This window comes from Spermophilus citellus (genome assembly GCF_964194105.1).
Source record: "Spermophilus citellus genome assembly, chromosome: 13".
In the NCBI taxonomy this organism is placed as follows: Eukaryota; Metazoa; Chordata; class Mammalia; order Rodentia; family Sciuridae; genus Spermophilus; species Spermophilus citellus.
The window spans coordinates 95,849,804-95,910,037 of record NC_138193.1 but is presented as its reverse complement, the minus strand read 5'-3'; the positions used below and the strand labels follow the sequence as shown (position 1 = coordinate 95,910,037).

The window sequence follows — 60,234 nt, the reverse complement described above, 5'->3', positions numbered from 1 at the left end:
GGGGCTAGCCTCAATCATCTCTGAGTCTGAGCTTTCATTTTGGTCCATAAAAGGACAGCCCTTTCCCCAGGTAACACAGCTCAACTGGGGCAGGACTAAGAGGGCCAGGTGTCCAGCTTCCCAGCAGTGCTCTCTCCCAGCAGCCCACAGAGGCTTGCTTTGCTAACAGTTGTCTTTTGTGTTTGATTTGGGCTTGAGATGTTAAACAAACAGTGTCTCTTGACAAACGCAAGCTGGGTGCAATGGGACCGGGTTATGCTCCGTAAAGCCAGGCTAATCCCCAACTTCTCTCCCTGCAGAGATACACTAAGAAACATCTCAATCACATCCAGAGCACCCTAAATCTCACCAAAGTGAAGCCTGAAGCTGGGGCTCCTGGAATCGTGGTCTGTGTTAGTCATTTCCTGTCTTTCTGCTGCAGCTCCTGGGTCCTGCCCCTCCTTTTCTGGCCTGTCCCTTACTGATGCTGCTGGAGAGAACCATGAGCCCCAGGCCCTACCAACCCTCCTATGTCAGCCAAGCTAACAGGAACAGATAAAGGAGAGCTTGCAGAGCCCTTCTCTGCTCTGGCTAATGGATAACGGGTGCAGACAGGAGTAAGGCCTGTCCCTGCCCTGCAGGAGCTTATACCTGGTCTAGACATAGGATGGACCAGAATTTCACATGAGGCTCTGGTCCAGCTCATAACTGATGGAGCTGAAACTTGAATCTAGCCTGTCTAACTCAGGGCCAGCTCCTCTACTCCCTCTCTCACTAGTATTGCCCCAATCTCCAACAAAACTGCCCATAAAGCAGGACTGAGAAGCAATGAATAGAGGGATCTCTGTGCACCCTTCTACCTTCCATTCTTCAGGCCACATTCTCAGCCATTGTAGAATGAGTAGGGCTCTCATTGGTATTCCAGATCATCAGATGAGAAGGGACCTTCTGACATAGTCAACACTTTTCTCTCAGAGTAAAGGAAACTGAGGCACATATGGGCCATATGGCCCTCCCAATGCCTCCAGCAGCACTGGCACTGAACTCCAGGCCTCTGAACTCCCAGTTTAAGACCCTCTCCTTTGTGTGACATGCTTCTTTGGGCTTTGGGACACTGATATCTGCCTGTACCTTCCTTCTCTCTGACAGGGCTTCCTCCAGCTTTAGAAGTGTCTGTCTGTAGTCACAGAAGCAGATTGCTGAGCTTTTCTGCCTGAGACTCAGCCCTCTGCATCCCTCTCCCACTGATGCTGCTGGTTTTGAACCCAGCAGTTCAGGATTCTTCAAACCTTCACTTAAGTACCAAGGAAACATATAGGGCAGCTCTGATGTGCAAAGCACTGTGGGAAGAGTAGCAAGAGAGTAAGTAGGGTCGCTACCTGGAAGAAACACTGAGCCGGTGGAAGAGAACAACTAAAGAGCCAGATAATCTAATCTACTAGGCAGAGGAAAGGCTGAATTGAAGCTTACCCATGAGTCTGTAGAAGAACAAAAGAACTGGTGGTTCTAAGGGGAGGCAACCAGGGAATTCTTCACGGAGAGAATTGCCTCTGAGTTGGGTCTTAAAGCCTGAATAAGAGATTGACAGTCAAATGGGAGAGGCAAGGAGTTACCAGTATTCCAGTTTATGAGAGCCACTTGAGTCACATGAAGCATTAAAGTACTCAGATGTGTTTAGAACCTAACAGAGAAATGGAGTAAAAGATGAAGTTGGAAAGTAATCATGTATAATGTTTAGTGTATAATTAAATACAGCAACTAATGACAAATTCTAGACTATTGATCTTAACTCTGTCAGTCTTCAAAGCAGTGGCTATTCCTCTTCTTGGCCTAATTCTTGAGAGAACTGGGAAAACAGATGTAAGCAACCCAGGAGGGTCCTCAGATGTTCTAAATGAAAGAAAGGTGCACATTTCCTGGTCTAACCACCCCCTAATTTATGGATGTGCAAGCTAAGGCACAGGAAGATAACCAATGAACCCCAAATGCCACAGCAAACAGGAGGCAGAGACAGGCTGACCTTGGGCAAGTATGGGCAGACCCAGGGAGTCCTGCATGGAAGGAAGTAAGATAGGCTGCTATGTTCTGAGCACAAGCCAACCCAAGTCAAGAGAGCATGCAAACGTTCAAGTCCCAGGGGCCACTCAGAAACCTAAACTGTGCCAGGATGGCTCCTCCACTCTGGTTCCCATTCCATAAGAGACAGGATGGTGGAGAAGAGGGAAGGATTGGATCCAGGCCACCCTCCTGGGATGTCTTAAGTGCTCCCCACTAACAGGTCTCCTGGTCCCATCCATAATGGGTGCTGCATGCCAGGGAGCATGAGCCTTGCTTCTGCCTACTCCCTCTCCCTCACTGTGCAACTTTCAGCAACCCCATCCCTGGGTCTCAGTTTCCTCATCTGTAACATGAGAAGGCTAAACTAGATTATTTCTAAAGGTCTTTCTGGTTCCAAAATGCTGTAAGAACGAGCTTTATCATAATTAATAATGAATGCCCTGCCCCCAAACAGCTTTTTCTTTTTTCCAAAGCTCTTTCACTCATATTATCACCTTTCATCTGTACAGCAATCGGGCTTGGCAGCCAGAAACAAGCAAACCCTGGACACACTGCATTCTCATTCTGACAAGCAGGTCGAGCAAGTCCCTTACACAGGAAGATAGACTTTGGGGGGACTGGTCTCTAGAGTGAATATGACCAAAACCCAATATATCATAAGTGCATAGAGCCTACCTTGTACCCAACCCTTGGGAAGCTGGGAAGTTGAGGAGTTGAGTGACCTTTGGTTATTGTCTACATTGCTTTTAGCCTCAGTTTCTCCATCTTTAAAATAGTCATGAGCATAAGTAGACCTGCCTTTCAGGACTAAGTTGGGGACTAGAGATAACAAATATAGCACACCTAGCCAAACACATGGCAGATGCTTGATGAATACTTGTGGCATGAATGGTTGTGGAATGAATGGTTAGTGGCACTTCTGGGTGCCATTGGAGAAGGAATGTGGTAGCTGGCAGTGACAGGCTGGCCCAGGATGTGGCAGATGGTGCCTCGCTTCTGGCTGGTTGCCTTCCGAGCCTGTCCTCAGTAAGGGGCCTTGGGCCTCTTCCATGTCTGTGTGGCCTATGCCAGGGTCCCATGAAGGACTTTTTGACCCTCCTTGGCACTGGGATTTGCATTCCAATCATTCTGCTCACTCAGCCCATCCAGAGCTGTAGGAGCTGAGCAAGGACTGTGGGCTCATCTGCTATGACACCTCACGGAAGAGATAAAGACAGAAGGCTCAGAGAGAAGCAGCGACACCTCGCCTGAGGTCCCCTGCCTGTCTCTCTTCACCACAACAGTCACAGTGTTGACAAATGAAGATACTGAGGTACAGGGAAACTGCTCCAGTCCTTCCAGTCCCGAGCCACCTGATCTGGGCCCAAAATCCCTGTCCTGCTGGGATGCCCCAAGATGGCAGTGAAGCTATCTCTGGCAGCCCAGAGCCCTGCCTGGCACACTGGCGCAGGGCAAAAGCATGGATGACATGACAGCCTGAAAGCTCCTAAGGAGCAGAACTGGGCTGAGCTACTAGCCTGTTTCCTCACCCAGTTCTGGAGGCTGAACAGAGCTGGGAGGGACCCATTTCCGGAGAGCAGCTCTCCCTTGGGTGTGGGCTCATGTGTACCCAGGTCCCTAGTTGGGCCCTGCTTGTTTCTGAGACAGCCTGAGCCCCAAGCAGGGGAGGGAGTGTGGCCTGTGGGAAGGGAAAGCTTAGCTGAGTCCCAGTGCTGTCACCAACACACAGAGTGCCCTGAATTGTACCTTACCCCTCTGTGCCTCAGTTTCCTTGCCCATATAAGGGGCAAGACAGCAAAGCCTAAGGTCCCTTCCAGTGACAACATGCTATGATCTGGGTGGGCAGTGGGGGAGGGGCTCTCCTGTCTTTTCCCCTTCCTTGCTTTGCTGTCTTTCTGTGGCATCTGCTTATCTCTCCAGCTCTCCAGGTATCTCAGTCTCAAGTCTGTGGCTTTGTTTCTATCCTTTGCCCGCGACTTCTTTTTCTGGGTCTGCGTGTCTACCTCTGGTTTTGCCTCCTCGGTCACACACACCCCTTCCCTGCGTCTCCCCCTCTCTCTGTAGTTATCTGTGTTTCCCGGTCTAGTTTTTTCGCTGGCTCTGGGGCCGGCGCGCTCGCTCTCTCCCTCTTCCCCTCTCCCCCCCGCTCGGCTTCTCCCACACTCCCTCCCCGTGTCCTGCCCGGGCTCTCCCCGCGCGCTCCCCCTTCCTCCCCCTCGCCGGCCCCCCTCCCTCGTCGCGGCTCCCCAGTCCTTATTTGGCTGGGCGGGAGGGCTGGCGGGAGGAGGCGGCCGGCGGGCTGGGGGCGGGCGCGGGGGCGGGCGCGGGGCCGGGCGGAGGAGGGCGGTGGGTGGTGCTGAAGGGACAGCTCCGCGGCCGCGGCGGCGGCGGCGGCGGCGGCCGGGGCGGCGCGGAGCGGGAGCCCGGCGCGGAGAGCGGCGAGCGCAGCCATGCCCCAGGCCGCCTCCGGGGCAGCAGCAGCGGCGGCCGGGGCGCGGGCCGGGGGCGCCGGGGGACCGGCGGCGGCCCGGGGGGAACGATGAAGCGGCAGAATGTGCGCACGCTGGCGCTCATCGTGTGCACCTTCACCTACCTGCTGGTGGGCGCCGCGGTCTTCGACGCGCTGGAATCCGAGCCCGAGATGATCGAGCGGGAGCGGCTGGAGCTGCGGCAGCAGGAGCTGCGGGCGCGCTACAACCTCAGCGACGGTGGCTACGAGGAGCTCGAGCGCGTCGTGCTGCGCCTCAAGCCTCACAAGGCCGGCGTGCAGTGGCGCTTCGCCGGCTCCTTCTACTTCGCCATCACCGTCATCACCACCATCGGTAACTACTCTGCGCGCGGCGGGCGGGGACCCGGGGCTGTCGGGAGCCTGCTGCGGCTGGGGGGTTCTGGCGAGAGGGGCTGGGCGCCAAACCGCGCGCTCCCAGCACCCACGTTCAGCCGGGCTGCTCTGTGGGGACCGCACTCGGAGAAGGCGTTGATTTCTGGCTCAGGACCCGAATCTCCGGCCAGGCCAGCCCTAACTTGGCCCCGCCAGGCTACGCGAGGACCCCCGGGGATTTGAAGTGTGTGAGAAGGGCAGGAACGACTGGCAGAGGCTCAGGAGGAGGGGTGTGGCCGGGCTAGGCCCTGGGGCAGGGCGCCCAGTGTGAACAGCCGGAGCGCGCGACTCCTCTGTGTCCCTGCGGATGGGCTTCCACGCCCGAGTGTCTACACCTGCTTGGCTCCAGGGCGGCGTGCAGATGCCGGTAGGCGACACTCCGCGGCACTCGCGACCACTCTGGGTGCCAGGAACATCCTGTAACTGCGGCTGTGAGTGCTGCTTGTTGTGTATGGGTGTGTGTGTGTGTGTGTGTGTGTGTGTGTGTGTGTGTGTCCAACTCCAGGAGTTTGGGCACCACCAACCAGTGCATGTGATTTTCTTAAGGCAGCAGAGCTGGTGCTGGAAGCCAGATCCAGACCTGCCAGCCTTGCTCTCCCCACTGTCCCAGCAAAACAGTTACCTCACAGGAATGGCTCCAGTTCTCTTTACTAAGCCAGTGCCGATCACTGTGTAGGAGGCCACATGCACACCAGATCCTCTGACAGCATAGACACAGATATACGCAGGGCACACACAGGACAAGGTTGCACACACGTGTGTGCACACACAACACACACAGCAAAGCATACAAATGGATGTTCAGGAAAGGAGTCTCCAGCCAGGCCCTTGATGGCGCTACTCAAAGGTCCAGACAGAATTAAACACTTTACCCTTTACTGAGACCCTACAAGTCCATCCCAGCTCCATCACTTACAGGTTGTATGACCTTGGGCAAGTACCTTTCCCTGTTTGGGACTCAGGCTAATGTCCAGATATGGAGAGTCTGGCCAAAATGATCTCAAGGGCTCTTCCCAGCCCTGATGTACTTAGATTCTAAGTTGGAAACCCACCTTCCCCTCAAGCCAATTGGGATGCCTCCAGGAACTGTTTCCTCCATCTTTCTCCAATCTTTTTTCTCTCCATGACCCCCCTCCTTGCCTTGGCTGAGTTCCCAGGGGCTCATCGCCATTTGGCGTGACCTCTGACAAGATGGAAGTGTTTTCCTGGGAGTCAACAGGAGTCAAAGGGGTAAAAGGCAGAACTGGGCACTTTCTATCCACTGCAGGACTCTGTTCCAAGGCTTTCAGCTCTCTGGAGACCAAAGACCTGCCCAAAGAGGAGCAAGAGAAGGACCAGACCAGGTTTGGTCTGCAGTCCGTCCTCTCGCACCCACTGCCACCTGCCAGAATTCCAATAGATGTTCAGCAGTCTGGAGAATCAGACTAACAGCGGACTCAGGTTTTCCCTCTGTCTTCCCCACACTAAGTGCTTGCTTGCTGCCCCACTTTCTTTCTTAGACCATGGTCCCCAGCTCCACAGTGACCTCCCCAATAATTCACCCTTACCTGGACAGGACTGCCAGAAAAAAATCTCCCCAAACACAGCCCCACTGAACCAATTCCCTCCTCAAACTCCCTCATGATTCCCCACTGCCCACAGGATCTAGTTCATTCTCTTTATCCCAATTTTAAGAACCTTTATACCTGGCTCCAACCTCTCTATCTGACTTTATTTCTCATTTCTTACTTACATGATTGCTCTCTGCTACAGCCGGACTATCCCCCTGAGGATGCATTAAGTGTGCGCTTTTCTAGGTCTTCTCTTTATCTTGTCCAAGCTAACCATCCAGGTCCAGCTCAAATCCTACTTGCTCTGCAAAGCCTCCCAGGCATTGCTGTGGATGACCACAGGATTTATTATCAAGACCACCTGAGAGATCAAGTGCAGGCTCATTTGAATGGTTATTCACATTTTAGAAGGTGTGTTTGTCTCTTTAACCACATTATAATTAATCTCCAAGTGAGCAGAGCCTTGTAGGTCCCACCGCTGTACTCCCAGTTCCAGCTCGGTACCCAGCAGCTGTGAGCACTCAGGAAATGTTATTGATGGGTCTAAGGTATGCAGAAAAGAAAGGGCACCGCCCTTCTCCTCCATTCTTGCCATTTTTTCCCAAAGTGCTTGTGGTCCTCACCTAGAGACAGGCTTAAAAGCTGGGGCTAGAAGCAGAGCGCAGTTCCGGCGATTATTTATTTATACAGTGCTGAGCAAGAAGAAAGACAGCATCAGACCATCGTCCCAGTTCTGGGGGTCCCCAGACTGGCACTCCTTGCCCTGCCTAACCATCTCAGGTTTTTTGTCATCTCCCACTGTGACCATGCCACCTAGCAGGAAACTGTCTGCAGGGATTCTGCTCTAAGCAAACCCTACCTGGGTGGGCAGTGATAGGCCTTGTGTTGGATTGCTATTAAAGTGACCCTTACCCAAAACCCAAGAGCAGCAGCCCCTGTACACCTGTTTTGGGAACTCTCATGGGGAGTCCCATAGGAATGGAATAATGACAGAAACTACCATTAATCTGGTATCTTAGTGATCACAGTGTTTTCATCTCGTGATTGGTTCTCAGCCTTCACCACTTGGTGAAGTTGCCAGGGCAGATACTGTTATCTCCCTTGTACAGATGAAGCTGGGGGGAGGTCAGGTCAGAGAAGAGGACCCCCTGGAGCCACCCAGCTGGTGAGCAGCAGAGTCAGAGCCGGAAGCTGGGTCTTCTGACTCCAGCCTGGTGCTTTTTCCCTGCTGGCCTCTTGGCTGCTTCCTTTGCCTCCATATGCTGTGAAGCCCAGACTCAGCTGGGCCTGGCAGAGCCACAGTGTGCTGGGTGATGCCAGCTTGCAGGGTGCTCATAGGCATCCCTGATTGGTTGAAGGTCAGCCTGGCCGGACTTAGTCATTCACCTGGTTAGTCACAGTCTCCACTGGCTTCGAGGGTTCCTCCCGCTCCCTCATCCCTGGCCTCCCAGCCAGGAAACCCTTCCTTTGTTGTTCTCCAAGTTCACCAAACACAAATGGAAACTCTTTCCTTGGGAAACCTTACCCTCCCTAGCTGTTGAGTCATCAAACTCCTCCAGTGCCCCAGCTTGGTCTATTCATAGCCAGGGGCTGTCAGAGCAGGAAGGGGTCTGGGGATCAGCTGGTACCACCCCCTCTTCTTACAGATAGGAATCAGAGGGGTGAAAAGAGACACAGAGTAGTGGGGGGGGGGGCGAGGGCAAAATCTGACTCTCAGACCCCTGCCCCTTCCACTTTTTCAGGATGCTTCTTTATCTGTTTCATTGCTTATTTACTTATTTTTTGAGTACTAGGCATGGAACCCAGGGCTTCACGTATGCTAGATTAAGCCCTCCACCACTGAGCTCCAGCCCCAGCCCTGTTATTTTATTAACAGCAACAGCACAACAATAATAATGGCAGCCTCCATTTATTATTGACTCTTTGGCAGGCTCTTCCGGACACTTAATTTGTATCCATTCATTTAATTCTCACCAACCTTCCAAGATGGGCATTATTACCCCCAGTTTTCAGCTGAGGAACCACGGGCTCTGCATAGAAATGAGTTTCCCACAGCCTCCAGGCTGGAAATGAGGCACCTGCCCAGACTCAATGGGCCTCTCTGACTCTCATGCCCTGGATTTTTCACCAGTTCTTGTTCCACCTCAAGAATCCAGCCAGACCCTTGTGTCTCCAGGCGCTGAGGAGCCAAAGCTGGACCGTTCCCTGGTAAAGCACCCGGAAGGAGGGAGCCTCTTGCTCTAGCATCATACAGCCAGTCTGCTGCTCCCCTGCAGCCTGGCCCCTGACCAAACCAGACCATGTGCCAGAGCTGTGCCCAGCACCAGGCCCTCCCTGAGTCTTCCACAGACTCACAGGTGCCTGTTCTCCCACTGCAAGACTGGGAATCCTTGGGGCTCTAAGGCAACAAGAGACCAGGTGATCCATCACTGGTTGGAGCTGGACAGGAGCTCTGTCCTGCCCCTCCCTCAGCTTCCAGCCTGTCCCCAGGTGAGCACAGACTTAAAGCTTGCCACAGGTCCAGGGCATCCTGCGTCTGAGAGTTCAAACAAGTGAATCATCAGGGAATGTGAATTTTTTACACCTTTCAAAAGGAGGAAAGTCCAGAAGTGACCTTCCATTCTCCAAATCCTAGAACCCTTTAATAAAAGAGAGAGATATTAGCCATCATCCAAATACTCAGCATAGTCACCAGCAAATGAAGGCACAGTCCTGGTTAGAATGCAGGCCTTTGGGTGCCCAGAGTGGAACTCTCAGTACCACGACTCCCCTGATACCCTCATCTCTCTCAGCACCGAGGCCTCAGCCCCCACTATTCAGAGTCCTCTCTGGACCCTCCAGGGGACAGAGGGGCAACCCAGCTGGCGTAGCCTCAGTACCCACTCAGCACTTCCATCCTCCATGCCTGAGGGCCAGCCACTCTGCTTTACCCCACACGCCTTTCTGCAGGGTGGTGTAGGAACGTGAGCACGAACCTGGAAGCCAGTGTCCCTGGTGTCCTCTCAACCTACTCCTCACCCCCACCCTGCCTTGGACAAGTTATTTAGTTTCTTGGAGTTTGTTTCGTCAGTGATAAAATAGAAATAACAACATCTGCCTCCCCGGATTAAATGGCACCATGCAAAGAAAGTATCTGGTACATAATGGGCACTTAATAAATGGTATCTGCATTTATTATTATATTAATATTATTGTTCATGCTTTATTACTTCCCCTTGGAGGGAACTGCTCTATCTCCTCAGGGTCACCATGGCGGAAGCTACCTCTGCTCCTTTCTAAGAGGTAGGGACACTGGAGTTGAGGACCAGGAAGCTGCCACATCTCTTTCCCTTATACTCCCAATCCCACTCCCCCACCCTAAGTTCCCCAGTTCCTCTCCCATGCCTGATGTCCAGGCTCAGGGGCAGCTCCTCCCACTCCCAGCAAGTAGACCCTGAAGAAAACTAGTTAGGGAGAGAGAGATTCCTTGGAGTAAGAGAACCTACACTGGATTGGAGCAAGGAGGCAAAAGTTCTAATCCCACATAGCTCAGTTGCTGTCCTCTCTAACCCTCAGTTTCCTTATCTACAAAGTGGGTGTATTTGGCCTTCTGGCCCTGCCATGCCTCCTGCCTGCGTGTCCAGTCCTCACACATCATGGTGGAAGCCCGGAGGCATGCAGATAGTGGGGATAAGAATAGAACAAAAATAGAAGACACACGCCTGTCCACAGTGGGGACAGGACAAACACAATAAGTATTTTCAAAGAAAACATAAACAAGCACAGATGAATGTAGTGCAAATCACCACTATAAACAGCTTTCAGCTGGCAGCACAAACGGTGAATCTCTGAGTTGATTTTGTAATTTAAAAAAATGTAAAAATGATTTCCCTGTCGTCAGCCAGCAGCAAGGGAAAAAAACAAGCTCTAACGGAGCCCCTTGTCCGTATAGGCAAACTTCAGCAGAGACCTGGGCCGGCCATGCTCACCTACCCTCCATCCCCACCTTGGCCACAGGGAACTGACATGTGCCTGCAACAGGCCAGGTGCTGCCTAGAGCTCCTCATCACCAGTGTTCCCACCCTGCCCTGCTCAGGGAAGTTTGGAAATTTGCCCAGAACCCTGCAGATATCAAATGAGAGCACAGGGAAGTGGGCTCCGTCCTGGAGGGAGCAACTTTTCACGGAGTTATTCCCCCCCCCCCACTCTCCAGGAAGCCTCTGTGATTCCTTCTACATGGATGTAGCCAGCGATGAAGGATGGGAACCAGGGTTTAGCAGAGGCACTTGCACTATTCATAGAGCATTTAGCCCAAAGACACAGCAGAATTTTAGCTTCAGAACTCTCAGTGTAGACCAGCCTGGAAAAGGGGCGTACTGAGGGCCACACTTACAATTATCATCAGAGCCAGGCTTGGAGTCTGTTCCCTGACCCTTCCAATAGCCTCTAGTCCTCAGAGAGCCACATGACAAATGCCTGTCTGGCAGTGCAAAGAGCAGTCCAGTGCCAGCTGCTGCCTCCCGGTCTGTGCACCCTCCTGTGTTGTCCAGAAACTGCCCAGACCCAGGGCTCCCAGAGGGCTCCCAGAGACCTGCCCCTTGCCTGGAGTCACCCAGCCCCTGGCTAAGGCAGTAGGTCACAGCTTCACTTGCTCATTGACTAGAGCTGCCTCAGCAGCTGCCTACAACAAAAGAGGTGTCCTGGCCCACGGGCCTCTCTGTGTCTGGGATCCCTGCCCAGCTGGGGCACACCTCCCATCTCGCCCTTCGTAAAGGCTGGTCCCTCCTTTACCATCCTTATTTCCCCATCCTGCATCATCCAGTGACCCAGCAAAACCTTCTTAATGAGGGAGTTCATGGTTGCCACAAATGGGAGACAGGAACCTAGCCTTGGTGCTAGACGCTGGGTTCTTTCTGTCCCGCTAAGTGGCCTTAGACAAACTCCACCCTGTGCCCCTGTGATCACAGGAGGAGCAGACACCTCCCTGGTGAGCCTCAGGCCTCAGTCTTCTCTTCCATATGGAGTTAGGGCTTAGCAAGTGGAATTCCCTAAGTTAATGCATCTCAAAGGGTCATCCAGAGAGAGTGACTTGTTTAAATGCAAATTTTTAATCCATAGATCTGGGACCAGGCAAGAGATTCTGCATGTCTACCAAGTTCTCAAGCACCATTGATGCTATAGATCCAAAGCACGCTTTGTGTGTGTGTGTGGGGGGGGGGGTGCTTAAAACATAGTTTTATTAATTAATTGTAATTGATGCAAATATTCCAAAAACATAAACAGCCATGTATTATCATCCTACATTTCAAGCTTTTTGATACCACACATTTATCAAATCATAAAGCAATAGAGTCAGAATTCCAGAGTCTTGTCACAGCAGGAAGCAGATCCCCTCCCCTCCAAATGGCACCTTGAAGTGGGAAAGCAGCACAAGATGGAACATGTCCCATTCATGGTGGCTATAAGCAAAAATAAAATGGACCCAAAGAGAAGGGTCAGCTCCAGGGGCAGGAATTTTAAAAATGGGGCAGCTGGCCAGGTCTCTGTCCCCCTGTCCCCTAGCTCAATGCAGATATTTACTGACATTTTTAAAAAGAAAAAGTAAAATACAAAATAAAACTAAACCCCCATTTTATAAAAAAGGTAACAAAGTGACAACAGTGGCTAAGTCACCAACTGAAGAAGACGTGGGCTTACCCTTCTTGTGCCCTTAACAGGGCACACATTTTGAGTAGCAAGGATCTAAAGAATCTGAAGGCTTGGCTTCTGGGATTAAAACATGAGGTGTGGACTATGGTTTTAAGAAAAAGAATATTTTAAGATGGAAAAATAGGGATATGGTGTACCCACAGGGTTTAACCACACCTGTGGGTAGGGTTCATGGAAAGACTTGGTTCAGTCCAATCTGAGGCAGAAGTTGTTAAAGTTGAGGCTGGCCAAAGATGGATGGTGCTGCTTCAAGAGGTAGTAAGCTCCCCATCACAGGAAACATATAAGCATGCCCTGGGTGAACAAGCTGCAGAGGTCACCGTATCAGCCAGGCTTCAACAAGAGAAGCAGAACCTGTAGGAGATAGGCCTAAAGAGATGTGCTGGGAGGAACTGTGTTGAGGATGGTAGAGCAGGCGAGGCAAGTCCAAATTCCACAAAGCAGGACATCAAAAAGAGCAGGCCATGACTCTCTCCAGGGCTGACATTGCTGTCCACAGAAAGAGTTATTCTTTCATTGGTCTTTTAGCTGGTTGAATCAGACCTATGTGGATTGTCTAGGAAAATCTGTTGAGATTACCCTGGATTCTAATCTAGAGCCAACCTGTGCCCCCTTACCTGAAGTCAACTGATTGTGGACTTCAATCACATCTACAAAATGCCTTTAGAGCAATACCTAGATGAGGGTTTGAATATCTAGGGGCTCTATCCCAGCCTAGTCAACACATCATAAAAACCATAACACTGCATGTGTATTGGACTGAAGGTTACAATAATCAGTTTTTAAGCTTCTTTCAAGCCCTGAGATGCCTTGATTTCTTGATCTTCAGAGGAGCATCCTGGTAAATTGGATCACCCAGAGTTGAACTCAGGGCTGTCCTGGGACTCCCAGACCCTCTGGGTCACCTTCCAAATAAAACTGGCTTTTGCCTTCATTTCAGGTCACTCTACCAAAAAATCATCAAGTTCACCTGCAGTCGCCTGTACACCAAGGACTATGCTAGTCCCCAAGAGAATAGACAATGGAGACTCCAGTCCTTTCCCGGGAAGCCTTGGGTCTAGCGGAATCTTGAAAAGCACAACTGGTATATGTGCTAAATCCAAGTGAAACAACTTAAAAGAGAGGTGTGAAGAGGTTTCTCGGGGGCAGGTGGAGTTTGAGTCAGGCCTCTATGGTGAGCAGGTGATGATCTCAGTGGGTGACAATTAGCAGTGTAAGTTTCAGAGAAGGGGATGCACAAGAGAGGCTGGGAGGGTCTAAGTGTGCCCAGGGAAAGGTGGCCAGGAGCAGACCCTGCAGGGGTCTGGGTTCTGGTGCTGGACTAGAGTTGATAAGCCCTGGAAATGAGAAGTGACAGAGACAACCTGTGTTCTCTCACCTGGATCCTACAAGAGGCTGCTCCCAAATCCAGTTAAACCAGTGGATTATGGAGACCTGAATCCTGATTGCTCGCTTTCCCCCTCACCCTGATCACCCAGCAGCCGGCACCAGCCCTCAAGGAGCACTTGCCCTCCCTCCCCTGCTCATTTCCTTTTCTAGGTCAAAGGTCCCTCTGGAGCTCAGACCAAACAGCCTTATCGATGGTGTGCAGGAGCCCCTGGATGGTGACACTGAGCTGCAGGCAGGACGTTGTCACTCAAAACAGTGTAGATATTTTCTGCAGGGCAACTCCAAGTTCCTGTCTCAGACCCCTTCCTCTACCACACACCCTCTCCCAAGTCTACACTTCTGGACTCCAGGCATCCCTTGCTAGATTTCTGCTTCAGATTCCAAAGCCTGGTGTGGACTCATTGTCCCTTTTCAGGAATGTGCAGGGCCTCTCCTGACCACAGCTCCAATTCAGAAATGACCATCTCAGACACATCCAGAGAGTCACATTCCAGCTTGTCGGCCATAGGACCATCAGGGGGCGGTTTCTCCAGAGATCTGAACTGTAGGTCCTGTGGAGCAGCCTGGAGAGAGCGATAATAGTCTCCCAGACAGGGGTGGCCCTCCTCCAGGACAGGGTCTAGTGCTCTTGCCCCTGCAAAAGTCTCCCATGAGGCCTGGAGCCAACAACAAGGGACAAGCAGTTCCAGGCAGGGCCCAGCCTCTGATCAGTGCAAAAGATGGCTCTCTCCCTGGCTGTTCCATTCAACTCTTAGACCTGATGTGAAGCAGCCAGTGCTCATGGAGCCTGCCTCGGTTTCCACAGTCATGACCCAAGACTGCCATTCATTGGGTGGTTACTCTGGGTTGCCATCTTTATATGTAGTACCTCATCCAACCCTCACAGCCACCCCAGGAGGGAGGCTGTACTCCAATCTCTATTTTAAAGATAGGGAACTGAGGCTAGGGGAATCAGTACTTGATTGCTGCTGCTGGCAAGTGGCACAACAGGGCTGTAACCCACATGCACAGCATTTGGTCATATAGTACCTCTCCTAAATCCCCGTCAACCCCAAGGTGTAGGCATCCTTATTCCTACTTTGCCAATAGAGAACTGGACATGAAAGAAGAGGGTCACTTCCTGTGAGCCAGATAAAGTATATGTGAGGCAGGGGTCAAGTTGAAATCCAGAACATCCAACCTTCTAACTAAGCCCTTTCCCCAGAATGCAATTGCTCTCGCCTCTGGGCAGAGGCTGGGGGTCTCTTCCATGATGTGGGTATAGGGACATTGTAGAGATGCGCATCAGCCTACAGAAGGCAAAAAGGGCAGGTGTCTTAGAAATACATTTGTTAATACCATCCCCACCCCCCAGCAAAGTGGGAACCTGAGTGACAGTTCTTAAGAGGGGTCATTAGGGGGCCTTGTTGGGAGTGAGTTGAGCAACTAACATACTCCCTAGTATGGGGGCAGTATGGGGGGGGGGGTCACCGACAAGTAAGATGTCCCCGTCATGCTTGGTAGGAAGATTGTAGCAACCAGAACAGTAGCAAATAGAACCATGGGTATTAGGGCCCTGCCCCCAGGAGTTCATTCACTAGAGCTAGAGCAAAAACCCAAGAAAGTCAAGTTTAAAACTCCCCAGGTGATGGGAAGCTGCAGCCAGGTGGAAAGTGCAGGGGAGACGAGAGCTTGTTAGGACCAACATTCTGTCCTTGGGAGGCTGGGACACCTGCCAGCCACAGACCTGTGCTTTCTGGATTTCCTTGGCATCTCAGAAACATTCAGAGGGTGGCTGAGGAAGAATCTTCACTAATTCAAAGCCAAAGCTCCTGGGTGAGCCAGGTGGCAAAGTCATCAGGAGTTAGTGGGTGGCTCCAGGAACAGGTCACATTTGCCCTCCCCCCGGGCACTCAGTGGAGGACCTGAGGACAAGCAGTGTCCCCACCATGGCTGAGGCTCTCAGACTGCTCTCAACCTGTGGAGAGTCTCCCCTGTTGAGGAACAAGTCAGATGGCTTGCACTAGACTGACCCACATGACCCCATCTTCATGGCTCAGAACCATGGGTTTTCCACACTGAGAGTCAGACAGAGTGAGACCCAGGGCTCTGGAGCAGGGTCCCCTCTTGTACTTGGTCCTCCTCCGGTTGGTGCCAGAGAAAGAATGAGAGAGAACCTAGAATTCAACTCATTTGCAGCCCTCCTCCTCTTGGAGCACCTCGCTCAGTGCCCCAGAGATCTGAGTACTCATTTCCTGCTGTCCCAGGGTCGACAGTAGACCCATAGAGGCAGGTTACCAGTTCTTTCTGGGAGCTGAAAGAGGATTTGACTTAGTGTAGCTAAGCTAAGGAAAGTGGGGGACCTGGTCCCCTCCACTGTTTCTCTGTTCCTGGAGCAAGTCAGACCTGAACTTGGCTTTGCCTGTGAGGGGTTGGTCTGGTGATGCCCCTTAGTTCAGATGTTCTCCACTGGATCTAGCTTGACCTTCCCTCCCACTCCGTCCTAGGAAGCACAATATTATGAATTATGCTCTTGTCCCGACTTCACCCCATATTGTCCGGACCCTGGAGGGACTTCCTCCGTGGCCAGTCCCAAGAACAGAGATCTGGATATGACTGCCAAGTCACGATGTTCTGGAAAGAGAGCATTTCTGACTGTGGCCAAGGTCCTGCTTATCAGCAGAGCTAGGACACTGCTCCAGCCCCTGGGGTGCTGGAATGCAGGAACCTCCCATCAGAAGGGGAAGGGATGGGGAAGGGTGGGCTGCAGGCTGGCAGCTCCCTCATTAGCCCCTGAGCTGGAGGGCAGAGGGAGTGCTGGTGCTGAGTGCAGGCTGACCCTGGAGCGAGGAGCGAGGCTGCAGCAGCAACTTCTCAGACTGAGCAAACCCAGGATGTGCACAGATGCAGGGCCTACTCTGAGGCTCCAGGGCCCTGGGAGCTGATATCCTGCTCACAGACCAGCCTTCAACATTATACCTGGACAAGTGGCCTATTAGATCTCTGAAGGGCCAGGGATTAGGACAGTGGTTTGTTATCTCAGAATATTCTTAGACGAGGATGGTGAGCATTTGAGGGACTGACATTGGCCACTCCTGCAGAATAAGGCCTCAGGTGGCCATGCATGGACATCCTGAGTCCTTTGGATTCCTTGAGCACTGTCCCCCTTCCTGGAGGCTCTTCTCTCTTCAAGATGAGAAAGGAGACACACGTGAGGATATGGGGAGTGGCTTCCCCAGCCCCAGAGCAGTTCCTAACAAAGCAAGTCCCTGACTCTCTCCACCCCTCTCAGGCACCTGCATGGTTGTTTTCTCCTTCACCTGATTATTTCAAGCATCTTCCATGTGTCAGGCACCATCCTGGGCCTCAGGGACTCACAGGGGGAAAATGGTAGCCCCTGTTCTCCTGATGCTTATATTTCAGGGAATGTAGAAAGTCCATAAACAAAACCATATTGTAACAGATAAACAACAAATGTCAATGGTAGGACACACCAGGAGACAGGAAAGCCAGGGGATATGGTAGAGAAGGAAGGAAGGAAGAGATGGGCAACTAGAGGTCACTCACTACAGTGATCTGGAAAAACCGCCTGCCAAAGAGGGCACTTGGCAATGCAAAGATGGGGAGGAGCCTCCAGGCAGGGGGACAACTAATGCATAAGTCTGCAGGGAAGCTGCAGTTGAGGAATTTGAGGAACAGGAGCAGAAAGAGCAGTATGGCTACAGCCTTCGAGTGAAGATCTGGAGAGGAGGTGGCTAGATCCTCAGGGCCATGGAGGCTGTATGGATTTTATTCTAACTACAGTGGAAGTCACTTGGCTTAGTATGTTCAAGGTGCTATAACCAAACACCATAAGCCAAGTAACTTAAAACAACGAAAAATAATTTCTCTTGGTTCTAGAGGCGGGGAAGCTAAACGAAGCTGCTGGCAAGTTCCAGTATCTGGTGAGGGTCTACTTCCCTGTTTAGAAATGGCACCATCTAGCTGCATCCTCACATGGTGGAAGGGTCAAGGCAGCCTCGTGGAACCTCTTCTATAAGGACAATAGTCCCACTCATGAGGGCTCCACCTCTCAAAGGCTCACTTCCTGATACCATCACACTGGTGATTAGTTTCAACCTAGGAACTTGGGAGGACACTTCAGACCATAGCACCATCGGAAGGACTGTGACATGATTCAACTTAAATGTTCACAAGATCACTCTAGATGCTCAGGTGGACACAGTACAAGAGGGATAGCAGGGTTTCCCAGACTGCAGTACATAGCCCATAAGAGAGGACAATCGTAGTTTGGACAGATGGTGGGGAGGTGGAGAGTGTGGACAAATTGAGGCTGTTTTACGAGCAGAGTGGACAGGACCCACTGATGGGTAAGATGCATGTGTTCCGGGAGAGGAGGGGGGGAGATATCTGTGAGAGTGTGGGGAAGAGAATAATCAAGGATAGTCCTGGATCTTTGACCTGAGCACCTAGGTGGAGGAAAAGCATTTACTAGATGGAAAAATGGAACCTGGAGAGTAACAGTTTTTGTGAAGAGGTTCAAAATTCCTGTTTTAGATGTTCAGGTTGATTTTGAGATGCTCTTGATGAACCCATAAAGGCAGTTGGATAGACAAGTCTGCAGCTCAAGGCAGAAGACAATGCTAAGATATAAACTTGGGGGTTATCCTGGCAGGGTGGCATATCCTATAATTCCAGCGACTCAAGAGGCTAAGGCAGGAAGATCACAAGTTTGAGGCCAGCCCGGGCAATTTAGCAAGATGCTGTCTCAAAATTAAAAAGAAAAAGGGCTGAGGATATAGTTCAGTGATAGAGCACCCCAGTACCATAAAAAATAAATACATAAACTCAGGAATTAGAAAATTGGTAGTGAAATTTATGTGCTAGACAAGGTTCCTGGGGAGAGGGGATAGGTGTCAATAGAGCAGAGTGCCCAGCCCTTCTTCCCATAGTGAGAGGTCAAGCAAGGAAGGAGATAGGGAGGTACCTGGCAACATCGGTGTCCCAGAGACCAGAAGGAGTGTTCCAAGAGAGGGAACAGTCCACTGTGCCAGCTGCAGCTGGGAGGTCAAATCAGATGACCATAGAGGAGCAGCCAGTGGATTTGGCAACACACTGGTCAACAGAGACATTGGCCATGAAAACAGTGTTGCATTTGACAGCTTGTTCCAGGTGCCAAGGAAGGAGGTGGCTGCACAGGGGTTCTCTGTTCTTGCTGGTAGCTGCACAGGGGCTTCTGTTCTTGTTGGAACAGAGGGACCAGGTTCCAGGAGAGGCAGGCAAGAGAACCAACATCATCCTTCCGTTTGCTGGCCTTTCCACATGTGCATCACAGATCTCCCACAGAGCCCCAGACGTAGTTATCATTATATCCATTATGCAAATGAAGTTCTAGGCCAGCCAGGTTGTGGGCTCAGGGCACCCAGCCGGGAATCCCAGGCTAGCTCTGTCTGACTTGCAGCCCTGACCTTCCTCCAGTAGCCCTCTCCCCTGCAATCCTGCCAGCCTGCAGCTCCCCACCTCCCCATCCTCCTTGTCCTTTGATCACTCCTGTCAGCTCCCAGCAGTCTTGGCCTCTGCCTCCCTCCTCTGGGAAAGCTCTTTTTTTTCTTTGATCCCTGTGCGCCTGTCTTCAGCTGCATCTTCAGCTGGGCCCCCACGTCCTGCCCTCCCTGCTGCTGCAGGATGTTCCCGTAATCTCTGCAAAAGATGGGGGCTGCATGAGCTTCCAAGAGCCTTGAGGGAACCTGGGCCTGCAGGACAGGAGTGTTAGCCAGCTCCCTGCCTGCTCTCTGGAGAAGAGGGTCTGGCTAAGCTTCGGTCCAGCTCCAGCCCAGCACTGAGCACTGAGTCTGGAGGCAGCCAGGAGTGGGAAGCCAGAGGGCCTCTGTAGTCATCCAAGTGGATCAAGGACCTCAAAGTCCTTCTCAAGAGAATGTTGTAGCTGAGAAGTGGCAGGCAGAGCATTAGAGAAGGTGGGGGCTCAGGACCTCAGAGTTTCTTTTGGAGCCAAGGTGATTGCAGTGGGAAGTCGTGGTGGGAAGATACCCAGAAACAATGTGGGGTCAAGAAAGAAAAATCTGGTAGGAGCTGGGGGACTTGAGCTCTCTGCAGGCCCAATGCTGCCCTGCCCTGCCCTGCCTGGTCACATCCTGTCTATCCTGCCTCATGTCCTGATCTCTGAGTTGAGGAATGTCACCCTGGATGCCAAGAGATGCCTCTGGCTCTGACTCTTGGGGTTGTGAGACCCCCATCTGCCACCAGCTACCCTGGAAGGGCTGGGTACCTGGCTTCCAACTGGAAGAGACAAGCAGAGGGGACTCAACACCCAGATACCATGGAGGCCCAGCTGCACCCTGCAGTCCTGACAGGGGACTGCAGTAGTAATTAGTTCCTCACACATCTCCAGGGTTATTTTTAAGCTTCATTCTTCCACGGTTTATTTTTAAAGTAACAGTGGCACGTGCCTGGCTGGCTGCCCTTCCCAGGTGCCTGTTCCAGTTAGGACCAGGAATGAGCAGGGCAAGATGGGCCCCTTTCCCCAGGTCCCCTCCTAAGGACCAGAGTTAACCAGCCCCTCTCTGGATGGCTCAAAGAAGGTTCCTGCTATGCAGAAACCAGGGCCCCAGCCTGGGGCAGCAGGTAGGCCCACAGCAGAAGACCCTGGGAAGGTCCCATGTCAGACATTACATGACCTTGACCGAGTCACCTTCCCTGGGAGCTCAGCCTCCTCGTTTCTCACTGAGATGAGCAATAGTGACACTTGCCTCACTCTTTGTCAAAACACTCAAGAGTGAACCACAAACGGAAATGGTGCGTAAGCATAGGGAACATGATTAACTCCCATAGACCAGGCTGCCTCCTACTCTCCCACGAGACCCCTCCCAGGCTCATCTTCTTCCCTGGAAGAGTGCCCCCATCTGTGAGAGCTCCTCTGCTCTCATTCATCCCTCCCCATCTACCCAGAGACCTGCCTTCGCATTTCCCTACTGGCCAAACTCACATGGAAATAGTCAGGGACAGTACTGGGGAGAGCCCAGCTCTGCCATGTGCTTACTGTGTGACCTTGAACAAGTACTTGACCTCTCTGTGGCTCAGTTCCTACGTCTTTAAATGGGGATAATAATAGTCCCTACTGAATAGGGTTGTTTGAGGATTAAACGAGGTGCATATATCAGCTTGCTCAGAGCGGTGCCTGGCACGTAGTAAGCGCTGTGTAAATGTTAGCGAGTATTGTTTTGAATTGGGGAGGAGGACCAGTGACAGAGGCATTTAATCATTTGAATAAAGTCAAGTGCAGAGAAAGCCAGCCTGCCTGGATTCTACATTGCCAGTGGGGCTGGGAGGAGGAGGGGAGGCAGACAGTACTGTAAGCAGTGACTAGAGAGAGCTGGTCCTGGGGAGGCCGCCTGGGACCCAGGGAGGCTGCCTGGGTCTCTGGAGAGGTTGCTGAGCTTGGAGCTCTTGGCACCATAAAACACAAGCTAAGGACACCAATGCATAAATGGGCAGCCTCTATAAGCCACAGGAGTCGGGAAGTCACTCTCGTATTCGACCCTGGCTGGGCCCACCTGTTGTCTGACTGTGGCCGGTGAGAAGCAGTGTGGCTGAAGAGCTGGGAAGGCAAGTGGCCTGGCAGAGGTCATTGGGAAGGGGAGGGGTATCTGCCTCCCGGTCTCTGTATGAAGGGCAGCGTCCCCAAGGATGCCGACCAGGAATGGCTGAAACCTTGGTCACTTGATTCTGCATAAAGAACATTTCCAACAGGGCCCAGGGTTGAAGCGTGGTTTCACAGACAGTGATGGAATCTTAATCTCTGAGAAGAGTCTGCATCCCTTTGGGCTGGAGGAGGGCAGAGGGACCCAGAGCTTTCAGGGCCCAAAACTTGCAGGAAGAGTGGGGACCCAGGGGCCAGGTTCTGTGAGGGGCCCTCACACCCTCATTGCACTACAGGCTTTTCTGCTTCCTGGGACTGTGTACTCTACAGCCCAGCAGGTTCTTGCCTTCTGCCTTGGATGGTAGACTGAGCTCTGCCAGGAGTCTTCGGAGAAGTGGGCAGGATGTTGGAGTGTGTGTGCATGCATGTGTGTCAGGGAAAGAGAGAAGGAGAGAGAGAGGGAACGAGAGAGAGAGAATGCACCTGCCCGTGTGTGTCGGAGGTGGGACCCCATGTCTACAGGCTTGCTCAAAGGAGTCAAGGTCCCAGCAGCTGCCTCAAGTCTGAAGTCCCTGTTGCCTGGAGTCCCTCTCCTCCCGGGCACGATGCCAACCTTCACCATCTGAGCTCCTGAGCCCTGGGGAGGGTGCCGAGCCTAAGAAAAGCCTTCCTTCACATCTCCTGGCATCTGCTCCCAAACTCCCTGCCAGGCCAGAGCTGTCTGGGCCACTAGCCATGACCAGGAAGGAGAGTGAGGAGCAGGTGATGGAGATGGGGCCACCATGCTCCAAGGCCTCCCCACCTCACCCGAGCCATCCATCAAGACCAGTTTCACACATCTGCAAGGTTTCCACTATGGGCACAGGGCAAGGCGGGCCAGCAGGAGAAAGACCCACCTCCAAGTTCAACCCAGGGCCAGGCAGAGTGACAAGCACAGAAGGTGTCCTTCTCCCAGCTAGGGGACAGGGAAAAGTGTGCCAGACGAGGCAGACCCAGACCTGTCCACAGAGGGCAGAGGAGAAGCAGAAGGGAACTCCAAGCAACAGCAAGCCCGTGAGCAAGTGCTCAGAGGAGAAGCTGGCACAGGGTGGGAAGCTCTTGGAACAGCAGGAGCTGGAGTGTTGGGGGCGTTGGGAAGGAGCAGGCCAAGCTGGGGTGGGTTGGGTTGCAGATGAACAGCCTGTGTGCTGGACCAGGCCCCCTCCCCACAACTGATTGTGGGGAACTAAAGTTTCTGAGTGATGAGTGGCAGCTCAGCACTATGCTGGAAAACCATGCAGCTATAGTAATAACAGCCCCTGCTTCTTGAGCCCCCACATACCAAATCTTGTTTTAGGCACTTTCCATATTACATTTCTTACCCCAAGGTCATCCAGCTACCTGGTAAGAGGTGGGACCAGGGAGGTGGTATGGGTGGTAGGAGAAGCAGCAGGTCTGGTATTAGGAGACCCAGGCCCAGCTCTGGAGCTGCATCTGTGAGTGAGATGTTGACTTGCCAGACTTCATGTCCCCAAGTGTTGAATGGATATCATCTCTGCCAGTGGGCTGCACAGGGCTACCATGCCCCTGACCACTGTAGAGTGCTGCCCATGTGGGTCTCCTAGAACCCAACCAGGGCCCTCCTGCTACACAGCTCACCATGTGGGGTTTTCTGGGATGCAGAGCATAGAGCTGGGCCCTCCATCTGGCATGGCTGGGGCCTCGCCAGGGAACAGTGCCCCTTTGGACCAGAACAAATAAGAGGACTTATAAAAGGAAACAATACCACTTAGCCAGTGTCAAAGGTCAGCAGCCAGAAGCACAGGCCTCTCCTTCCCAGTCTCTCTGGCTGCATTACTCCTGTCTCTGCTTTGCTCGATTGCTCTCTGGCTTTCCTTCCTCTGTAACTCTGACTTGCATGTGACTGTGACTCAGAGTGACAGAACCTGAGTGGCTCAGGCGAGCCAGCAGCTTGGGTCCTCTTGGGTCAGGTGTCCCATGCTAGTCCAATCCACTGTGATCTGGGCCAGGATGACAAGGTACAGGGTGACTTGTCCACTGTCTTTGGTCCACTATGGCTTGGACAAGGAAGAGGCTACCTATGCCCACCCTTGATGTATTGCAGTAAGAAGGACCAATCCAAAGAGGTAGGCAGGGCCAGGCATACCTCACATGTGCCCGTCGACAGCCTCCTTGGAGCCCTGGCACCTGCCCTCCGGCTTTCTCTCTTCTCCTGTGCTTTCTGACTCAGGGCCATACTGAAGCCTTCTGGTGGTCTCCAAAGAGAGGCTTCAGGGGCTGCTCTCTGGACAGAAGGGACTGGCCATCCAACCACTGGGTCCATCAGCTGGCAGAGAACAGGAATGAAGCTGAGGAGAAAAGGGTTTTGGCCAGAATAGCATCCTATATCCTCAAATGGAGGGTACCAAGACTGTAAGACCAGGTCCTGCCCTGAGGGGGTTATAGTAGTGGAGTGTGGGGGTATTTTGCATACTATATTTCTTACCCCCAAGGTCACACAGCTACCTAGTATGAGATGGGACCACGGAGGCAGTGTGGATGGTAGAAGCAGCAGGTTTGGTGTCAGGAGACCCAGGCCCAGGTCTCCTAGCCGCTAGGCATGTGCTATTGTTAATCTCTGGACAAGGTGGATGGTCCCAGGGACACCTTAGGTGGTCAGAACTCTGAAAGCACCTGATTTTGAAGGCCAAAAGACCTAGGTTAAATTCTAGATTCATCCATTTATGCCTGATGACCTTGGGCCAGTAGTATTGCCCTTCTCTGGACCCTGGTTTCCTCTTCAAACTGGAGCTAGTAATGCCCACCTGGAGGGTCACGGTGAGAAGCAGAGACAATTGACAGGATGCCTGGCCTACTTGACACTGCTGCTATTATTAGTAGACACACTAAGAGCAGAGGAGGCCCGTGTCTGTTCTGGTGTGTGGATGCCCTCCCTTGATCTTCCCTTCCTCGTTACACCCATCATCTGCATTCTCACTGGCAGCCTCAGACTTAGCTGGCATGGGGGGAAGTCCAGAGGTGAGAAACGCCCACCGTGCTAGGGGCCAGCTGGCCCCCCACACTGCACATGCAGATTGGACTAGAAGGAGCATTGCTCATGGAGACTTTGCTGTGATGCTATGTCGGCCAACGTCGCCAAGAGAGGCCAAGTGTGTGGCAGAGAAGGAGGCTACGTGGGCAGTTGGCAGAAGGGGACGCTCAGGGACCCAGAGTAGGAGGAAGGCTTCCTAAGAGAAGGTGATGGCGGGAAGGAGGCGCACACAGCAGCCAGTGCAGGAGAGCTGCTGAGGTTCCAACGTGGAAGGGAGGTCTTGGCCATAATTCTGTAAATCTAAAACTGTTCCAAAATCAAGTGGATTTTGTACAAACAGTAAATGGTGAAACCAAACAAACAAACAACACGGAAGGAAGGGGGAAAGAGAGTATGGCCTCAGACATTGAACTTGATCCAATTTGTAGTTACATCCAGGGCCCAGAGGCTTTGACACACCAACCAGGTGTTCACATTGACCCTAAATGATGTCCAGGGCCATCTCTGGAGGCTGCTGGGAGCAGAGCATGCCAGGCTCCCAGCCACAGAGGCTGGCACATTTGTGCACCTGTTTTCACCTTGCTGGTTTCCAGTCCCATCTTCACCTAATGCCACCCACCTCCAGCTCCCACATAGATTCAGCACATCCGGGGGCAAATCTCCACTTTGGGGCTTCTCCCACCTGCCTGCTGGCTGGTGTCTGTTCCCAAAACGCCAGTCCCAGCTATCCGGTCTCAGCCCTTAGCCTAGCACCTGGCACAAAGTGGTAGGTGCTTAGGAAATGTTGGCTCTATTTATTAATTAAGACAAGCTCAGAAGGAACAAAGTCATGTTTGTCTCACTGACTTTCCAGCAGGTACACTTGGACAATCATGTGTTACAGATTGTCCAAAACCTGAGCCCTTCAGCTCCAGGGGTCCCTGCTCTCTGCTCAGCCTCCCTGGGCACCATAACCCTCTCTACCAGAGCTGGCTGTCTTCTTCCAGGGCCAGCCATGAATTCCCTGACAGCCTGTGGCAGCCTCAGCCTGCCACCTCCTGCCATCTGGCTCAGACCAGTGAAGGAGTCCCAGTGCACTCTCAGGCCCTGCCACTGTAGGAAGGGGCTGGGGGAATGGAAGTGGAAAGTACCTGCCTCCCACCACTCACCCACCCCATGTCACCCCTTTCCCAGGACAGCCTTAAGAGCAGTGATTCTTGAAGGTCATGCTCAGATGAGCCTGATCCCTGACCTCAGTCCAGAGGCCCAGGAGGCCACTGAGATGAAAAAGAAAGAGAACAGGACTTGGCCTAGGAAGGCCTGGTTCTGCCATATGCCTGTGTGGCCTTGTCTGACTTATTCAGCCCTTCAGCTCAGTCCCTATCGCTGGAAACCCAGGATTCAGAATTCAGCCGCTCTCTGCTGATGTTGGTAGGGTTGTCCATGATGACAGGCCCAAACAAGGACTTGCACTCAGCCATTCACCAGCCATGTGGGCTTGAGTGAGTTATGAAAGCTAACTGTGCCTCAGTTTTCTTACCTGTAAAGTGGAGATAATGCCTCTGTCATAAAATTTCCGTGGGGCTGGGGATGTGGCTCAAGCGGTAGCGCGCTCGCCTGGCATGCGTGCAGCCCGGGTTCTATCCTCAGCACCACATACAAAACAAAGATGTTGTGTCTGCCGAAAACTAAAAAATAAATATTAAAAAATAAAATAAAATTTCCATGAAGATTAAATCATGTGTAAAGCACTTAGTACGGTGCCTGACAGACACTGAGGCACCAAGCATTTATTAACACATGCTTGATAACCATGAGCTTTCCTACCTTAACCACCACCACCACCACCACCACTACTGCTACTGTATGCCAGGTATTGAGCAGCTGAGAAGTAGAAGCCAACCCCACCCACAGAAGGCTCAGAGGCCAGAAAGACCAACAGGAGATCAAACTCAGGCACATCAGTCACTGAAGAAGCAAAAGGAAGCAGAAACTCAAGGCCCCAGGAGGCAGGGTCCAGGATCAGAAGGAGGGGCTGGGCAGGCAATAGGGAAAACCTGAGGCCGACAAGATTGTCCAAGTGCCCTGGCCAGCCTTGGTCCTGGGCACCTCAGGCAGTGTGGGGAGGTTGTCTTGAGATGGATCAAGGGGTCGGTTTTGAAGCTAAAACTCCAGCTGCCCCTCTGCTTCAGCTGGGGGAAGGTTGATCAGACCCTCCCAAGGCCCTCACTGACTCCATGGCATCTCATCAGTGCCAACCAGAACCGTGGTCCAATGTGCACCCAAAGGCCCAGTGCATTGCTTGAGCGTCCGACAGGCCCAGGAGCCCTTGACTGACCCTCCCACTGACTCTACTTCTCTCTCCACTGTTGGTAGGGGACAGATGGCAGCACCCATGACAACCCAGAATCCTAGAATGCTGATGGGCCCCAAGGACATCTCCTCCAACCTCTTCAAGACCAGGAGCGGGGCAGGGTTTTGCCTGTGATCACTCACGCAGTGGCACAGCTGGAACCCGACCGCAGGTTTTCTGACTTCCATCCCAGGGCTAAGGGTCCTAGAGCAGCCAAGAACAGAGGAAGGAGGACCGTCTTTGCATTTCAAGTTAACTTTCAGTATTTGTGGCCTGAGATTAAAAAAAAAAAAAAAAAAATGTCGCTCTGAGACTCAATTTTCCACATCCATAGAACAGGGTAAAAATAACATCTCCTGTGTAGGCCTTCCGTGCAAACTTCAACAGTGGAATGCACAGAAACTGCTTTGTAAGTGATGGAGGCTGGGGTGGAGGAAATACGAGGAATGATTACTACTCTACTTAGAGCACAGTACATAGGAAAGACTCAAAAATGTTGGCAAGATGAATGGATGAATGTTTGAAGGATGATGAGTAATGATCAAAGGGCCCCAGGAGCACTGATTTATTTAGATGGGTGAGCTCAGGTAAGGCTTCCCAGAGGGGGTGGCTTTTGAGGTGTGTTTTGATGGAGGAATAGGAGTGCATCAGGTAGGAAAAGAACATAAGTATCCATAATGTGGAAATGGGTCCTCCCAAGAGCTATGAGGACCAATCCCACAGACAGGTTTGGGCTCTTGGCCCTCCTCAAAACTCACCCCTCTCCCATGTGCATGGGACATGGAGGAGCTAACAATTTATTAAATACTAAATATAACTTTCCAGAGAGACCTTGGGGAACTTCTAATCTAATATCCCATCTATAGGTAAGAGAACTAGGCCAACTAGGGCCTGAGGCTGAATCTGGCCCACTGTTTATTTTTGTTAATAAAGTTTTATTAGAATAAGGCCATGTCCATTTGTTTACATAGCCTCTATGGCTGCTTCCTTGATCCAGTGGCAAAGTTGAGTAGTTGTGAGACACTATCATATGGCCTGGGAAACCCAAAACATTTACTGTCAGTTCCTTTATTTAAAATGGTTTGCTGACCTCTGTCCTATAGCAAGACAGAGGCAAAGTGAGGATGGGCACACACCGGGCATCTTGACTCCCAGTTGGGTTCTCTTCAACTCCTGTGCACCATCACCTCTCTGTGACCCAACCCTCCCCCATAACTCTGCCCAAACAGTGAGATTTCAGGCATCCAGGCTCTGGACCCCTACCTGGGCTGCCCACTGTGGCAAGTCCACTTTATATTGGGCTATAGAATTCCTTCTCAATGCCTGGCTGTCCCTGGCAGATTTATTTAATTAAAACTGCACTACATCAAATCTGAATTTGTTGTTCTGAACTCAAAGATACCCTGTCCAGGGCTGGGGCTGGGGATCAATGGTAGCGCACTTGCCTGGCATGTGTGAGGCGCTGGGTTTGATTCTCAGCACCACATATAAATAAATAAATAAGTAAATATCAAAAACTAAAAAAAAAAAAAAAAAAAAAAAGATACCATGTACAACTGGTCATAAGGACATACAAGACACAGGTCTGTGCCGTGACACCATGCCCTGGGGCAGATCCCAAAGGCCCAAGGTCAGAGTCCTTCCCAGGATCCTGCCCTGCAGTGTGTTCCTGCCCACTTCCCTCTGGGGCCTCGCATTCCATTCATCCTCCCTGTTTCCATCCCATTCAAACATCGGGTCCATCTGGGATGCCCACCTCCCCCTAATTCAATAAATCAGCAGAGATTTATTAAGCACCGGCTCTAAGCCAAGCACTCTTCTATGTGTGGGGGACACACCAGTGAACAAAAGAGACAAAAAAATTCCACCCGTAGAGCTGGGAGTTTCACTCATAAGTACAAGGGCATCCCAAACACTGGTTTTTGTTTTGGGGTTTGGGGTTTTGTTTGTTTTTTGTGGGTTGGTGCTTTGTTTTGTTTTTTTGAGCTACATCCCCAGTCCTTTTTATTTTTATTTGAAAACAGGGTTTCACTAATTTCCTGAGGCTGGCCTTGGACTTGTGATCCTCCTGCCTCAGCCTCCCAAGTCACTGCGATGACAGGCCTGTGCCACCACATCAGCAGGTGTCCCCCACACTGTGTGCTCTCTCTCCCCTCTCTTCCCTTCCTCTTTTCTCTCTTTACCTCTCCCCACCCGCCCCCCACTCTCCCCACCTGAACTCTTGAATTCTCTACTTCTGTCCAGCTCACACCCGGGCCCTTGACAACTGGGCCATGCCAAGGTCCCCTAATGAATCCTCCTGCCCCCACCCAGGGGTGCCATGTCATTCATCTCAGCACCTCTTTGAGCACCTACTTCCCTTACTCGGGAGCTGTCAATGGCTCCCCATTGCCTTCCAGGTAAGATTTCTACCCTGAACCTGCCTTTCAAAGCTCCTCAAATTTGAGCCCTCTCCCTCCTCAATGACCTTCACTTTTCAACAGAACTTCTTGCTCCAGCAGGAAGATTTGTATTGTTGTTAGGTTTTAATATTCATCATCTTCTATTTATAAAAGTAATAAAATTTTTGCAAAACATAGAAAGTATAAAAAGAAAATTAAAATTAATCATGAGCCCATTATTCAGGATAAACTCCATGAGCTTTTAGGATATTTCCTCCTAGCTCCTTCTGTTGCGGGTATGCATGTATACATACATTTTTTATATGCATATAGTTAGTATGGGGTCCCACCATACAGAAAGGGTTGTGCCTCCCATCTTTAATGTGATATGAGATTTTCTATGTAATTAAGAGACTCCTCAGGAACAGCACTTTAATGGCTGCACAATATTCTGCCCCATAAATATACCTTAATATGTTTAACCAAATCCTATTGGTGAACATTTGGACTGTTTACAATTTTTCACAATGAAAATGCTGCTATAAACATCCTTGTTCATAAATCTCTGTTCCCATCTCTGGTTTTTTTCCCAGCAGAGATTCCTAGAAGTGGCACCGCAGGGTCCCCTGACAGATGCATTTGTAAGGCTCTCGCGCACCAGGAAGCTGCTGTTCTGAGGTCCTGCAGGTCCCCCCAGCCAGACATATGAAAATACCCCTGCCTGTTTTCTCTGCCCCTACCAATAGGTGTCCTGTTCACAGCAGTTTCCCTGTCAGTCCTGCATCTCCCATCAGCCCCTTGGAGCTCAGGGAAAATGCACCCTCCTCCATGAAGCCCTCCTGACACCCTGAAGTTCTTCACCTCCAATCCTCCTCTGTTCATCTCAGACCCCACCTAAAAACTGATCAACGTTGCCACACATTTGAATAATACGGGCAGTGCTAACCTGGGCTTTAGATGGGACTTTGAAGTTTTCAAAGTGCTTCCACTGAAAGGGTTCATGTGATTTACTCCCAGATGGGAAATGTTTTGAGGTCACCTTGGTTTGATCATCTGGTCTACTTCTCCTGGCCACATCACTGACCTTGAGTCTAGCCTAACCTCAAACTAGCCTTGAGTTCATGGACATTTTAAACCCAGCCTTCCCTATTCCTTGGCCTAGTAGAACAGATTATAGAAGGCTCTCCTTCACAGCATGGGTCAGTCAAAGAGAACAGAGGTCCTGCAACCCAGTCTTTGCTCATCACCAACTTGCTGTGACCAGGGGCTGGTCCCTGTTCCTCTCTGAGCCTTGGTTTACCTATCTATAAAATGGGCAAGTTGAACTGTACCGTCTCCATACTCCAGCACTGATCGCTGCTGAGGTCCCTGTGGCAGGCACCCAAAGCAGCTCTGGGTGCCTCTGAGGTCCCTGCACAAAGCCGGCCTCTGGGACAGGCCCAAGGGAGCTGGCCCAGGAGGCAGGCCTGGCTCCAGGCCAGGCTGTGTCTGCAAACACTGACCTTGGCTGCCGCAGGGATTTTCCATGACACCAGCACCCTCCCTCTCAGCTTCCCCCACTCCACGTGGGCCCAGGGAAGGTGGGGGCTGGGGGCCTTGAGACTGTCCTACACCAGAGGCCCCCTAATCAGTAAGGGGGCACCTGCGGATGGGAGAGAGCTAAGGAGAGAGAGAATGAAATCCGGGAGGAAGGAAGGGGCAGGGACAGACAAGCTGGTTTGGAGTGGGGGGAAGAGCCACGAGAGGAGATGAGAGGAGATGGGAAGAGAGGCCTTGGGAAGGGGCAGGGCTGAGCGAGGGGACGGGTGCTGGGCTTCAGAGCTGTCCTTCCTGGGAGCTCTGGCCTGGAGGGCGACAAACTCCAGACCCAGTTCTGCACGCTGGTCCCCACCCCCACCCCAACTCAGGAGGCTCTGTGGTTTCCCAGGCCCAGCTCTGGGTTTGGCCAAGCCATGGGGGAGGGGGGGTCCTTCTAAGGCCTTAAAGTTGAAGGGGACAGGGTACCAAAGCAAGAGCAGGAACTATGAGTCACCAAAGGACCTCCTGCTGATGGCCACCTCCCCTCCCCCTCTGGGTGTCTGCCGGGAGGTTTACTCTCTGCCATTTCAGACTGCAAAGTCCTCCAAAACCTTGGCCTTTGGGGTTGAACAACATTTCCTGAGCAACTGCCCCCTATAGGCCCTGTGTGGAACTCCGAGGGGACTTGCAGCCCTGGGAGAAAGATTCCAGCAGGTTCCTGAACCAGATCTTCCAAGAGGGAGGGAGAGCACCTGCGCTCCCCCCTCCCAATGCCCCAGACGAGCAGCCCTGCCCTCTGCCTCCAAGAGGCCTGAGCTCCTGTGCCCGATGCCTTCCCTCATCCCCTTTAACACACCAATCAGGCTACCTAGGAGCCCCCAGTCCCACCTCCCAGCTCCACACTGATGCCATCTCCAGACTAAAGGCAGCTCTGCTCCATGCCTCTGTCTGTCCCTGAGGAGGCAGAGCACTTGAAGGCCCTTCCTAGGTGACACTCAGCTCAGGCCTGGCTGCCCTCTGCCCTACTGCAGATGAGCCCAACCCTCCTCTCCTTCCTGGAGCCCCCCGCTCCTTGCTGGCTGCCCCACAGGGCCCAGGCAGCACCCCAAAGCCAGGCCCTTCCCCCATTTCCAGCATCAGTCCAGAATTCAAAGCCTTTGGGTGTCTCAGGCCATAGGTCACCTCATCCATCTTCCCTCAGGACAAACATTAGCCCAGCCAGGGCCATATTTACATTAGATAACTGGGTCTGCAGGGAGACAGGATATGGCAGGGCACCACCAAGCACTGTGTTTCTAATCCACCCCGAGATGGAAATCAGAGTCAGATCTCAAAGTTAGAAATGGGAAGAAGGACCCTACAGGCTCTGGATGTGAAGGAAGAGTGTTTCCCAAACTGTGCTCCAAAGAATGCTTGTTCAGCAATATGCAGTGTGAGGAAAATTCTCCATGATCAAATACGTAGGAAACTTAGCAGCTTCCCCCACCTTCCACTGGCCTTGCACATTAACACATGGCTGGCGCTGACACAGCCTACACTTAAATCAAATGACAAATCCTCTTTAATCCGGCATTTCCCCAATTTAATTTAACCAAGCAACCCTTTTCTCAACCAACAGTTATTAACATCCCATGGAACTGATATTTCAGAGAATTATCCTTGGGAAAGACTGATTGGGGGTTGTTGATGTTATTAATAATTAATATCTATGGATCCCAATGCCCTAAGCATTTTAAGTCTGCTTAAATCTCCCCAGGAACTCTATGAGGTACATATATTATTATGGCCATTTTATAAGTGGGGAAACTGAGGCACAGAGAATTAAGAAACTTGGCCAAGGTTAAAAAGCTATTTAGCTTCAAAGCCTGGGTTCTTATCTACCTTACCAAACTACAGAGATCCCCTCCTTATTTTCAGTATTTCAAACATATAACAATTAATTAAGTCAGTCAGTCTCATGGAATCATTATTATTATCCCATGCCAATCAGATGTTCTATAAGCAGATGTGTTCTTAATTAATTTTGATGGAGAAATACATTATGGCTTTAATAATCATGTATTCAGTGTCTGCTCTACGTAGTATCAACACCATACTGATTAACACATGGTACTTCATTAATGAAACTTTTTGCATTTCAATCTTGGCTCTACAAATGGGTAGGGGAACAGAGAAGATAATACAAGGCATTGATAGCATGAGAGAAGGTGGGAGCCTCCTCTCTGCCCACGACACTGAGATGAGGGGAACTGAGGCCCAGAGAGGGGAAGGCACTGGCCAAGACACCAAGTTAGTCAGGGCCAGGTGAGACCCGCAGTCCCTGCTCCCAGCCCCAGGCGCTTTCCTCCACCCAAGGCTGCAGGTGGCAGCCTGGGCTTGTGACCAGCTAGGCCAGAGGCAGGAGGTCAGGCAGGCAGGCCAGCAGCATCTGAGGCCAGTGGGAGCAGGCAGCCCAGCCCCGGCCAGCCAAGGCCATTGCCAAGGGCTCAGAGTGGCTAGTTGTGCTCTGACTAGGAAACAGGCCACAGAGCGAGGAGGATCAGCGGGGGAGGGGGGATAGTGGATGCACCCCTTCAGGCTCTGCATGACCCCAGAAGATGGTGACAGCCAGTGTCTGAGCTCCTTGCTGATGCCGGGAGGAAAAGAACAGCTACCTGGAGTTCCCGTCCTATCTCTTAGTTTCTCACTACCCTCAAATATTTATACTAATAATGAGTTCTCATACCCAGATATATAATTAATTTTTATATCCAGTCACCTGGCTTCCTCAAGGCAATTTCTATTTCTCCAGCCAGGTTCCAGAGCCATCTCTTAGCTAAGCTGCTCCCAAGTTGGAGTTGCTGGCCCTTGTTGAATGAACTGACTCTGGTTACCCATGAACCAGAGATCAGGGAAAAAAAATATTGGTTTTGGAATCAAGTATCCTGGGTTATAGTCCTGGCTCTATCATTTACCAGCTGTGTGAGCTTGGGCAAGTAGCTTTCTCTCTCTGGTCTTTGATTTCCTCATCTGTATAATATAAGGACTGAACCAAATATCACTCAGAGTCTGTCTGGCTCTGAGAACCTTTAAATCTATGGTGGGTTCAAGGAAGGGAGACAGAGTGAGGGAATGGGAGACAGCCGGGTGAGGACTCAGAGAGGCAGCAGCAAGTGTCTCGTGGTCAATCTTGACTGCCCAGCCCAGGAGGTACTGTGAGAGAGGATGCCCCAGAGGGACAGCAGAGCCCCTCAGCCAAGGCTGGGCAAGGAGGAGATGGGTAACACCTCTTACCCCCTCCCTCGCAAGGCCAAGCGAGGGACCAGGGCGGCCGATCTTCTGGCAACAGATGGGGCTTGCCAAACTCCCAGCTACTTCCCAGAAGTCCGGGGCCTCCTGGGAGTGGCTCCACCCCGGCTGGCTGTCCTCCAAGCTGGGCACCCACGTCAGCAGGTCCTCCCAGATCCCCTGCCCTTTCACCCAGTGACATGGGACAGGCAAAGGGGCGGGGCATGCTCACCTGGGACCCCATACTTGGAGAGGCCTCCGTTCTCCCTGGCCATCTCTCTCCCCTCCCCCTCCTGTTGTGTCCTGTTCAAGTCAGCATCCGAGGCTGAGGCTCCAAGGGTGATGCTCCTCGGTCGCCCTTCCGGTCACCCTTCCTACGGTGCCACACTGACTCCAGTGCCCGGGGGTGCACACTGAGTCAGGACAGCTGGGTGGGCTTGGCCAGCTCACAAGGCCTCTCCGGGCCTCCTGACCCCAACTGTGAAGTGGAGCCGGTCTCGACAATGGCCTCATAGGAAGCTCTGAGGACTAAGTTAACAATGTCCCCGAGGAGTCAGAGCTTCTGATTGATAAGCCCTGGCCTGCAGTGGGAAGTGATACCCTTGGGGACATCTGACCCCAAGGGGCAGGCCCACCCAGGCCAGGGCCCCCCTGGCCAGGGCAGTGGCTCTGTCCTGGGAAGAGCCTTGTTCAGGCCTGCGTGAGTCACTTGCTTTGAGAATTACTAAGTTCAACAGGAGGAGGCCGGGGGCGGGGATTGTCGCTGCGAATGCTGGGCCCCACGGGAATGGGTGCTGGGCAGTAGCGGTGAAGACAAGCAGCAGGACAGGCACTGTGAGCAAAGGTGGCAGTGAGGGAGCCGGGCAGGTGGCCACTGGGTTTCCTAAAAGGTGTTGGGCCCAGAGAAGTCACAGTCTATGAACAATCGCCCAGCGAGGAGGCGGGGATGGTGTTGGTGGTAGATGGGGGTCCCCTACCCTGACCCCGCAGAGAGCCCTGCTCCCTGGACTAGCTCTCAGGCACTCTCCCCCAGGGTCCCATCATGCTGGTTCCAGTGCACACTCTACAATCCCAAAGCACTTTCATACCCAGTTCCGAAGAACTTTCACGCCTAGTATCTTCTTTACTCCCAAGTACAGCTCGAGCAGGCAGCCAGGGCGGGGATTAATAGCTTTAGTTCAACCCCTGCCCAGTATTACAAGGCAAAGAAGCCCAGAGAGGGAAAGGGATTTGCCCAAGACCACACAGCTAGGGCCAGGCCCACACTCCCCACTCCCTGTGGAGTCTTGTCACCAGTGCTGCACCCGCCCTCTAGCCTGTGCAGTGCTGGCCTTGGGGACTTGAAGGACAGGATAAGCAGCAGCTCTGGCTCGGGACCTGCACAGCTGTCGAGGTGAGTTGTGGTCTGGCTGTTGCGGCCGAGCTGGCGGGCACAATCTGTTCTCACCCTGCTGGGCCAGGGATGGGCCAGGACCGCTGCTCAGCAGCTCCGTTGTCCAGGCCTCTGACAAAGGGGACACAGCCACTGGCTCGATGCCACAGTGGAGGTGGGGGAGCCCATTCTAAGGGCAGCCCCACACCTCACACACCCTGAGCAGCTGTTCCCAGACCTCATTGAGCTTTAAGATTCAAATGGCCCTAGGCTGGCAGAGATGCCAGCTTAATGGGAACACAGCTGCCCCCAGACCTGGCGCTGTCTTGGAAATGTGAGAGTCACCTGGCACTTAATCCATTCTTCATCAGTGAGCCATTATTGAGCACTTGATATGGACCAGGCTTTAGGCTAAGTGCACGGCCTACATTATTTCACTTATTCCTCCCCAAAGCAGGTGACTCATTAGCCCCATTTTACAGATATGGAAACTAAGGTTAGAAAGGTTTCTCTCTTCTCTCTCTCTCTCTCTCTCTCTCTCTCACACACACACACACACACACACACACACACACACTCCACAGTCAGGGAAGATCAGATACAAAAGTGTGCAGTCCCCTGCCCTGCAATTTAGACATCAAGTGCATTTTGGGTCCCCATGGGGGCAATGTGGCTGACAATGTGGAGGTGGGAGTTAGAGAGGAATATGACAGGCCTTCCAGTGACAACCCCCACAAGGTAGTGTTTAGATGTATGTCATCCAGGGCCCTAGAGTTCAAAGCTGAACATTACCAATTCCAGTCAAATAAGCAGAAATCACTTTCGGCTGTGAGGAATCCAGGAGGACTGCATGGAAAAAGAAGAGTTTGGTTAAGATTTCTTAAGGCTTCGAAAAAAGGCAAAATTGGAAATGCTGCCAGCATTATTTTATTAGCATAATTCTATTAATAAAAGAAATCAATACCTCCACAGCTTGGTGAAAGACAGAGGTTCAGACCAGTGGACCTCATTTTACAAATTAAAAAAAAAACATAATCAGAAAGGGAGAGTAATTTGCCCAAGGTCACAGCCACTAGTGACAGGGCCCGAACTTGTTTCCAGAGTGTCTAAGTTCCCATCCAGGGTCATTTTCTGTTCAGGTAACCAGGCAATGGTTGGCTCAAAGGGAGGCTTTGCCTCTGCTTGGCTCCCGACTCTGTGAGAACTGGGGGTGGGGGTGGGGTTTACAGAGACTGCCTGGTTAGTGACAGTAACACACCTGGAAGGACACTCAGCTCCTGCTTGGCCAAGGGTAATGTCATATCCCCATGAGGGCATATCCTACTTTGGGGCCAAGACCAGGGAAGACTCCAGGCCCCAATACCAGATTGGGAGCTGCAAAGACCTGGAGCACTTACTCCTCTGTCTGGGAAGGCCAAGGCAGTTGGTCTCCTTTCTCTTGATCCGCCACTGCGGGGCCAGCAGCCCCAGGGGCCTACCACTCCCATAGCTTAGGCTGGCAGCAGGGAAATCATCCAAGGCTGGTCCCTGCCTCATTTTCCCTCCATCCACAGTGAAACCCATTCATCCAAACACCTCCCCTCATAGTCAAGGTCCAAAGAGCTCAGGGAGCATGTCGGGGGTGGGGGCACTAAACTAGAACCCAGTTTTCAAGTGACTCTGGTACTCACACTCCCTCAGCTGCCTCTGGACACAGTTTCCAGCAGTTCTAAGAGCCAGCTCCTTCTCCAGCTACATAAAACCACCTGGGTTTTGAAGCCAAGCAGATTCGAGGTCAGACCCAGGTTGACCTGGGTTGCTCTGCTTCCAAACAGGGTGATCTTGGAAAAAATTACGGGGCCTTTCCAGTCTCTTTCTTCTTACCTGCCTTCTGAAATTGTCACAAGATTATTTGCACAGGCTCAGGGACTAGGGACGCAGATATGCCCACAGGGGTTGAAAGGCCCAGGATCTGCAGGATGGGGAGGGAAGGCGAGGAGGAGGAGGCTCTCCGGAAAGGCAGCCCCACAGCCTGTGCTTTCTCTCCTCTTCCCGCTCTCCCCAGGCTATGGCCACGCAGCGCCCAGCACGGATGGCGGCAAGGTGTTCTGCATGTTCTACGCGCTGCTGGGCATCCCGCTCACACTCGTCATGTTCCAGAGCCTGGGCGAGCGCATCAACACCTTCGTGAGGTACCTGCTGCACCGTGCCAAGAAGGGGCTGGGCATGCGGCGCGCCGATGTGTCCATGGCCAACATGGTGCTCATCGGCTTCTTCTCGTGCATCAGCACGCTGTGCATCGGCGCCGCCGCCTTCTCCTACTACGAGCACTGGACCTTCTTCCAGGCCTACTACTACTGCTTCATCACGCTCACCACCATCGGCTTCGGCGACTACGTGGCTCTGCAGAAGGACCAGGCGCTGCAAACGCAGCCGCAGTACGTGGCCTTCAGCTTCGTCTACATCCTCACGGGCCTCACGGTCATCGGCGCCTTCCTCAATCTCGTGGTGCTGCGCTTCATGACCATGAACGCCGAGGACGAGAAGCGCGACGCCGAGCACCGCGCGCTGCTCACGCACAATGGGCAGACGGGCAGCGGACTGGGCGGCCTCAGCTGCCTGGGCGGTGGCACCGGTGGCGGCGGCGACAGCGCGCACACCACGGACACCGCCTCGTCCATGGCGGCCCCCGGGGGCAGCGGCTTCCGCAACGTGTATGCCGAGGTGCTGCACTTCCAGTCCATGTGCTCGTGCCTCTGGTACAAGAGCCGCGAGAAGCTGCAGTACTCCATCCCCATGATCATCCCGCGGGACCTGTCCACGTCCGACACGTGCGTGGAGCACAGCCACTCCTCGCCCGGAGTGGGCGGCCGCTACAGCGACACCCACTCGCACCGCTGCCTCTGCAGCGGGACGCAGCGCTCCGCCATCAGCTCGGTGTCCACGGGCCTTCACAGCCTGTCCACCTTCCGCAGCCTCATGAAGCGCAGGAGCTCCGTATGAACTCCCGCGCGGGGCCAGTGGGGGCCGGGGCTCCTGACCCGAAGAGCAACGGGGGAGGGGGGTCTGCCAGGAGCACCCCCACCAGCCGCCTTCGGTCCTTGGGATGCCCCCAGTCCCCCACCACCACTGTCCCCCACCTCCCCAACTCCAACTGTGCCTGCTCGCACCAGCCGGCAGGAGACCGGGCTCTGAGGACTCCTGGAGCCCCCATCCGAGCCCAGCATATTCCAAGAAATGTGAAACTTGGGGGGTCTTAGAGGGAAGGCAGAAGCTAGGAGGGAGCCTCCCAACCCTTTTGGAAATCTAAGAAGCTCCCCAGTCCTCAGAGGCCCTGCTGGTACCCAGACCCCCACCTCCCCAGGGGACTTAGTGTTCCACGTTGGTTTGCATCTCTCTATTTATACCTCTGTCCTGCCGGGTCTCCCACAGTCCCTTGGCTTCAAAAGCCAGGGTGTCTTTGTCCAGGTCACCCCCACTCAGTCCCACCCCTCACCCCCTCATCCTCAGCTGTGTCTCCCGGCCTCTCACTACCTTCTGTGTTGTTTTGCATGGCTTCACCTTATGGAGAAAGTGGAAACCTCAGCAGCCCCTAAAGCTAGCCCCCAGAGGGCAGGACAGAAAGAAAGAATAGGCAGGTGGCAGGAGGGGGAGAGGGGAGCAGGGGAGGAAAGGCTCTAGGGCTTTGGGCTGCAGGGCAGTGGCTTGGGTGGGTAGACCTAGTGGCCTCTAGTGCATTATCTGGGGGAAGGGGAGGACTCCAGCCTTCCACACACTGCCCTTGAAATCCAGAACAGAACACCAACTGGCCACCCCTGGCTGCTACTGCTACTCATTACCAACTCTTAAATTTGTGGAGTGGGTTTTTAGCTTCCCCAAACCCCATCTCGTCTATTCATTCGTTTGAGTCTCACAAAACTCTAAATAGTTCACCAGGGCTGGAATTCTTGTCTCTATTTCATAGACGAGGACACAGGTGAAGTGTCCTGCCCAAGGTGACACAGAGAGCAAAAGGCAAAGGGGAACGAGAACCCTCTTGCCTGTCACAGCCTGAGTGATGTTCCTTCCAGCTTAGAAGCAAGGTTCCTGCCCCACACATGCAGCATCCTGTGGGCGGCCAAGGCTTAAACCAGAACCACAAGCCCCGGACAGGGACCTTACTGATGCGCAGCTTCTGCTACTCCTGTCCCAGGACAGGGACTCTGAAGGGGCCCTTGTCTCTGGGCTACCTGCTTACAAGCAGGAAAGTCCTTGGGACCAAGGTAAGCAGTCAAGGTCAGGAACTGCAGCTCTGGGCAGTTCGAAATTGGGCAGAGAGGCAAAGACAGCCTGTCTTTGCTGTCCTACTGGGACATCGTCCTAGCCCCACAGCAGCCATTGTGGGTACCTGTGTCCCAAGTAGCTACAGATAAGCTATGGCCAAAATCATGAATACTCCTCCGAGCAGGAGGCTTAGACCTCTGTGCCCTCTGCCTGCCCCACCTGCAACTCAGAGGCTCAGGTGGAGTGTGGTGGGTGGGGGCATGCCCTCTACTCTCCCCACAGCTAGAGCTGGTAGAGTAGCTGGGACAGCATCAAGGTGGAGGTGAGGGACCTCTCCTTCCACAGCTCGGCCTTCCCGTGCTGCTCCAGGGTCAGCTCCTCAACTCTGCTGAGCAAGGTCAGCCCTGGCATTCAGTGAAGCTGGAGAGAGGGGCCTGAAGGATGGTCAGCCTCAAGCTCCACCTCAGCAATGTCCTCTAGGCCCTGGGAACCCCAAGAGGGAAGAAGTCCGGCCTGTCTGTGATCCTATCTCAGTGTAGAAGACCTGGCCCTGGTGCCAAGTGGGGTGGGGCCCAGGGCCTAGAAGAGTGCCCTCTGTTTTTATGTTGGGGGTGGGGGACAGTGCTAGCTGCCTCTATCCTATGTGTGACCCTGCCCTCGAGGGGTCAAGTCCCGTCATACCCGAGGGAACCACAACCAAAGTTGCAGAGAGATGGTGGAGAAAGAGGCAGAAGGCCCTGGGGCAGAGCACAGCAGCCTGCTGGTCTCCAACTGGGTCTTTCCTTTCCAGGGAACTGGAAGGCCAACGTCACTTCCCCGTCTCACCCCACACACACCGCAGGCAGTCTTTCTGCTTCCCCGATGCCTTATGCCTGGGCACACTGCCACAGAATATGCAATATGTGTGGGGGACATGTCCCCACACCCACACCCCACCCGGGCAGCCCTGAATACCCCAGGCTGTGGCTGCCAGGCCTCCCCTTGGCTCCCCTGCCTATCTGTCTTCACACTGAGAATGGCGCCTAATAAATGCTGTCCATGGAGACCAGGGTCAGGCTCCAGCTCTTCTGTTATCACAAACCCTTACGGCAGTCAGAGGGCAGCCACCCCGTGGTCCCCAGTCCGGGTCTACAAACACACCTAACTGATCGCCTCAGGCTAATCAGACTGGTCTGCGGGCCTTGGGGAGAAGCCTAATGGGGAGCACTCCTCTCCCTTTTGGGACTTCTCAGAAGATCCAGATTTTCTTACTATCATCCTGGAACACACTATGAGAACAAGAGCTTAGACATCTCCCCATCCTTGTACATCAGTAAACTGAGGCTCATAGAAGGGCAGGTCATTCGTCCTAAGTCATACAACCATGAGTGGCAACCTAGGAGAACTGAGAATCCTCACTCCCATGTCCCTCTCCTCACACAGCCTGCAGTGTCCAGCCTGGCTGGACACACCCCAGCTACACTGTCAGCTAGGAATGACATGCCATTCTCTTTCAGTGGACTCCCTGCCTCAATGACCTGATTGACACAAAAATGTCTCTTTCAAAGAAGACATATCACACACACCTTTCTTCAGGGTACATCTTTTCTCTGGATCTAGAGGTTATACCTCAGATTTAGGTCTGGGCCTCAGAGCCCAGAACAGACCCAGGGAGCAGACCCACCCTGGCCAGCTGGTGACAGCACCCAGAGTTAGCTAACTAGTGGCTTCCAAATTTCAAGGAGCACAATCCACAGTAACATCTAACACCACAGTCTACATACCTATCCAGCCCCCATCTAGCTTTCATAAAATAATATTTGCCAGGCGTGGTGGCATATGCGTGTAATCCCTGAAGCTCGGAAGGCTGAGGCAGGAGGATTGCTGGTTCAAAGGCAGCCTCAGCAACAGCAAGGTGCTAAACAACTCAAGTGAGACCCTGTCTCTAAATAAAATACCAAAAAAAAAAAAAAAAGGGCAGCGGGTGGGGTGGGTGGTTCAGTGGTGGAGTGTCCGTGAGTTCAATCCCTGGTACCAAAAATACATATAAATAAATATGTAAATCCTATTCTATTGCATGTTATAAAATGCTGGTCATCACCCACTCAAGTGACTTCTCCATCTGCTAGTGGTTTTGCTATGTGCAAACTGAAGTATACTTGAGAAATAAGGGGATGAAATAGGGACACTTTCTCCAAATTCTCTCTCTTTCACACATACGACAACTGACAGATAAGAGAAGGACCTATATAAAGGGTTCAGGATTCAAGCAGAAAGAGGTGGCACCTGCACCCCTCTGCAGAGACAGGACACGAGGAGCTTCCCCGTGATGGTACTCCTGCCTGCTCCCTGCTGCGATAGGCAGTCTCCTAGCACATGCTCCTAGGTGGATCAGGGTGGCCACAGCAGAACTGGGGCTTAATTCCCCATTGGCTCACCCACTCCCAAGGCCACCTCATCAAAATCCAGGGCTTATGACCTATGGCACAAACAGCCTCTGCCTTTCCTAGAACAGTTAAAGACAGTGAGACCAGAAACTGGTTCATTCTGGAGGTCAGCGATGACAGCACAAGGACTTTTAATTTCTTAAAAGTGCTTGCTGGGCAACATGCTGACCCTTGCCCTCCTTTCTTCATCGCAAAATAATCACAAACAGATCTTGTGAGGATCCCCCAGGGGAACCGCACTCCAGTCCCTGCCCGTGGTGATTAGAGCTCAGAATTGCCCATGGTTCTAGAGTGGGCTCTTTATCCGTGGATGACATTGGTGTCACCCTCCTCACTCCACATGGCATCTGAGGCCTCCCGCACTAAAAGATAGGCACACAGCAACACGAGAATAGATAGCCAGCACTGCAGAGAGAGGATTAGGCAGAAATACACCAAGTCCCCGTGGATTTGGTCACTGGGATGAGCCTCAATGGAGATAGGCACTTCCTGGGAGTCAAAAGAGAAAGGGATGTAGTGGTATCTCTACCCCAAATATGTCCTATGTATGCCTCCTAGGAAAGGGGTTCCTTGGCCAAATCGATTTGGGGAAACACTGCACTCATCATCCTCTCATGGAGCTTCACGAGACTTCATAGTTTAATAAAGGCTATGAAAATCCCGCAGCACGATGCTGCTTGCCTTTGCTTCGCCCAGCATTGCCAAACTCATTCCAGGCATCAGAGCCTCTGTATGCATGACATCTCTCCATGTCCTGGATTTCCTGAGCACACTTTATGGGAAATGCTCATCTCATTTATGAAAAGATCCTTCCCTCTTACCTTGCCCTAGGTCCTAGAAGGAGTTTAGCTTGTCAGTGCATCTGTGACAACCCCAAATATATATGTGATGCTCAATTATGTGCCAGATCAAACTGAGGCTCAGAGCAGCCCATTGGCCCAGGATCAGGCAGTGAATTGTGGCAAAGCTAGTGTCTAAACCCAGGCCCAGTGGCTGCATTGACCAAGCACATGTCCTCACCCTCCTCGCTGGGTACTGTTTCATGATGGCCCAGGTCTTGAGCAGAGGTTTGGTAGAAGTTGCAGACCTCTCTACAGTGGTCGCTTCTTATTCACAATCGTGGTGAGAGGGGACGCTGTGATCTAAACACACCATCCTGCCAAGATGGCAGATTCTGACAGAGCTGAGAAAAGCTGTTCCCCCTCAGGCCCTCTCCCACCTTTAGGGTTATTTAATTCTTTCTACAGCCTCTGCCCAAACCCCAACAGCCTCCTCACAACTCATCTCAGGAAGCCAAGGCAGGGGCGGGGGTGTCTCAGGGCCAGGGAAGGATGTATTCAGAATGGACGTATGGCCAGAGAAAAGAGCAACTACCCACAGATGACCACGCCCAACTCTGGCCTCATCATTGCCACTGAAGAGCTTAAAACTGATGCTCCCTCTCCATCTCAAAGCTGGGTGCTGGTTAGGAGGCTTAGTGACCCTGTTTCCCAAGTAGGCCCTGAAAAGCCTGTTCTAGGGTAGACTCAGTGCCCTCCTCCTGCCCAGCCAGATGGGGCCTTGACAGCCAGATGACATCCCTCCAGATATCATCGCCCTTGACAAAAATCGCAAACACACACACACACACACACACACACACACACACACACTTTAGATTGTTAGTCCAATTCCACTGTATCAGGGGAAGGGATTTGGGTTCACAGAGGGAAAGTCATGAAGCAAGATAAAGGTGCAGCCAGGATTAGCATCCACATATCCTGACTTTCATACACACACACACACACACACACACACACACACACGAGGGCCCAGGCTTCTCTGACTCTGATATCAATGAAAGCTACTAATCTCTGTGGTTGAGTCACTCTGACGCTGGAAATTTACCACATTCACATCTGGACAAACATTGGGAGACTCACACACCCCACCCCCAGTCTCCCAGCTGCAGAGAGGGCCCTGTGGGCGGTGCCATCCTTAGGGTAGATGCTGTGGTATAACTGCATGGCACTCTCTGGTCAGTGACTGACCGAACCCCCCTCAAGAATCTACATTAATGCCATGTTGCTTGTACAGAGCTCTTTCATGCCGTGTCCTCATTAAACCATCAGAACAGCACTGTCATTTAGGTGAGAACTAATGTCCTCATTGCACAGATGACAAAACTACAGTCAGGAAGCCCAAGGTCCTGCTAGAATGCACTGTGTATATGAGGTGCTGAGCAGGGTCCCAAGCATTTCCTTGGTGACTGGTGTGCAGGGCTGGACTACATCCAGGTCCCAAGCACTCCAGGGCAGCCAGTGTCCCACTGTTTACAGCCTCCCAGTCCTCTGGCCATGCCTCTTGGATTGGGAGGGGTTCAGGTGGACCTGGCTCCCAGAACCTGTGAGCAAAAGGAGACATGGAGTTAGAAACATTCCTCCATGACCCCCAGAGCCCTGGACATGAGATCAAGAGCAACAGAATGTCCAGCCAACAACCCCTGCCCTTCAACTGAGGGGACAAAGTTTCCTGGGGAAAGGTCATGCCTTTGACCTGAGCCAGCTCCCCACATCTACACTCTGCCATAGTTCCTGTTCCCTGGAGGAAGGCACATGTGACCAGGTCATCCCTGACTAAAATACTCTGGTTTGACTGCCAGGCCAGAGGGGCAGGAAGACCCATGGCCTTCTCTGGACCCAGAATCAGGTTTCAAGGGACACTGTCCAATCAGATCAACAGGTCCAACCTGGGGGCCTAGAGGCACAACAGGACGAGGAGCTTGGCAAGCCAGTTTATGCTCTGACCTCTCTTTAGTCCCCACCCACACCCCATCTTTGTAGTACAAGCTCTCATTCTGACTTAATCATATGTCCAACTAAAGTCCAAGACACTTTGGCTTCCAGGGTACTGAGTGTCCACGTCCTTGCCCACTTCTCTCTAGAGGAGAGGCCAGAGGTCAAGGGTGTGGTCCTTAAGGACCCCCTGACTGAAGCTCAGTCACTGTGCTGCACCTTGGGCCTGGAATGCAGTCCAGCCACACAAGCAGGGTCCCCCCAGCAGCTGCCCTACAGGGTGGTCACTGTCCTCTCACAAGACACCCACTGAGCAGCCCCAGTAGCAGCTCTAAAAGCCATAATGGCTCCCTTTTCCTGAGACTAGAGCTGCTTCTAGTGTGGATTTTCCTCTGAGGCTGTCACCAGAGGACAGATGGCATCATTCAAAGAATTCAAGAAGCTCTCCCTCCACTCGGCCAGGTGCCTCCAAGCCTTCTCAGGTAAATGCCCCAGCTCTTCAGCCACACCTCCTGTGACGGCACCTATAGACCCCTTCACCAGCTGGTGCCCCTATCAGGAAGACCTTCAGAGTCCTCTGCTCCTGTGGCTTGATATACATGTGATCCAGCCAGTAAAGAGAGGGTCACCATCCCTGCCCTGCTGTGGATGTTGTTCTGTTAATGCCGCCCAAACACACATCAGACTTTCAGGCGGCCAACCCTCCCGCGCTTGCTACTATGGCAGGCATTGTTGGTTACCTAATCAAGAGCTCTTCCTATACTCTTCTGCTTGCTGCTGAGGTCTGACATTTTTTAGGTGTTCGCCCTTCCCCTGACCCAGTCCCAAGGACTCCACCAATCACAGTGGCCTCGAACGCCTGTCCAAAGGCTGGGTTATGTTTCATTCTGGTTTGGGGCTCTTCAGGAATGTCTTGGTGGGGCAGATGCATTGGGAAAGGCTTCCTTCCTCCTAAAATATATCATGGGGGAGGACACACCCCTCTGCTTTGGGCCTTGCCAGGTCTGTGACGTCTGGGAACCGAGGCAGCCATCTTGCAACCATGAGGGGAAACATCAGGGACACAATGAAGATGGCAAAGGGAAGAGATGGAAAGACTGAACAAACCTAGGAAGCCCTGCCTTCCACACCTCTTGTCATAGTGATGAAAGGTGGCAGACAGACCCAAATGGGTTTTCTGTTAGTGGCAGCTGAAGGCCTCACAGCCCACACTTCCTGTGACAGGATTGTCATACAGTCTGAGCCTAGTGGACCCCAAGGAAGAAATAGGTTTTCCCCCTCCCTTGGGATCTTTAACAACCCTAAGTTGACTCTCCCATTCCTGTCTCTTAAATGACACTGAGGGCCACACTCAAAGATTGGTGGTCTCTCTTGGATGTACAGAAATCCAGTCCAGTCTGACCCACTTAAAAACTTCAGTCTCAAATCCACCAAATGCTAATAGTCTCCCTGTTCTGGGATAGACCATATCACAGTCCAATCAGGGAGAGGGACAAAAATGACAATGGAGCCCTTGGTATGCCAGGGTCCAGATACTGACACCTACTGGGATCTAGAGCCCATGCAGGAGCCCTGCTCCAAAGAGGAGCCACCCAATGCCCCCTCAGCTCTGCTCCTGTTGGTCCCCACAGCCAGTCCTCTGCCACTTCCCAGTGTCCACTTGGCTCACAGACAATGCACACATGCTGACCATCCCAGATAGTGGGAGTGCAGAGAGACCCCAAGGAGCCCTGCCACCTCTGCCTGCTGCTCTTTACCCTCGGTCCCAGGCAGAGGGAGAGGAGCAAGCTCATGTCAGCAGAGAAATCTGCCCAGGGAAGAAGAAGCCACGTGCCCTCCTTGCAGAGTCCATGCCTGGTTCCTGGGTGCCTGCTGCCCCAGCCTGTCTTGGAGTCTTCCCCCGGTGACAACTCTCAACCCCAGTCATCCTTTCTCCTCCCTCTCAGTGATCCAGATGGCAGAGAATTGGGGACACCTCTTTGTCCTTGGCTGTGTGTTCTGGTGGCAAATTCTAAGGCAAGAGAGAAGCTCCGTGCCCATTTACACCCCTTTCAAGCCAGGCCTCTCCCATGCTGAAGCTCAGCAGCGGCTCCTCCCGTGTCGGTGCAACACAGCACACCTGCACACTTATACCACTGCTGCTGTGCCAGGCTTTTGATGACATCCCCGTGTTGAAGACTGGCTCCATGATAAATTGATTTTTCCCCTCTCCCAGCCCCACCTCATCCACTGATTTGATAATCCAGCCTTCTGTGCCATTACTCAAGCCTTTGATGATGAAAGTATCAAAGAGGACAGGATGCGATAGAGGGCCCTTAATTCAGGGTGACATTTATTCTGGCATGTTCTTGGTGAACTGTTGCTGGCTCCATCTACTCACCACTTCCTTTTATCTATGCTCTAAAATTGTCTGTTTAATCAAAGCTGGCAGGTGACTGGGCTCCAGTCACATTCGCAGAGCTCCCTCATCCCTGGGGTGTCAGTGACTTGGACTGAGGATTTGAACTTACTGAAAATAGCAGGTGCTCCCTTGCCTGGCTCTGCCTTCCCCTCCTCCCCACCAACTGCCCCTGCCTTATCTGGGCTGCTACATTTCCCTGAGATCTTCCAGGTGGACACCCCATCCTGGCTCCTGGGCGGGGCTCTGCCTTGCTAGCCCCTTTCCAGCTCAGACTTGTCCAACCTTAAAGGAAGTGTGCAAGGCCCTCCAGGGAGCCCTAAGGGTTGAGATCTACCACAGGGAGCTTGAGGACCAGGGCTCTCAGGCCAGTCGGGGTTGGGGTGAGTGAGTGAAGAATATTTAAGAATCATATGCTAGAGACTGGGCTAGGAATGACACCAAATCCTGCTAACTCCCCTGCAGGCAGAGACACAGTTCTCTGCATCCAGCAGGAAGGACATTGGAGACCAGGGAAATCACCTCACAAGCCCAAATGGCAGAACCAGGTTTTGAACCCAAGGCTACAGTGGCTCTACTTTCCACATGGGCCACTGCATCCTCTGGCTCTGGGGGCTGCCTGTCTGCTTACCTTCCCTGGGTTCTCACATCCCACCCCTGGCAATTAGAGACTCTGGAAACTGCTCAGAAGCCTCTGGAAGAAAGGGTAAGCATAAGCCCTTCCTGACCCGCAGGACAGAGCAGCAGGTTGGTGAGATGACGTCAGGCCAGGAGGAAACCACTCCAGGGTTCCTGAGACCTGAGTGATTTGGGATTAATCTTCCAGATCTGGCACCAGAGCTGTAATGGGAAGCTGCTGCCACCCCACCCCCTTCATCCTCATCATGGTGAACAGATGGGCTGACCCCTCTGTGGGGTCTAAGTAGGGCATGCTGCTAAGCAGGAAGAGAGACCAGCCAGCCACAAGGTGAGTGTCAGTGGGAGAGAGTGGGGGTAGGCACATCCAGCTCCACCCCACCTGCCAGGACCTCTGGTTGAGGGGGTTGGAAGGTCAGCTCTCTGCTGCCAATGCGGGGTACAGCTGTTGCACCAGGCAGAGACACGTCTCTGGGGTAGTAAAAGGGGATTCATGCACATACACAATATTACATGTGCTTTCTAATTCCAAACTCCTTACCCTAAGACTTGCAATGCTAAAAAGTTACAGAGACTCACCCCTCAGGCTCGGGAGTGAGTCTTGGACTGTGTGGTGCTCAGAGAACCCAGGTCCGGACTGGGCCTGCTTCTGCCATCGGCCCCACTGTCATAGGAGTCCCTCAGGCTGAGGTGGGCATGGGATATGGTAACAACAGAGAAACACAAGGGTAGCCAATTGTCAGAGCCAGAAGGACCCTTAGGAACTTGAATTGGATACTCATGTTTCCAAAGGGAATAGGAGGCTGAGAGAGGGGAAGGGACTGGCATCTAGCAAGGGCAACAGAGCCAGGACCTCAGAACTCCCTGGCTGGTGCTAGACAGCTGTATCTGGAATAGGTCACACTGGAAACAACTCATAGGTCCTCAACAGGTAAAAAGATAAGCGAACTTGGCATACATGTTCAGGATGGTTATTCTTTGTATGAGAATGAGCTACAGACATAGGCAACAATGTGGACGAGCCTCAAAGCCATCATCCTGCGTGAAAGAGGTCAGACAAAAAAGAGCACAGGGGCTGGGGACAGCTCCATGGAAGAGCATGTGTTCAGGTATGCAAGGCCCTGGGTTCAATCTCCAGCACCAAATGATAATAATAATAATGTTAATAATACAATTCTTTAAAAAGCATAACTGTAGGATTCTATTTATACAAAGCTCAAGAAAACAAAACCACTCTAGAGGGACAGAGGTGATAGAGGGCACAGGAAGGAAGGGCTCAAAAGGGGAATAAGGACAGGTTTGAGGGGACAGATACATTCACTCTCTTGATTGTGGTGATGGTTTCCCTGGTATATACAGCTGTTAAAACTTATTAGATTCTATATTCTAGGGCTAAGGATGTAGCTCACCAGTAGAGCATCTGTTTACCATGCATGAGGCCCTCGGTTTGATTTCCAACACCTCAAAAGATAATTTACATATTGAATATGTGCAGTTTTTATATGTTCATCTTGTCTCAAAGAAATGTTTATTAAAAAAAATAAGCTACAGGGCTAGGGTTGTGTCTTGGTGGTAGAGTGCTTGCCTAGCATGTGTGAGGCCCTGGGTTCAATTCTTAGCACCACATATAAATAAATGAATAAAATAAAGGTCCATAAACATCTAAAAAAATTTAAAAATAAGCTGAAGAGATATTAAACATACATGGCCCACCAGGCGAGCAAAGCAACCCCACCCACACTCATTTGTTCTGATGGCCAGGGTAGAAGGCATATCTCTTTGTCAGAGGGCCACCAGTCATTCTGATCACCTTCTGCCCCCTCAACCCATGCTGCTGTAATGTGGTGCCACCTGCATCACTCAAAGCTGAATAACTCAAGGTAGGTGGATGTAACAATTCCCCACGAGGCCCCCACAGGGTATTGCTGGCCCAAGTATAGGGTGGCAGGTAGCATGAAACTTTATGCCCATGCCTACCAGGCACAGGGAAATGGGAGATTCTCAGAATCCATGAAACAGTATTTCATTGTTTCTTCTCCTTTTAAAATCACTCTTCCAGATCTTTCTAGGAGTCCCAAAGGGTCTCACACCATTTAAACCACTACGGAGCAGCCACCATTTACCTCCTTGGCTCCTGGGCTGGCACCCACACCAGGGGTCAGGCAAGTGCCATGAGACCCAAGCATCCTGCCACCTGCTGTTTGGGGCTAGAGCTGCTCAGGGTGAAGGGTGGGGTGACTTATCCTCTCCCACAATCATCCGAACAGGTGGGTCATCCATGCTGCTGCTCAGACTGCAGGGTTCACCTACTGAGGACTGTCCCCACACCACAGCCATCCAGTGCCACACTCCATTCTGCATCATGAAAGTATTCTGTCTGATACTCCAGTGTCTCCTGGTGAGTTTAGTGAAATACCTTCCAGGTTTTTAGTCACAGCCCCTCCTATGGCCCAGCCCACTTTCCTGGGGCCATGAGAACTGGGCTGAGTGGCAGGGACCATAAAAACTTCAATGCCATGCTCCCTGGGTATTCCCCTGTGGGCTGGCATCTGCCCTCCAGAGGAGGCTACCAAGAAGCACCTTAGATCCTCAGGTGAAATGACTACCTATGGATTCCAGTTCAGTCAGGCAGCCCTGCACTCCTAAATGAGTCCAGTGTTGGCCCCATGGGGACCCCCACATTGTCATCCATTGTTAGTGGCTGGACCCCAGGGGCAGAATTGAACAGGCATCCCAGTCCTGCTGCACACCAGGACTGTGGCCATAGGGCTGACCACGCTTTGCAGGAAGAGATAAAGGCCTGGGAGAAGGTGTGCAGGCCAAGTACCAAATGAGACAGAGACGGCCCAAAGGCTGGGGAGCAAGGAGCATAGAGGTGCGCTGGCCTGGTTCTGAGTCTTAAAGAAATGGTGGAGCTGAACAACGGACAATGGAGTTTAGAGGCAGGAGAGGAGAATGTTCTCAGAGGTCTGCAGAACCATGAGGAGAGCTCAGGATCTCCTCAGGCAGGAGACAGGGTGAGCTACGTGAGTCTGGGCTGTATGCATCTCCTTGGTGGTTATATTTCTGGAGTGTCACACTATATCTACATTTAATGAGCATCAATAAATGGTCAGTACAGTGTGAGGAAGAGAAGAGGGAGAGAGAGAGAGGAGGAGAATGGAAGGGAGACCTTGGAGGCATCCACCAAGGTAGGAGGTTTAGCTATGTTATCCCACAGGAAATGGGGAACCAGGGAATGTTTCAGAGCAGAGAACAGTGCATGTAATTTAGAGTTTCTGGAAGGTGCATCTGCATCGTTCACTCCTCAGGGATGTTCCTGGGCCCAACCCTACCCTCTGGAAGAGGCACTTTCTCTCTACCCCAGACTAGAGAAGGGAGTGGCAGGGTAGGGGGCACAGACCCTGCTCTGCAATCTGGGAGAGCTTGGGATTCCTTAACTAATGCTTCCAGAGCTTGGACCAAGCTACTTACCTGCCTGGCTGCCAAGAAGAAGATTGTCAAAACCCTGGGCTGGAATCTCTCTGGCTCTCCTTGGCCTCACGTTTGCACAGTAGCTTACAACCCACTAATCAGATTTCCTGGCAGCCACCCTAGTGACCATGGTAGTGGTTCCAGTGGCCCTGCCTCCCGGGCTGGAAGGAAGAGACACCTACAGGAGTGTGCTGAGGCTGGTGAGGGGTAGGCACCTGTCCACCTAGCTCCTGCTCAACTGACAGAAGACACAAGTCCCTCCCCCAGAACACCACCTCCCACATGGTCAGCCCTGGCTGGGAGTGGTGGTGAACAAGCAAAGGGGCCCTCAGGATGCTGAGGCTGGACTCCTGCCCCAGCCAGGCTGCTGTCAGACACTGGGACATAAAAAATGAGCAGCAGCTGCCTTCCCTCCCACTCCATCATGCTGTGGAGGGTTAGGTGGACTTTGGCTTTTTGGCTGGTTGATAGATTTTAGATTTACTAGTGTCGGCATCTCCAGGGGTACACAACCAAACAGCAGCACAATCTCACAGGCACAGGATGGACCTTATAATTCACCACACCTAGGTCAGCACTTTCTAGTTGAGCCTCTCATCCACTCCCTGAGCCTGTGAAGTGAACAGGGAGTCAAAATCATGCCCCCTCAGAAATGAGGGCCCCACGCACAGACAGGGGAGTTATCTAAAGTCCCACAGCTAAAATGCTTAGGAAGGGGAGCTTTGGCTTCCTGGCTGCCTCAAAGGGAGCCCCAAAAGCATGAGGAATGGATCTTCAGGGGAAATTTACAGAGGGTTCATAGAAGGATGGAGTTATCCCTGCCTCGGTGGGTCTGTCATTCCTGAGAGACAGGTTAGGGACAATCTCATCCTATCCCTTCCTTAGGAATGAGGGCCCTCAGGGCAGAAAGCTGAAACAGTGTGTCTAGAATCCCACACACACACACACAAAAAAGTCTGGAGCCAGAAAACTTCTCAGACTTATTTTTTTTAATTCTTCTTATATTTTTGTACCAAGGATTGACCCAGGAGCACTTAACCACTGAGCTACATTCCCAACTCTTTTTATTTTTTGAGACATGGTCTTGCTAAGTTGCTTAGGGCCCACCAAGTTGCTGAGGCTGGCTATGAACTTGCAATGCTCTTGCCTCAGCCTCCCAAGCTGCTAGGATGATTTTAACAGTTATGGAAAGGACCCCTCTCCTTCTTGCCTGTTGGTTCATGGTCAACGTTTTTTATTCCATCTAAACAAAGCGCCATATTAGTGAAGATGCCCTGAGAACAGTCAGGAAGTCACCACAGGCCATGAAGGATGGAGTGCCCCCCACCTGTCCCTGCCCCTGACTGCAGAGGCAGAACTAATCATTGTACAAGATTTCACCAGAGTTAGAAGGAACACTGAGCCTGGCGAGCCACTGTCATCCCAGTGGCTCAGGAGGCTGGGATTCAAGGTCAGCCTCAGCAATTTAGTAAACCCCTAAGCAACTCAGCGAGACCCATCTCAAAATAAAAAATAAAAAGGTCTGGAGATGTAACTCAGTGGTTAAGCACCTGGGTTCGATGTCCAGTACCAAGAAAAAAAAAAGGACCCCAAATTTATCTCAACCTGCATAATTTCCTTCATCAGCACTGGAGGCCTAATAAGGCCCAAGGAGGCAGTAGCAAGTCTATTTTCAGCTGTTCTGATCCGAAAGACTAAGAATAAGGAAAGACCTGGACAGGTTGGCCACGCGGGTCCTTGTCAGGAGAAGGACTGTATATGGGCACCATCGGAGGGGCCCAGGCTTAGTCTGCCCCATCCCCTGTTCTCACCAGAGACTGAATCCTGTGCCCCAGGGGTCCAAGTGTTAATGGTCTGACAGAGGGAAGAAAACAGCTTTTACCATTGCAGAGTAACTGTCAGATGCCAGGCACTAGGCAAGGCAAGAATCACGCTCCCTAATGTACAGGTGAGGAGAGCTCAGAGAGGTTGAGTGACTTGTTTAAGGTCACCCTAGTGGTCTGAAAATCTAGGCTCTACTGTTGAGATGAAATGATCCTGCCTCATCTGCTCATCCACACCACCTGTGGGCCCTCACCTGGCTCTCTCCGACCAGTGCTCTAGGATCCTTCAGTGCTGTACCCTCCCAGCCCCTGTCCAGGCCCTTCAGGCAAGGATGACCCTCATCAGACACTGCTGAGGCAGCCAGAACTGCTCTCCCTGACCTCTGCGTGCCAAGACTGGTTTGCCAGATCCACCCATGGAAAATCCCTGGGTTCTGGGCACTGGGAAGTGCATTTTAGTGGGCACATTCTAGAAGCACTATTTTAGAAAATGAAGACTGGGATCTACTGCTCTCAAGAAAGGCCTTGGGTCTATTTTTGAGAGACACCAATTTCCCCCTATAGGGACCCTGGCCTTGTGGTGAAACTGAGAGGCGCCCTTTCTAAGACATACAATCCTATGTGGGGAATAGGAGCCCCACCAAGCACTCATCTTGAAGGCCTGCTCAGCTGGAAAGGAAGACAGAAGGACCGGAAGGACCCAAGGCTTCCAGCTGACGCCCCTCCCACAGGGTCACTCCTTACTCAGGCAAAAGTGTCCTTGGGTTGCGATGAAGCCCATCTCTGCTATGTCCCGGAGTCACTGAACATTACACATTAACAGCCCTAGTGGTTTCCAACGGCTTGAAATGCTGGCTTTGGCCAAAAACTTCTTTAAAAGGCCATCCTCCTTCTTATTCCATAGCGTTTACATTTTACAACATTTAAACAGAACCACTTCTAAGCAAAGATATGCAGCTCTTTCCTCACATGTCCCCATAAAAAGGAAAATCTGGGGAATATCTACATTAGACGGCAAGAGCATTTCTCTGGAGCCCAGCATTGAGCAGGAGTGAGGGAACCCACTGCCGCAGGCCCAGACTCCTTCCTCCCAGCTGGGTCCTCTGTATTAATCCCCAGAAGACAGTGACTTGTGTAGAGGCAGCGTCCCCAGTATTTATGAGCACTATAGCTACATTTTCTGAGCTAACATGGCCAGGACAAGGGCTACTGAAAGAACTACATCCAATATCATATTTAGCAGATTAACCCTTTGAATCAGCTACGGCTGTTCTACACATTTTACAGCTGGGAAACAGGCTCAGGGGGGTCAACAGACCTGCCCAGCCCTGATTCCACAGCCCACGCCCTTCAGGCTCTCTGCCTCAGCCAAGGAAGTCATCCCAAGTTGACATGGAGTCTGAAACCTCCAGCAGGCCTGCGGTCCTGTTGACCTTGAGCTGGGCACCCCTGCATCCTGGTTGAACAATTTGACTGCCCACCCCCACCCTCTTAGCCCTGGTTAAACTGAACCTTCAGCACTTTTTGTTATTCTGAATCTCCCTGAACCACTTACCCTTCAATGCTCAAGATATCACCACTACTAGGAGTTTGCTCTTTGATGTTAAAATTCCCTCGGGTGACCCAAATTTTTAAAATGTAAATAGCCCCCCCCACCCCACCCCACCCCCCTCGCTTCATCTGTCTTCTAGCAGCAGGATGGGTTCGCCATCTAGTGGTTGTCTAGTGAACCTCATAGTTGCAGAACAGGAGCAGAGCTTGGGAACTGGGAAGCCCTTAGAAGTCAGGTGGTCCTGCTAAGATTCAAAGAGGGAAAGTGACCAGCTTAAAGGAACACAGCAAATTAGAATCCAGGCTCCAGCACCATAACCCATCCCTTGGTCAGAAAGACTATGCTTGTCTAATTTCCTTGGTTCTGAGGAAGCTGGAAATCTGGTAGTTGCGTCCCATTCACAAGGTGACCTCTCTTCCTGATCCTGTGTCTTTTGTTCATTTTATAATCTTGAATAGGTAAATTTATACATCGGATAAAATTAAAAAGTCACAAAAAGGTATGCAGCAGAAAGGGAGTCTCACCCCAGCCCTCCACCACCAAGTTATTAATCAGAGATTTTCTATGTATTTATATTCACATATTTTAATTTTTTACATATATGGTAGCATATTCTACATGAGGCTCTTAGTACCACATCAAGGACATCATTGTACATCAGCTCATGACAAGCACGTTGGATCCTTGGAAAGCAACACATACCCACCCCACCCCCAGGTGCAGTATATATATGGAGCTGCCATAATTTATTTGGATGGTGATTCCCAGTGCTTTTGGTGGACACTAGGTGGTCTTCAACATCCATACCAATTATAAATATTTGTGGGTAAATGTGGTAAAGTAAATTCCTGGAAGTGGGCTTGCTGGGGTTTCCAATTGGGATTCACTTCGGTTTCATATTCTAGAAAACCCCACATAAGGAGACTTTAAATATGTAGGGCCTCAGTATCTCATGCAAATCAAGTATAGAGGCAGATGGTCCAGAGGCACGTGGCAGCTCCACGCCGTGGCTCAGTGTGTGCATAATTTTCATGGACATCACCAATTGCCCTCTTTGGAGGCCATACTGTCCTGTTTTCACCATCAATGTACAGCTTCCCTGCAGCCTGGCCAAATCCCACCAGCATACTTTGTTTAAAATTTCCCAATTAAACAGGTGGAAGTGGCAGTCATTGTACTTGTAAATTTGTATTTTTCTAATTGTGAGCAGTGTTGAACATCTCTTCATGAGCTTAATATGTGCTTCCTTTTCTCTGGATTATCTGGTTGTATTCATAACCATTTTCCTTTAGTGATTATGTTCTCATTTGTATTGAAATTTTGTTAGCTTTATTAAAATACATACCATAAAATCCACCCACATCAAATGTACAATTCAATGGTTTTAGTATATTCTCGGGTTGTGCAACTGTCACCACAATTTAATTATTTATTTGTTTGATTGATTATTTATTGATTTTACAGGACTGGGGATTGAACCTAGGGATGCTCTACCACCAAGTCACATCCCCAGCCCTTTTCATTTTTATTTTGAGCAGAATCTCACTAAGTTGCTGAGAGCCTTGCTAAGTCGCTGAGGTTAGCCTTGAATTTATGATCATCCTGCCTCATTCTCCTGAGTCACTGGGATTACAGGCCTACGCCACCACACCCAGCTCCACAGTCTAATTTTAGATCATTTCATGTCCTCAAAGGAACCCTGTACCTATTAGCAATCATTCCCCACACTCACCCACCTTCACCCCTCCTCAGCCTCCCAGGGCTAAAAAACCATGAATCTACTTTCCATCTCCATAGTATTGCTCATACTGGATGCTTCACACAAATGAATCATATAATGTGGTTCTTTATGTTTGGCTTCTTTCACTTAGTATAATGGTTTCAGAGTTTATTATTTAAATAATCACCACTATTTCAAAATGCCTTATTAAATTTCTATTAGTATTTGGTTGTATTTATAGATTTTTAAATTTTTGTTTCAAGTTATTTATCCATGTACTCGTACCATATTGCACGTTTAACTTTTTTGTTTGGAAATTTTCAAATATGTAAAAAAATGAGAGAAAATAGTACAATGAGTATACCCATAATTCAGTTTCAACAATCATCAATTTTCTTCCATTCTTGTATTTTTTTCTAGGGATGATTTTTGTTGTTGTTGTTGTTGTTGTTGTTTGTATGTTTGTTTGGTTTTTTTTGGTTTTTGTTTTTAGTACCCTGGATTGAACTCAGAGGCACTTGGCCACTGAGCCACATCCCCAGCCCTATTTTGTATTTTCTTTAGAGACAGGGTCTTACTGAGTTGCTTAGTGCCTCACTTTTGCTAAGGCTGGCCTTGAACTCATGATCCTCCAGCCTCAGCCTCCAGAGCTGCTGGAATTACAGGTGTGCGCCACCATGCTCAGCTCTAGTCTAGAGACTGAGCCCAGCACCTCTCACATGCTAAGCGCATGCTCCAGCCCTGAGCTACACCCCCTACCCTAGAGTATTTTAAAGTAAATCATTTTACCTACAATTACTTTATTGTCTAACAGCTAAGGACCTTTTTTAAATGTGATCATGATGTCTCTATCATAACTCTGATGGAGAGAATTTTGGCCTCTCAACAATGTCCCCAAAACCTGTGAATTAATTACATAATATAATAATAGGGACTTTGCAGATGTGGCTAAAGATCTTAAGATGGGGAGAGTATCCTGGGCTATCCAGGTAGGACCGATGCAATGCCAAGTTCTATAGCGCCAGGGAGTCAGAGTCAGAGAAGGAGATGTAACTATAGAAACAAAGGTGGGAGTGAAGTGGGGCGAGGAAATGAGAAAGGCAGGCAGCCTCCAGAAGCTGGAAAAGGTGCCCGGTGTGGTGGTATACACCTATAATCCTCCATGCTTGGGAGGCTGAGGCAGGAGGATTGCAAGTTCCAAGTCAGCCTTGACAATTTAGCAAGACCAAAATTTAAAATATTTTATCTCAAAATAAAAAAACTTTATGCACTGGGGAGTAGGTCAATGATAGAATGCCCCTGGGTTCAATCCGTGGAACTGCAAAAAGAAAAAGAAAAATCACCTTGAAAAGGCAAGGAAACAGATTCTCCCCTGGAGCCTCTCCAAGGAGCACAGTTCTGCCTAGACCTTGACTCTAGTCGAGTGTCTGTATTTCAGACTTCAGTGCTCCAGGGCTGTATGGAAATAAATTTGTGCTGTTCTAAGTCATTATATTGTGGTAATTTGTTATGAAAATAATAGGAAACTAAATAGATTAATAAAATAAGCAATAACTTACTGTCCAGATCATGCTCAGTTCCTCCCAAATACTTCTAAACCCTCTTTTCTGAGACATAGTATTTGTACATCTTTATGGGATATGCTATGTTAATTCAATGCACATAACCCAGCAGGGTTTGCCAGGCTGGGAAATGAAATACAGCGTGCCCAGTGAAATTTGAATTTCAGATCAATAATGAATCACATTTTACGATAAGTGTGCTCCAAGCAATATTAGGGTACATAGCTATATAGTCAAATGCCACATAATGACCTTTCAGTGTTCCACAAAATTATATCACCCAGTGCCAGGGCAGCCACCTTAGTTTGTGTAAGCAGTCTATGATGTTCACACCTGGACCGGATCACCAGCTTTTCAGAATGTGTCCCTGTCATTAAGCAACAGATGACTCTGCTATAAAATGATGCATTGTTTATCTGAAATCAAATTTAACTGGGAGACAATGTTTTATCTGGATCTGCCTTGATCCTGCTGGAGCCAAACACCAGTTTCCAGAATCCACTGATCTTCCCCAAAGCTAGTGATCCGAGCTGATTGGGAAGAGAGGGGAGGAGGGTCTAGGAACAAAAATGATAAGAAAGAAAAGAGAGGAGCTTTGGAAATGACCTTATGAGGGCCTGAAGCTGGAAGGAGCTGGTGATTTTTAATCTAATCATCTCTGGTCACCATAGAAACCAGCTGTAAAGTCAGCCAGGAGCTGGTGAGCCCTTATCCACTGCCCCCCTGCCTTTCTGCCAGTGCAGATGGTCCACACAGTCTACCTTTCTCAGGCTTGATTCACATCTCAGTTTCTCTCCCAGAACCTAATGCAGCTAGCTCTCTTCCTCCTAAGCCCCTTGCTGCCCTTTCCAGCACATTCTCAAAGTGCCACCCTTCAATGCCAGCCTTCGGGGAGAGGGGAGAGGATCAAGGGACACTCAGGTCCTGCCCAAGAGAGGGTCACATCCTAGCCAGGGGACAGGCTACACAGGAGCCCAAGAATATTCAGCAAAAACATGTTTAAAACAAAACAAAATCGTGTCTCACCTGGCCTGACTGCACAAGTATCTCTGTCCTTCCCAGGGTAAAGTAATTCTCTCCTAATGTGATTAAATTGATTAGGAAAATGTTCTATCTTTCAGACATGTCAAGAGCTGGCAGGGAGTAAGCTTTGAATACAAAAGCAGGGCTTGCAGTGAGCATTTTATTTGATTCTGAAAATTATAGGCTCTTTGAAGGTGGCATGCAAATTTGTTCAAAATGTCCCCACTTTGGGAAACAAGGCCAGAAGACAGTATTAAGCTCAACACAAAGCACAGGAAGCACTTTTGAGGTCAGGAGGCCAAAACTTCCACCCTCAGGTCACCATTTTCTGAACATGTGTCCCATGAGGAGCAATGAAGTTTAATTAAGTATGTGAGGACCACTGATAACCCCACCTCCAATCATCTTTCCCCATGCCTCAGATCATCTGCTACTCTTTCCTCAAAGTACCCCCAAACCATAACCTCCAGGAGGTAGGTTTGATGCTTGGATCTCCTACCTTCAGTTTGGCTGCCTTGTGAATAAATTCATTCTCCCCTGCAAAATCACTGTTTCAGTGATTGGCAAAACAGGTATAGTTTGGTAACAGCTGCCCGGAATACTGAAGCCACAGAGGTCAAGGTCTTGGCACAGGGCTGATACAGACTAGGAGACACCTGGTAGGAGATAGTTTTGATTGCCACTGTTACCCCTTGTTTTCCTCCCCCAACTCTGTCCTTTATACTTTGTCACAGGGCTGCGTGATTAATGGAAGCTCACTCAGTCCTCCACTAAATCCCTAAGTCCCAGAGAGCAGCAATCTGCTGGCTATTCTTCAGGACCCTATACCTGGCTCTGGGCTTTATACTTAGTGGGCACAATAAGTATTTACCAATAAATCCTCCTATGTCCCAGAATCCAGAGACAGCTGTTTGGTGGATCATTAAAGACACTGTGATAAAGTAAAATTAATTTTATGATGTGACTATAGAGACAGAGATTGCTTCTAATGACATCATGTCGGGCTGGTGAAACAAATATCATTAGATATTGTTTACTTCAGAACAGTGCCCTTGATCTGGATATATGTGGGGGGGAAAGGTTCACAGCCCCACTGTGTGAGTCAGCTTGTGTGGGGCTGCCCCAGCCTGTCCCTTGGGACAGAAGTTGTTTTTCATTCATCCTACTATCCCAGTTTCTCAGTAAATATTTTTGGATAAACAAATGAATGCCTTTGAAATCACACAAAGTTTCTTGGGGACAAGAAACTCAGAAGAAACCTCATCCAGGTCTCCTATCTTCCTGAGAGAGCAGAATTCAGTGGAGAAAAGTTCTAGAATTGTCTACAGGTCCCAGACACACTTCCAAACTCACTCATGCCTTTGAGCCATCAAACGCACAATTCCCTCTATCTGGTCACCTCCTACATTTGGTCCAAAACCCCACTTATAACACTCTCTCTGTCGGGGCTTCCTGTACTAGAGGTCTGGTGCAGACGCTTGACAGTTTTTGAGTCTATATTGACCAGGTGCACAAGTTCGAG

The 60,234-nt window shown here is 51.2% G+C and overlaps 1 protein-coding gene across 1 annotated transcript; it reads left to right on the top strand.

Moving 5' to 3' along the window:
- The first annotated feature begins 4,400 nt into the window (after positions 1-4,400).
- KCNK3 (potassium two pore domain channel subfamily K member 3) lies at positions 4,401-40,373 on the top strand. Its single transcript, XM_081264101.1, has 2 exons — positions 4,401-4,859; positions 37,127-40,373. The coding sequence occupies exons 1-2, from the start codon at positions 4,577-4,579 to the stop codon at positions 38,062-38,064; spliced, it is 1,221 nt and encodes a 406-aa protein (XP_081120227.1). The 5' UTR covers positions 4,401-4,576; the 3' UTR covers positions 38,065-40,373.
- Positions 40,374-60,234: the final 19,861 nt, after the last annotated feature.

Bases quoted from the DNA above. Each gene is read 5' to 3' on its own strand.
- KCNK3 (XM_081264101.1), top strand. From the start codon at position 4,577: ATGAAGCGGCAGAATGTGCGCACGCTGGCGCTCATCGTGTGCACCTTC. The intron at 4,860-37,126 runs GTAACTACTCTG...CGCTCTCCCCAG, and splicing joins CACCGTCATCACCACCATCG to GCTATGGCCACGCAGCGCCC.